This window comes from Salmo salar, chromosome ssa06, assembly GCF_905237065.1.
Source record: "Salmo salar chromosome ssa06, Ssal_v3.1, whole genome shotgun sequence".
NCBI lineage: Eukaryota > Metazoa > Chordata > Actinopteri > Salmoniformes > Salmonidae > Salmo > Salmo salar.
This window is the reverse complement of record NC_059447.1, coordinates 43,331,578-43,403,666: the sequence shown is the minus strand read 5'-3', so window position 1 is coordinate 43,403,666 and position 72,089 is coordinate 43,331,578. Positions and strand designations below refer to the sequence as shown.

The following is a 72,089-nucleotide window of genomic DNA, read 5'->3' as shown; positions in this document are numbered from 1 at the left end:
ATCAAAATGTCCATGACTTGGTATAGAGTTGACTTTTGGTATGGCCAGCCACCATCGCCTAATATTTCAGCATTTGTACACACGGGAAACTGTTGAGCATGAAAAACCCAGTAGCGTTGCAGTTCTTAACACACTTAAACCAGTGCGCCTGGTACATACTACCATACCCCGTTCAAAGACACAAATATTTTGTCTTGCCCATTCCCCCTCTTAATGGCACACATACACAATCCATGTCTCAATTGTCTCAAGGCTTAACCTGTCTCCTCCCCTTCATCTACACTGATTGAAGTGGATTTAACAAGCGACATCAATTAGGGATCATAGCTTTCACCTGGATTCACCTGGTCAGTCTATGTGATGGAAAGATGTTTTGTACACTCAGTGTAGTCTCTGTGACTGAAAAGTGAATTGTCCTAGAAGTTGGCATAATTAGTTCCAACAGAGTAATAGGCTTGTGAGAGTATATAAGGGAAATGTAGAGAAAAACTAAATACCTCATGCATCCTGTCTTTACAAACAAAACATATTGATACAACAGTAGCTAAGATGGGGAGAAGTCTGTCCATAATAAAGAGCTGCTCTGCCTTCTTAACAACACTATCATCAAGGCATGTCCTACAGACCCTAGTTTTGTCACACCTAGACTACGTTTCAGTATTGTGGTCAGGTGCCACAAAAGGGACTTAGGAACATTTCAGTTGGCTCAGAACAGCGCAGCACTGCTGGCCCTTTAAAGTACACGGAGAGCTAACATTAATGATATGCATGTCAATCTCTCATGGCTCAAAGTGGAAGAGAGATTGAAGTCATCACTACTTGTTTTTGTAAGAAGTGTTGACAACCTGAATGTACCGAGCTGTCTGTTTAAACGACTAGCATACAGCTCGGACACCCATGCGTACCCCACAAGACATGCCACCAGAGGTCTCTTCACAATCCCCAAGTCCAGAACAGACTATGGGAGGTGCACAGTACTACATAGTGCCATGACTACATGGAACTCTTCTCCACATCAGGTAACTGATGAAAGCAGTAGAATCAGATTTCAGGTTAAAATGTACCTTATGGAACAGCGGGGACTGTGAAGAGATGCACACAAAGGTACAGACACACGCATACACATACATTGTAATATTGTTGTATGGTGGTATTATACATTTTGTATTGTAGATATATAGTGGTGTAGTAATGTTATATGATGTACTGTTTTATCTTTTGTTTTATATGTAATGTAAGTGCTTTAATGTGTTTGTACCCCAGGAAGAGTAGCTGCTGGGGATCCCTAGTAAATACAAATACAAACATTATAATACTGCATTCAATAGTGCAGTCAAGTAGCAAGGCCCTTAAACTGGCACAGCCGATACCATTGTGCCTGCTGGGATGGTATGAATTAATGGGGTTGAATCAGAAAGAGGCATGTGGTGGCTTTGCAAATAGGGATCAAATTTGACTTGATAATAGGATGTATCACAGTTTTCATTGGTGGCCTGAGTCAGGGTCAAAAGCTAGTTCTCTCGTTCTTTCTCTATGTGACCATGAAGCCCCGCCGATCCCTCACGACTGGACTACCGACGTAATCCGCCCGAGGGGGTTTTTCAACAGGCTCCTCCATCGCGATGTCCCATGAATGCCCATCTGGTAGCCTGCTAGCCGCGGCCTGTTGGTTTCCGGCTGGTTTCCGAGCTGGTCATGGGTGCATCTCAGCCACGCTCAAGGTCCTAAATGATATCATTTACATTTACATTTAAGTCATTTAGCAGACGCTCTTATCCAGAGCGACTTACAAAATGGTGCATTCACCTTATGATATCCAGTGGAACAACCACTTTACAATAGTGCATCTAAATCTTTTAAGGGGGGGGGGTTAGAAGGATTACTTTATCCTATCCTAGGTATTCCTTAAAGAGGTGGGGTTTCAGGTGTCTCCGGAAGGTGGTGATTGACTCCGCTGTCCTGGCGTCGTGAGGGAGCTTGTTCCACCATTGGGGTGCCAGAGCAGCGAACAGTTTTGACTGGGCTGAGCGGGAACTGTGCTTCCTCAGAGGTAGGGGGGCCAGCAGGCCAGTGGTGGATGAACGCAGTGCCCTTGTTTGGGTGTTCACCTGATATCATAACCTCCATCGATAAGAGACAATACTCTGCAACTGTATTCATAGACCTGGCCAAGGCTTTCGACTCTGTCAATCACCACATTCTTATCGGCAGACTCAACAGCCTTGGTTTCTCAAATGACTGCCTCGCATGGTTCACCAACTACATCTCAGACAGAGTTCAGTGTGTCAAATCGAAGGGCCTGTTGTCCGGACCTCTGGCAGTCTCTATGGGGGTGCCACAGGGTTCAATTCTCAGGCAGACTCTTTTCTCTGTATACATCAATGATGTCGCTCTTGCTGCTGGTGATTCTCTGATCCACCTCTATGCAGACGATACCATTCTGTACACTTCTGGCCCTTCTTTGGACACTGTTAACTAAAACCAGACAAGCTTCAATGCCATACAACTCTCCTTCCGTGGCCTCCAACTGCTCTTAAATGCAAGTAAAACTAAATGCATGCTCTTCAACCGATCGCTACAAGCACCTGCCCGCCCGTCCAGCATCGCTACTCTGGACGGTTCTGACTTAGAATATGTGGACATCTATAAATACATAGGTGTCTGGCTAGACTGTAAACTCTCCTTCCAGACTCACATTAAGCATCGCCAATCCATAATTAAATCTAGAATTGGCTTCCTACTTAGCAACAAAGCATCCTTCACTCATGCTCCTAAACATACCCTCATAAAACTGACTATCCTACTGATCCTTGACTTCGGCGATGTCATTTACAAAATAGCCTCCAACACTTTACTCAGCAAATTGGATGCAGTCTATCACAGTGCCATCCGTTTTGTCACCAAAGCCCCATATACTACCCACCACTGCGACCTGTATGCTCTCGTTGGCTAGCCCTCGCTTCATATTCGTCGCTCCAGGTCATCTATAAGTCTTTGCTATGTAATGCCCCGCCTTATCTTAGCTCACTGGTCACCATAGCAACACCCACCCGTAGCACACGCTTCAGCAGGTATATTTCACTGGTCACCCCCAAAGCCAATTCCTCATTTGGCCGCCTTTCCTTCCTGTTCTCTGCTGCTAATGACTGAAGCTGGAGTCTCATATCTCCCTCACTAACTTTAAACACCAGCTGTCAGAGCAGCTCACAGATCACTGCACCTGTACATAGCCCATCTGTAAATATCCCATCCATCTACCTCATCCCCATACTGTTATACATTTTTTTGCTCCTTTGCACCCCAGTATCTCTTCTTGCTCATTCATCTTCTGCACATCTATCACTCCAGTGTTTAATTGCTAAATTGAAATTATTTTGCCATTATGGCCTATTTATTGCCTTACCTCCCTTATCTTACCTCATTTGCACACACTGTATATAGACTTTTTCCCCTATTGTGTTATTTGTAAGTCGCTCTGGATAAGAGCGTCTGCTAAATGACGTAAATGTAAATGTAATTGGCTGTATGTTTGTTTATCCCATGTGTAACTCTGTGTTGTTGTTTGTGTCGCACTGCTTTGCTTTATCTTGGCCAGGTCGCAGTTGTAAATTAGAACTTGTTCTCAACTAGCCTACCTGGTTAAATAAAGGTGAAATGAAATAAAATAAATTAATTTAAAGGTGTCCATTAAATATGGGGAAACACCCATACATTACAGATTGATTAATGTGTCAAGAAAAAGCATAGTCTGTTGTCTTTTACCTGCCCTATTCGGTAGAGGTACATAGCATATATTGGCTCCTGAGTGGCGCAGCGGTCTAAGGCACTGCATCTCAGTGCAAAAGGTGTCACTAGAGTTCCTGGTTTCAATCCAGACTGTATCACATCCGGCTGTGATTGGGAGTCCCATAGGGCAGCGCACAATTGGCCCAGCATCGTCTGGGTTTGCCTCGGTAGGCCGTCATTGTAAATAAGAATTTGTTCTTCACTGACTTGCCTAATTAATAAATCTTCTTAACAACAGTGCAGATAATCCAAGCATTTTGCAACTCCGCCTTAGTGACAATGCTGGCTTGCATGAAGAAAGAGGCGTTTCTATCATAAATCATTGCATGGTGGCACTAGTTAGATAAGCAGCCTGGTGCCTCTCTCTCTCGCTCCTGCACCCCCCCATCTCTTTCTCTTTCACTCTATCGATCATTCATTCTGGGTGTGACAACTATGCACCTTTCGTTTTGTTCTCCAGTCTCACATCTATCAATCACTACCTGTTTTCATTTGCAACATTAGTTGCATATAAAACAGGCTCTTATTTCTGTGTAACAGACACGGCAGTGTGTGCTTGGCTGAGGGCACAGTATGATTCGCTGCTGATAAGATAAGGGAGGTAAAGCAATAAATAGGCCATAGTGGCGAAATAATTACTATTTAGCAATTTAACACTGGAGTGATAGATATGCAGAAGATGAATGTGCAAGGAGAGATACTGGGGTGCAAAGGAGCAAAAAAATGAATAACAGTATGGGTTGAGGTAGCTGTACTGTGCCCTCCCCTAGCCAGTACGGTGTAGCACATTGAGCAATAGAGTGCCATTACAAAATGTAAATGCAAGTCATCTCCATGCTGTATGTTGTTTGCCACTGCAGGGGAGTTGTTGTTAGTTTTTGTTTATTATGAATCAGTCATATGTTCCGTATTTGTTATGCCTAAAGGATATATTGAATGTAACCTACACATCCATCCCATGTGGCTTAGTTGGTAGAGCATGGCACTTGCAATGCCAGGGTTGTGGGTTTGATTCCCATGTGGGACCAGTACAAATTAAAATGTGTGCACTCACTACTAAGTCACTCTGGATAATAGTGTCTGTTAAGTTACATGGAAGTGTACCTTTGGACAATCCCTCCTGGTTTCTATGATTGAAATATATTTAATTAGGCAAGTCAGTGAAGAACAAATTCTTATTTACAATGACGGCCTACCCGGCCGAAGTTAACATGATGAAATATAATAAAATCTGGTTTTGTTAAACACTCTACTCTGTAATTAGGATATGTTCAGGGGTTGTAGTCAATTCGAAGTGGGGAAAACCACAGATAGTTCACTCTGAACTTATTCAGTTTTGGATGGAACACCAACATGTTTGTGCATCCCACTTCCCTCTATACTTTTATGGCTCTACACTTTATGTTATTACTAGACAGGGTGATGTGGATTCCAACAACAGCTTCTTGGGTATATTTGCATGAAATCATTTTGGTGATGTACATTGTTTCAAATGCAATTCCGTAATTAGTGAATTAATCTAAAATGCACAGCTGTAGTTATTCAATAAATGTATTTATATCATACATGTTCCTTTACGTGATTAGACCTCTAGTATGTTTTCCTTTTTTTTTCATTAGTCTACTGGTTTAACCTGACAGCAGATGGCTTGAGGCCCCATGCACAGCGTTTCCCTGTCACTGATTTAATAGCACTTCGGTCACTAGTGTCCAGTCTTAGTCTAGATGGGGGTGGCAGAGAATGTTGTGAAGGGCAAAGGTTACTGTGTAGGCAACATGTCCAGAAAGGGTCAGAAAGTGTTGTTTTCTATCTTTGGGACTTCGTCATTCAGCTGTGGAGAAACTAGCCATTTAATGTACATATTATTACATTGGACTGAACATTGTACTGCACCTTGTCATGTATTTCTTTATGTCTTTATATTTGGCATGTTTTCTACATCTCTATACCAATTGTAAGGAACATTTACTTATTGATACTAATTTAAAGTAATTAAGCATCAATAATGGAAAGTAATCGATACTATTATTCTCTTTTATTCTAGAAAGCTCCAGAGAGGGATTTTACAATGCTTTCAGACATCAGTTTATATAACCTAATGGAGGCCAGCTTTTTGCTGCACAAAATGTCTGTCATCGAGTGAAAATGAACTCGTGGGTTCAGAAGCTTACTTTACCCTTCACTGCAAGATAGCAATGGCTCCAGACTTACCGCCTGCAGCTCCTTACCCTTCAACTAAGGATAACTATGACATAGCTGATGAAGCTTAGGCATCTGGGTTGGTCTAGCTGTCACTCCAGGCGCTCAAGCGATCAGTGGTAAAACCCTGAGTGTGCTCAGACCCCTTCCTTTTAAATATTCCTTTTCAAATCCTTTAAGGCAAATAACTACAGATAGTATGTTCAGAGCATATAGGCTAGTTCTTTAAATCAGCCAGTCAGCGAATGTTCAAGGTAGTTTCTGACAGGGCCAGGTGCCTTGCACTGTTCGTACTGTTTTAATGTTGATATAGGTTAAGAACCAAGACTTGAGATTGGTTAGTCTTTTCAACCAATAGATTTTTTCATTCTCTGAGGGCCAGGTATTGACACATGAGTGTGGCATGTCAATGTTTAACCCACAAGATTTAAAGGTTAGAAAGGCAGATTTGTGTTACTAGGAAACAGAGTTACTGATAGTGACTGAAGGGATTTCTGGATAACAACTATTGTTACATTTTGTTTGATCTTACTTTTTGCCTTATGATTTTTTTCAAGTGCTATATACCACACATTGCATTGTGCACTCTTGTTGACTTTTTCCAATCTTACAACAAGTCAAAAACACCTTAAACCAACTTAACAATCAATTCAGCAACCAGTGGTGGAAAAATGCCTCTATCACTAAGTGCACTAAGTACATTCAAACATGCAGCGACCCAGCCAGGTGACAGGAGAGATGCATTGCTGTGACACATACAACACATAGACAATACAATACACAACCAAAACAATGAAGGACTAAGTAAATACATGGTGGTGAATTATGTAACATACTGAATGCATTTACGGTATGACGGAGTATAGAGCTTATAGTCCAATTGCAGTTAGTAGGGAAAATTTGAGTTTGGTGTTTGCACTGTTCTACAGTCAGTTACCATCAGACTCATTAAATGTTAGCCATGATAAAGCTGCAAGATGCAGCGGCAGATGAACCTTAGAGAGAGAAGACAGAGAAAAGATTGTTTCAGTAGGACAAAGTGACAATTCTTTGGCTGAGAGGGATCCTGCTGGACGAATTGTAAAAGAGATTTTATTTACACATAACATTTAGAGAGGGTTTGCTTAAACGACCTCTACTGCGGATGATAAATTAAGAGGCCTGTATGGGGCTGGCGACCAACTATGCGTGGCCACAGGTTAGACAGGTTTCTGCACAAGCAGAAAGAAACTCATCAGATGAAACCGTGAATGAGATATGGGTAAAATCAATGTGCATAAGAAAGTAATGAATATTCCATGATCAAAGAGACTAAAAGTGAGTCTACAAGTTTATCAACTTTCAAAGAAGAATTACTTTCACATTGTTCCTCCAAAAGGAAGTGTATGATATACCATTTTGTAGCTCTGAGTCTCTACTTTTATCCACTGTAAAAAACGCAATTTCAAATTTTGCTACATAAGACAAATTTAGGCCGGTTGGTCACAAATTACTGGATCTTGTGGTGACTAACATCAAAGTATTTTTTGATACCAATTTTATGGATTCTTAATGTTTTACTGTAGCTTGCTCAAAAGCAGGGCACAATGGAAACCATTCAATAGGGTAAGATAGGTAAAGGATGGCATGTACCGGTAAATAACATATTTACGTGCCTGCATCAAAAGCAAACAAATGCTACTGGGAGTTAGGCTTTTTCTCAAATCATGCATAGGTAGCCTAATTATTAATTACATTCATTGATGAATAAACCATTTTTTAAGATCATTTCACTGTAAGGTCTACACCTGTTGTATTTGGCGCATGTGACTAATGAAATTTGATTTGATTTGAAAAGTTTGCATGGAGATGGCCTTGACTCAATCAGCTATCTTTAGCCAGTTCACACATACTTCTCACCATTAGTGTCATACGGACACAGCTTGGACCCTAGGTAAGACGTATGAGTGTGTAATCAGGGGGTAAAGTTACTCTTTAACTAAGGAGCAGTCTCCACTACACGATTTGTTCTATGTTCTAAAATGTGTTTAAAGTAAAATTATATTAAACATGGACTTTCAATCTTTTAGTGTGATTTAATCCTGACAGTACATCAAGCATGTGCTCTGCAGACTGATATTCAACGACGAGCTAAAATAAATGATGATTGATAAGAAATTACATCTCAGAACTTGCTGCCCTTTGACACATCAACAAGCAATTGAGAGATTGAGTCTGTCATGCCCGTGTGTGCGCATGTATGACTTAAATAGAAGACTTAGGGGAAGTGTTTCCTCCCATTCCTTTCATTATCTTTTCCTCCCAGCTCTAACCCCCTCCTGTGAAGTTGTATAAAACAACCAGCCCTTCTCCTGCACTATTAACTAACTCCTCTCCAGTTATAGCAGTAAGACAGCAGACTCAATCAACATGTCCTTCTCCAGCAGCACCTTCATGTCCTCTCACATCTCCATGTCTGGAGGGGGAAGCATGGGAGGTGGTAGCCGCATCAGTGGCATGAGGGCATGCAGCATGTATGGGGGTGCAGGTGGTTCTGGGGTCCGCATCTCTAGTTCCAGTGCATCCAAGTCCTTCTCTGCTGGCGGTGGTTTTGGCATTTGGCAATTGACGAAATCCACTATCTGCTACATTTGACTTCTGGACTAACCAAAGCCAACATTGCAGTGGGGCTGTAAAATGAAGGTTATAATCAGAATCATCAGTTAAGTCCTAAAGGAAATAGCTGTGTAAAGGTGTGGACTAATGCTGGATTCTGCTGAAACTATAGGTGCAGTGTATGGACAAATAATGAAAGCCAAAGCTCATGTTCCCTAAACAAGGACCAGACCCTATGCACATACGCCAGTTGGATCAGGTGTCAAACAGCTCGGTTGAGGAAAGATTTTCCAACCGCTCTTGGGTCTGCATCTCCAGTTCCAGTGCATCCAGGTCCTTCTCTGCTGGCGGTGGTTTTGGCATGGGTGGTGATGGATGTGGCTTCACCCTGTCTGATGGCCTGGACCTGCACGTGTCTGCCAACGAGAAGGCCACCATGCAGAACCTGAACGACCGTCTGGCCACTTATCTGGACAAGGTCCGCTCCCTGGAGAATACCAATGCTGATCTTTAGCACAAGATCCGCATGTTCCTGGAGGCCAAGTCCTCCCCCACTGGTCGTGACTACAGTGCCTTTCATCTCTCCATCACTGAACTCCAAGACAAGGGATGTCAGTCAACTTGTTTACAACTACACTACATCATTATGACTACTTTTACAACTTGTTTATAAAGGCTGGGTTTTACGGCCACTGATAGCTGTTACCTTACTATTGTGGAAGAGGTAGGGGAGTGCCTGTTACTCCCAGGCACAAGATAAACACCACTGCTTAGTAAGCCTTCACCAGTAACCTGATAATGTCAAGGACAATATCATAAATCTAGTTCATGCCCATTACCGCATTGATGTTCTTACCTGTAGCTTTAATTTAATGAATTCCATTTTTGTGCACTGTTAACGCAGTGTATGTATCCCAGGGTAATTGATCACTGGTCCATTGTCAGACACACTAACATACCCAAAACTGCCTCAAAATCAGATCAAGTTTATAGCTCCATTCATCCATTCGCTCCAAATAAAACTGTTCAACTCCAAAACGTAATTTTCTCTTTCAGATCCAGGATGCCACACGCATCAACGGTGGAATCTACCTCAGCATTGACAACGCCAAGCTGGCAGCAGATGATTTCACGGTCAAGTGAGTAACATCATGAATGATCACAATAAATATGCATCAATCCATACTTGTTGTTTTGGTTCCAAATAATCCATAGTTATATCCAAATACCTCCGTTTTGTTCGTGCGTTCAGGTCACTATCCGAAGGGTAATGCGCGAGCGCATTTCGTGACAACAAATTTCAAAATATTCCATTACCGTACTTAGAAGCATGTCAAACGCTGTTTAAAATCTATTTTTATGCTATTTTTCTCATAAAATAGCGATAATATTCCAACCGGACAACGTTGTATTCATTCAAAGACTGAAAGAAAAAATGGAGAAGTTTCGTGAACGCGCATCTCAGTCTCACTGTCCTCAGGCAGGCCACTTACAAACTCTGCTGCTGTACTTTGCCCAGAGACAGGAGACACGTCATTCCGCTTTCTGAACGCTTTAGAGAGCCAATGGAAGCCTTAGAAAGTGTCACGTAACAGCACAGATGCTGTAATGATGATAGAGATGCAACAGAAGGACAACAAATTGTCAGACAGGGCACTTCCTGCATGGAATCTTCTCAGGTTTTGGCCTGCCATATGAGTTCTGTTATACTCACAGACACCATTCAAACAGTTTTAGAAACGTTAGAGTGTTTTCTATCCAAATCTACTAATTATATGCATATTCTTGTTTCTGGGCAAGAGTAGTAACCAGTTTAAATCGGGTACGTTTTTTATCCGGCCGTGAAAATACTGCCCCATAGCCCCAACAGGTTAAGATATCCTGTCCCTAGGAATTTTTCCCAAAGAGAGCTAAGCGCTCCTTTTTCCATAAAATAACCACGAACATTTGGTCATCATTCCTTATACTACACCGATTCAGAAACCCAAACGTTAACTACAAACCAAACCTAATAATAATTCCACTGTACTTTCTCAAATCATTAATCATTCGTTTTAAACTTCCTCGATGGTTCTGTGTACTTTAATTGAACATTGGTAGAGCAGTTGGTAGAGCATGGTGTTTGCAACGCCAGGGTTGTGGGTTTGATTCCCACGGGGGACCAGTAGGGAGAAAAAAAATTATGAAATGTATGCATTCACTACTGTAAGTCGCTCTGGATAAGAGCGTCTGCTAAATGACTAAAATGTAAATGTAAATGTAAACATACACTTCCCTTGGATACAATACTGTACTTCCAATCTATGAAACTCCCATATTTAACGTACTATTTGACTAATTTGTCCCAAGCTTGCTTACAACCTTAAAACCCCTTCAGTTTGTCTGCAAACAGGCCCATTCTGTTTGCTAAGGAATACCCTGCCATTATACACACAACTGTGTTTAATGTGCACCGTCCCTGTAAAAATAAAATTAACTTAACTTGCAATTCACTTTACTGACTTGACATTTTTCCATGCAACGTTCAATTCACTGGTGTTACTAAACAATCAAACCACGAATCAATAACCAGAATTTATCACAAAACTTTTACGATTCCATTATTTAGACCAGAATCGCTTCCAGCCACATATAGTCCAGTGCTCACAACCAACTCTCCTCTTTTAACCCGTAGGGAAAAACATGACCTCTTTTCAAACAACTTTCTGCCTTACCTCTATCGTAAGATTAAAACCAATGTTACAACTTTATCTCTCTTTCGGCTTCACTCTTATGAAATGTCCAAGACTTTTAAAAATACCATGTATATCGCCAAATTTATAAAATACTTCTTTCAACTCTTTTAGCATAAAAATAAACACTTTTCGGTGGTTACAATTCTATCGCAATTACCTATCCGCTCCTTCTAATTCATTAAATTTAGGTAACTGCCTTTTCCTTGATTCCGTCATTCAAATACATCTCCCATTCTCTATATATTCTTTAAGCAGGCCATTTAGACCACAAACAACGTACTTTATCGAATTCGCCTCTCTATTATTTTTGAATGAATCTGTCTTTCAATTTAAACTAAACAAGCTATCAAAACGTTCGGTTTCCATCTTAAACACTAACAACTCTTTCAATTTAAACTAAACAAGCTATCAAAACGTTCGGTTTCTATCTTAAACAAACACTAACAACCATATCGTTCCAGTCAAAACATATCCTGGGTATCCTGGAAGGATATTGACCTCATTCCGTCAGCAGAGGATGCCTGGTAATTCTTTAAAAGTGCTTTCCTCACCATCTTAAATAAGCATGCCCCATTCAAAAATGTAGAACCAGGAACAGATGTAGCCCGTGGTTCACTTCAAACCTGACTGCCCTTGACCAGCACAAAAACATCCTGTGGCATTCTGCATTAGCATTGAATAGCCCCCGTGATATGCAACTTTCAGGGAAGTTAGGAACCAATATACACAGGCAGTTAGGAAAGCAAAGGCTTGCTTTTTCGAACAGAAATTTGCATCCTGTAGCACAAACTCCAAAAAGTTCTGGGACACTGTAAAGTCCATGGAGAATAAGAGCACCTCCTCCCAGCTGCTCACTGCACTGAGGCTAGGAAACACTGTCACCACCGATAAATCCACGATAATTGAGAATTTTAATAAACATTTTTCTACGGCTGGCCATGCTTTCCACCTGGCTACCCCTACCCTGGTCAACAGCCCTGCACCCCCGACAGCAATTTTCCCAAGCCTCCCCCATTTATCCTTCACCCAAATCCAGATAGCTGATGTTCTGAAAGAGCTGCAAAATCTGGACCCCTACAAATCAGCCGGGCTAGACAATCTGGACCCTCTCTTTCTAAAGTTATCTGCCGAAATTGTTGCAACCCCTATTACTAGCCTGTTCAACCTCTTTCGTATCGTCTGAGATCCCCAAAGATTAGAAAGCTGCCGCGGTCGTCCCCCTCTTCATAGACCCAAACTGCTACAGACCTATATCTATCCTACCCTGCCTTTCTAAGGTTTTCGAAAGCCAAGTTAACAAACAGATCACATACCATTTCGAATCCCACCGTACCTTCTCCACTATGCAATCTGTTTTTTGAGCTGGTCATGGGTGTGCCTCAGCCACGCTCAAGGTCCTAAATGATATCATAACCGCCATCGATAAGAGACAATACTGTGCAGCTGTATTCATCGACCTGGCCAAGGCTTTCGACTCTGACTATCACCACATTCTTATCGGCAGACTCAACAGCCTTGGTTTCTCAAATGACTGCCTCGCCTGGTTCATCAACTACTTCTCTGACAGAGTTCAGTGTGTCAAATCCGAGGGCCGGTTGTCCGGACCTCTGGCAGTCTCTATGGGGGTGCCACAGGGTTCAATTCTCGGGCCGACTCTGTATACATCAATGATGTCGCTCTTACTGCTGGTTATTCTCTGATCCACCTCTACGCAGGCGACACCATTCTGTATACCTCTGGCCCTTCTTTGGACACTGTGTTAACTAACATCCAGACGAGCTTCAATGCCATACAACTCTCCTTCTGTGGCCTCCAACTGCTCTTAAATGCAAGTAAAACTAAATGCATGCTCTTCAACCGATTGCTGCCCACACCTGCCCACCCGTCCAGCATCACTACTGTGGATGGTTCTAACTTAAAATATGTGGACAACTACAAATACCTAGGTGTCTGGTTAGACTGTAAACTCTCCTTCCAGACTCACATTAAGCATCTCCAATCCAAAATTAAATCTAGAATCGGCTTCCTATTTCACAACAAAGCATCCTTTACTCATGCTGCCAAACATACCCTCGTAAAACTGACTATCCTACCGATCGATCCTTGACTTCAGCGATGTCACTTACAAAATAGCCTCCAACACTCTACTCAGCAAATTGGATGCAGTCTATCACAGTGCCATCCGTTTTGTCACCAAAGCCCCATATACTACAACCTGTCACGATTGTCGTAATGAGCGGACCAAGGCGCAGCGTGAATTGAGTTCCACATCTCTTTAATAACAAAGTGAAACTTTAAGCAAAAACAATAAATCAATAAACGAACAACGAAACGTGACTACTTGGTGCACATGCACAAACACAAAACAATATCCCACAAACACAGGTGGAAAAACGGCTACCTAAATATGATCCCCAATTAGAGGCAACGATTACCAGCTGCCTCTAATTGGGAACCATACCAAGCACACCAACATAGAAATAGGAAAACTAGAACACACCCCTAGTCACGCTCTGACCTCACCACCATAGAGAACCGAGGGCTTTCCATGGTCAGGGCGTAACAGTACCCCCCCCAAAGATGCGGACTCCGGTCACATAACCTGAAACCAGATGGGGAGGGTAGGGGGGTGACTAGTGTCGGTGGCGGCTCCGGGGCGGGTCGTAGCCCCCTACACAGACCCCGGATCCGGCTGAACGCCGTGCCTGGACTGAGCATCAGCGCAGAGGAAGGCTCCTGCCATGGAACGGGACTGGACGCCGTGCCTGGATCGGGCACCGGCGCAGAGGAAAGCTCCGACCCTGGAGTGGGACTGGATGCCGTGCCTGGTCTGGGCACCGGCGCAAAAGAAAGCTCCGGCCCTGGAGCTGGACTGGACGCAGTGCCTGGACTCTCTGGACCGTTGACCGTCGCTGGAGGTTCCGGACCGTTGACCGTCACTGGAGGTTCCGGACCGTGGACCGTCGCTGGAGGTTCCGGACTGTGGACCGTCGCCGGAAGCTCTGGACTGTGAACCATCGCCGGACGCTCTGGACTGTGAATGCTTACTGGAGGTCTAGTGCGTGAAGCCGGTGCAGGTGGCACCGGACTGGTGACACTCACTTCAGAGTGAGTGCGGGGAATAGGCACAGGACGTACCGGACTGGGGACACGCACTTCAGGGCGAGTGCGAGGAGCAGGCACAGGACGTACCGGACTGGGGACACGCACTTCAGGGCGAGTGCAAGGAGCAGGCACAGGACGTACCGGACTGGGGGCACGCACTTCAGGGTGAGTGCAAGGAGCAGGCACAGGACGTACCGGACTGGGGACACGCAATTCAGGGCGAGTGCGAGGAGGAGACACAGGACGTACCGGACTGGGGACACGCACTTCAGGGCGAGTGCGAGGAGAAGACACAGGACGTACCGGACTGGGGAGGAACCATCATTTAATTGTACCAGAGTATCTATCATATTCTTTGTTTATGTACTTATATAACGGATGTATGTGTTTTAACAATTCAGTGATATAAGCCTGTAAATGTAAACCAAGTATACCATGTTTTGCATGCATGGGTCATTGAGAAAACGGGTACTAATATCTTGCTACGTATCCTGAATTGTCTGGATACTTAATACTTAAAAAAATGTATGCAAAAATTTAAATTAAATTTGAAAGGGGCTCATTAATGTTAATGTACATCAGAGAGGCAAGAAGGATGGCGGAGCAGATGATGAAAAACATATTATATCCCCTCTAACCCAGGGTATTTGGGGGGGAAGGAGAGGCTCCCGAGAGCTATAGCTGAAGAAACATGTAGCAGGTTAGGTGATGCTCAAGTGAATGATTGGCTAGCAGAGCAGGATGCTTACACTCTGCATAAACCTGTGCGAAAACAATTTCCACGAAATAGAGTTTTTTCTACTCATCCCATGTCCCAGTTTCAGGCGGATCTATGTGACATGCAGGCACTTGCTGATAAAAATGATGGAAATCGATACATGCTAACGGTTATAGATATTTTTTTCTAAAAGAGCATTTGTAAGGGTCTTAAAAAATAAGAGTGGGGCAGAGGTGACCCGGGCCTTTGACTCTATCTTGGAGGAAGGAGGAGCACCCAAGAAAGTGCAGACTGACGGCGGTAAAGAATTTTTTAATAATACTTTTCAGAAACTCATGAAGAAGCACAATATTGTACATTTTTCTACAGGTTTGGATTTGAAAGCTTCATTTGTTGAACGCTTTAACAGAACTTTAAAGGAGAGGATGTGGAAATACTTTACGGCTCACAACACCCATAGATATGTGGTTATAGTTCAAGATTTAGTAAAGGGTTATAACTGCAGCTACCATAAGAGTTTATGGATGAAACCCTCCGAGGTCTCTTCTGAAAATTCTTTTCAGGTCTTTAAAGATCTGTATGGTTTGTTCCCCCTTCACCGTAAGAAAATGTTTTATTTCAAATTCATAGTGGGGGACTTGGTACATATATCCAAGTTGAGGGGTGTTTTTAACAAAAAATATGAGCAAGGTTACTGCGATGAGCTGTTCACAGTTACCGAATGTCTACCACGTATACCTCCGGTCTACAAGTTAAAAGATTATGATGGGGAGCTTATAGAGTGTTCCTTTTATGAGAAGGAACTCCAGAAGGTAAAGATGGGTAAAGACAAAGTCTTTCACGTGGAGGAGATTCTGGATCAAAAGAGAGAAAAGGGTTAAAAAAAATGGGCGTTGTAATATATATATGTTGGAAAAACTGTCCACAAAAGTTCAACAATTCAACAGGGTATTAGAAGACGAAGTGGTGGAGACAGTGGGGGTTAACTTAAACCCTCATGCAGGATAAAAACACCTCCATTCGGGTGTACACAGGAGTGCATCATGGAGCACAGTGGATTTTACCTGACTCTCCCCAGTAATGCATCTGCAGATATATATAGGAACAACAAAAGTTTGAATTGTACAACCAATTTTCCAAAGCCTATATAGTTATCAGAGGCCTGGGAAGTAGGTCTCAGCGAGATTACATACCCCCATAGTTGGTTTAATATCAAGGATAAGGACCACGATTTTTATTGTAAAAGGACATCTGAACCCCCAAAGCTTATAAAGCTTAAAAAAGGATTCTATAGAACTCTAGAGAGGATAATTTTTGAGTTGAACAGCCTCCTAACCCTGAACCATATGAAAATACTATTGAACTACAACCCTATTCATTATTATTAGTATTATTTATATATAAATATAAATGTAAATATTTTATAAACACAATACATAAATTAAAATGGTTATGGTACACCACCACCATCTCGACCCTTACCGATATGTATCGTACTATGTTGATCAAGTGGGTAATGGATTACCCGGTTATCATGGAACCCCTACCATGTATGATTCGGGAATAGGCGGTATATTTTGTAACCTCTTTAGGATGCTTTTACCATTTATGAAGAGAGGCCTTAGCATAGCCAAACCTCATTTAAAATCAGCAGCCAAAAATATAGTAAGTGAGGTGGTGGCTAATGCTATGACTAGACGAGCGTCATCAGATCCTGAGCATGAAGAAGTCTTATGCTGTTGTCTCGAAGACCAAAAAAGAGACCTCCGGGTATAAGGCGTAGGCCGGCCCTTAAAAAGCGGAGGTTAACCGTTAAAATAAACTCAGTAAGTCAAAGACGACGTAAAGTGAGGAGGTCTTGACCAAAAACTGAAAAAATAATACTCAGAAGCATTTTCTAAAAGAACAAGCAACATGGCTCTTTTACATCGCATGTCCTCTGAAGCTATAAAGACAGAGCTCGTTCTTTTCACGGCCCCCTTAACCCAATTTTCAAAAGATAGGTCCTGTTATGTGGAGATGGCCCCACTCTCGGCCATTACAGACAATGGACCTATAGAGTTTTTCATCCCAAGCCATGGTGACAACTACCTGGACCTCAACAACACCTTATTACATTTACGTCTCAAAGTGACCAAAAGAGGTGGTACTAATATTGCAAATGATGCCAAGGTGAGCCTCATTAATTACCCCTTGGTGACCATCTTCTCCCAAGTGGATGTGACTTTGGGTGAATGCCTTATCAGTCAATGCAGTGCCACCTATCCTTATAGGGCTATCCTGGAATGTTTACTAAACTCCTCTGAAGACACAATTCAGCGCTGGGCTGTTTAGCAAGGATACTGCAGGAGCATCTATGGAAGACATAGACCCTACCACCGGTGAAAACAAAGGACTGGAGACACGTGCTCGCTACTGTGCAGAATCTCGAGGGTTTCATCTGCTATGGCCTATACACTCTGATATTTTCTTTCAAGAAAGTTTACTCTTAAATTCGGTGGGCCAAGGATGAGTTTTGTCTGATGTCTGCCCAAGACGGTGACTTTAGTTTAAAAGTGTTGAGGGCTACGCTTTTTATTAAAAAAGTGTCTGTATCTCCAGCAGTTCGTCTGGGTCATTCACAGGCTTTGATGAAAGGAAATGCCCTTTACCCTCTCCAAAGTATTACCATGAAAACATTCAGCATACCTGTGGGGAGTAGAATCTGCAGTCAAGAAAACCTGTTTTTAGGTCCGTTACCCCGCTACATTGTTATAGGCTTGGTTGATCATGCCTTTAATACAGGCAGCTTACATAAAACCCCTTTAATTTTCAGCATTTCAATGTAGAGTTTGTAGTTCTCTGTCAGGATGGACGTCAGGTCCCCGCTAAGGCCTTCCAACCACAATTCAAAAACAACATATCTGTGCGAGAATTTTACAGTCTATTCCTGGCTACAGGGAAGCATCTAAAAGATCTCTCTTTACCTATTGACATAAATGATTTTGCAGAGGGTTACACATGTTATGCTTTCAATTTATCACCGGATGATGACACCTCAGGAAATCTGTCTGTGGTGTCCCAAGGGAACCTCAAGCTGGAAATGTGTTTCTGTACACCTTTAGCTTGTACAGTTAGTATGATTGTTTATGCATGCTCTGATTCAATCTTGGAAGTGAATGCCCAAAGACAAGTCTTAGTGGATTATTAATGAAGATATTTAGGATCATTGAGCAAAAACATGAATACCCAAGAGTTAGAAGATCTCATGAGCTGCTTGATTGGAAAACAATTTTGTGGAGTATGGGCCTGTGATGAACTACCTATTGAGAAATGGAAGGATCGACCGGTCATGTTTATTGTCAAATACCCATCCTAAACACATGCCTGGTGAACATTGTGAACAAAATCTCAACTTTTTTTATTCCTATGGATTTCCCCCCAGATTTTCACATTTCCCCCCCATCTATTAAACAGTTTTTGAACAAAAATGGATCAAAGATCTACTACAGCATCAAACAAGTACAAGATAACCTTTCAACTACATGTGGTCAACACTGTGTATTCTACCTATGCCAAAGAGCCCGTGGAGTTTCTTTTGAAGATGTTATGTCTCTTTAAAATGATGATTTAAGAAGTAATGATAGCACCGTAGATTTTTTTGTTAGAAAATATCAAACGTGTTTAAGTGTGTGTCCTTTAAGACCCTATAATCAAGGTGTATGCACACGTCAAATGTTTAAAAAATGTCACAAATGTTAAATTTAATTTAATGAAAAGTCATTCAAAAGTCTAACCACCCTGAGAGATCAGGATTAGGAAAAGGTCCGGAGGCGTTCAGGGGTGAGGACTCATCCATAAATGAGTTATTATTAGCCCTTTCAAAGGGGGAGGGGTTCCAAGAACATCTTTAGGAGTGCTGTAGCTCGTTGAAGGGTTTTGTTTTAAAGTTTGAATCTATTGGTGAAGCTTATAGTTTGGTACACCTGAGAGTGGAATGTTGAGGACTGCCAGGGCTTTAAGAAACTGACGCCAACCAGGAGGTCTTCTGTCATCAGCAATCTTGTGGGATGCTGTGGTACTTTTAAAGTCCATCATATGAGAACCCCTGACAACATCCCCCTGAAAGATAAACTCTCCTTTGTCATTCCAAGCAGCGGCCCCCTTTGAGTCTTTTATTTTGTTCATAATGTATCTAACATTTTTCCTGTTATGTGCTGGAACATGTGTCAACATGTCATGTATAACATCGTCTTCAACATGCATTTGATCTTCAACCGGTAAGATCTCCTGTCACGGTTGTCGTAGGAAGGAGCGGACCAAAGTGCAGCGTGTGTGTCGTTCCACATTTTATTTTCACTGTGAAACTATGCAATACATACACATAACTAAAGAACAAAAAAACAACAAACCGTGACGCAGAGGTGAAACACTAACTCAAAATCAATCTCCCACAAACCCAGGTGGGAAAAACACCTACTTAAGTATGATCTCCAATTAGAGACAACGATGACCAGCTGCCTCTAATTGGAGATCATCCCAAACAAAACCCAACATAGAAATACAAAACTAGAACATAACAACATAGAAAAACTAAACTAGAAAACCCCCCTGTCACGCCATGACCTACTCTACCATAGAAAATAACAGCTTTCTATGGTCAGGACGTGACATCTCCGGTCCAGGCATTTGATGGGCATGGCTCTCTCTATGCCCTTCATCCTTTAAGGGTTTCAGTAGGGAAAGCGATAAATGGTTGGTCTCTCACATTATTTTACCAAGGCCAAATACCTTTGCAAGAGGTTTGTGCATTTTTGGACCTTATCATAGGGATTCAATCCTGGACCGGAGATGTCACTGGAGTATTTGATTTTAAATCAACGATTAAATAAGAACATTTTGCTTTGGTAGCGTCCTCATATCTTTCCATAAAGTAGGATTTCCTTCCAGGGTACATCTGCTGAGCAAGAATGTTTATTTGTAGTTTGTCTCTAGGGTTTTTGAACAAAATCAAGTAATTGGCGTTCAGACTAATGGTACGGCTATTTTTACCTTGGTGAAACACATTTTGTACCAAGTAAAGCACGGACAGGTTTCGATAATGAGTATATTGAGTAAAAGCTCATGCTATTTCAGGATGTTCACTGCCGGCAAAAAGCATATAATCCGAAACCAGCAGATTGTATTTATGAGGTAAAAGTTCCTCATCAGACAGGGATGCGGGTATTCCTTCAACAAACTTGATTTTATTTTCTTCAACAACTCATCATACAAAGGTTGATAACATGAATAGCACCACACAATATTGTCAGGTTTCTGAGATAATACATGTTCAGAATTCTCTAAAATACTTTTTACAAAACAAGTTTTACCGCTATTGGATGGGCCTGCGATTACGGCCGAAAATGGTAGTTGCAACCTGGGATCAAAACCTTCTACAGCAACCATTATATCTTAAGGGTTAAGACACACTGGGCTTGTAACATAAGTCAGTAACCAAAGGGCAAGGTGGTCCCGTCAGGTAAAAGTAATCTCTTGTCATAGACTACCCGGAATATTTTAGTAAGTGGGGCATTACGTAGATGGAACCCCTTTTTATCCCTAACAATCTTTTTGTAGGAGCTTACAATTTCTCATTCACTATTCCGGTCGTTTATGTACCCTTCGACTAAGCATTTGATTGATTCCAAGTTTACACGGGGGGCATTTTCATCATTTTGAGTCACGTCTTTTGCTTTCAACAACACGTGATTGTCTTCAGTCCTAAAAGCATAGCTTTTGGGGCCACAGGATGACCACTCTATGATATGGTCACCATCTTCGAGTTCACTCGTTAAACCACCCAGATAGTTGCTAAGCGGGGGGGGTTCCAATCACCAGGTTTGCTTACATAGACCACAGAGTCTGTGTCATGATAAAGAACCCTCCTCTGCAACTGCTCCATGAGGGTGAATAGTTCAAGTCGACCATAGGCCGTGGTAAATGCTGCAAGAAACACCCACTTCTTGTTACGTCTCCATTGCACCAGGGCAATGTCTTGACACAAGAATGAAAAATGTGAAATTCCATATTGGTCTGAAAAAACAAATTACATAAATTCTTCGGGATTTTTAATGATCGACTTTGTTAGCATATTACTTCTCTGGGATAATTTCCCCCAAAGCGAATTTAAATACAATTTTGACAGATTTCTTTTGGTTTTGTTGACCTCTATTCTGTCAGGGTCAAGACGTATGCCTTCTTTTTCATGATAGTCCTGAATGTATCTATCTTTGTGTAACCGTGTAGGTTCCGTCCCTCTCTTCGCCCCAACCTGGGCTCGAACCAGGGACCCTTGCACACATCAACAACTGACACTCACAAAGCATCGTTACCCATCGTGCCACAAAAGCCGCAAGGGGAACAACCACTTCAGGTCTCAGAGCGAGTGACGTCACCGATTGAAACACTATTAGCGCGCACCACCGCTAACTAACTAGCCATTTCACATCGGTTACACTTACCCCCCTTTTGACCTCCTCCTTTTCCGCAGCAACCAATGATCCGGGTCAACAGCATCAATGTAACCGTGTAGGTTCCGTCCCTCTCTTCGCCCCAACCTGGGCTCGAACCAGGGACCCTTGCACACATCAACAACTGACACCCACGAAGCATCGTTACCCATCGTGCCACAAAAGCTGCGGCCCTTGCAACGCAAGGGGAACAACCACTTCAGGTCTCAGAGCGAGTGACGTCACCGATTGAAATGCTATTAGCACGCACCACCGCTAACTAACTAGCCATTTCACATCGGTTACACTTGCTCTCTTGATCTGTGACTAATGCAGGATACCCTGAAGCCATTTGCTTGCATCTCAAGAAGGTATTGATGTACTCTTTAAAAGAGTGTCTGATTTCCTGGAAAAGTTCCACAATTCAAAGATTTTGGCCACACGATACCCCTCCTCTATAGCCTTAGAGAATTCAACGGTGACCCATACACCGGTCAGAGCTCTTTCTTGATCTGAATGATCACAAGGCTTTTCCTGGTTGTTGTTTTCACTGCAGGTGCGACAAAGGGGAAAGAAAAGTTTCCCTTGAGGTCCCTTGTAAGGCAACACTGGCAGAAACAAACCCCGGGGAGGGTAAACAGTTGCTTTTATCAGACCAAAATAGTTTTGTGATAAGTCAAAGTCACTGTGAATAATTTCAGGATGATCCATAGGATAACAAGAGGAACTCATTACATGAGGATAAAGGGATGTAAAAATCTACATATCCAATTTTCTCATCAGGTTGTATTATATACCGTAATGTCAAAGCAGTGGTACGACCTCCATACAAGGACTGGCGGGGTTCCAGGGATTTGGGTATGTCAACGGTGGAAAGAAAAGCTTGAACATGAGGATCAGACTTTTTGAGTACTGTCCACTCATGTTCCCAGATAACCGTAACACTCACCCCATAAGCAGCCTGTAAAGATTCCAATTTGTCTTGGAACTCCTGGTACATATCCCCAAAAGTCTTTTGGGTTAAGACACACATGGCCTGGGGCACAAAGCAAGATTTACAACCGTGGAAGAAACAACCGTTGTACTCATACACTGTCTCAACACCGTCAAGATGTGTGTAACCATCTACAAGGTAGGGTCCAATCTTTTTTTCCCCTTTTATTCAAAGCATGTTGGATAAAAATGTTTTAGCCTGGGACAAGTAGTCCAACCATTGAATGGACCCGCTAGAGTATGACTTGAATTGTCGGCGGTAGTTGTCAGGCGATGGAATAGGTATAGATGCTGGAGATAAAAAGTGTGTACGATAGGTTTTCATGCATGCCGGTGCAATAGTTGTATAACTCCAGGGGTCAATGCCCTGATTACCTCTTCTCTGAATCTTAGGCACCCTTCATCATTGTCACAGTATAATTCCATCTCTTTATGGAAATCAAAGGTATTATGACGTACTGTCTCATACCATGTCATGAATCTCTCTCGCTCTTTAGGAGACATTTAATCACACCCGTACATTTTGGGACTTGGATAAGCTCCAATATAATTCCTCCTCAGATGTAAAGAAATGAGGAAACCAACCTTTCACACAGTTTTCAAAACCCAAGGCCTCTGGCATTTGAGCCAATCTCATGGGTAAGAAACGTAAACTGTCAATGTATCTCTGGTTGAAGGCGGGGTCTACAAAACACCAGATTTTACTACCGTTGGCTATGACCCTGGGTGCAACGCCTTGTTGTATCAAGGGGTTCAAAAGAAGATAGGAATTATGAGCTACAAATGTGAAGTTTTTGTACTGGGGTTTTCTGTTTTCTCTTTAGAAATAGTAGTGCACAATTGGGGCCCTCTTTTCACCCTTGAAAGTCATGGTAGATACAAAAATAGGCAAATGAACCCCTGATTCCTGATTACTCTCAAAGTCATAAAACACATATTTCTCTGAATGTTCATCTTCAGCCAAGGGCTGAATATAGCACTCATGTTCCACTTGAACCACTTCAGTGTCTCTACTTTTCAAAGCCCCTTTACAGATTGGGCAGCGTATGATACCACATGCGTGAGGTTGGGGGTTGTCTATTTTAAGGTTGTAATTGCAATGGCATTTTGGACATTTCTTGTTAATGTCACAACTGCTTACAGATTTATATGCCTTGGGGTGCCATGTTTAAATTTTGTGTTTTTCATAGCAGTAGGTGGAACGACATGTACGATGATAATCCTCACAGGGTGTTAGGTGTAAGGGCTGCATCGGACATTTTTCGTCCTGGCACACTGAACAGTTATAAAGACAAGGGTCTCCCCCCCCGCCGGCTGTAGCCTGAATGACAGGATGGACACAAATATTGTGCTCCTAAGAAAGCTCTGATGTTGGTAATACCATAAAAATGGTTGTTTTGCACATAAAAGTACAGAATATGAGGATGAGGTTGAGGGTTTTCTGGAATTTCAATAGAGCTGAATTAGCTCTACTATGGTACCATCCCCACCTCTGATTTATAACACAATTTTCCAATTCAATCAAAAGCATCATGTGGTTGCTCATTGTCATCAGATATAGGAGTTATAAGAGGTGTGTGTGTGTGTGTGTGTGTGTGTGTGTGTGTGTGTGTGTGTGTGTGTGTGTGTGTGTGTGTGTGTGTGTGTGTGTGTGTGTGTGTGTGTGTGTGTGTGCGCGCACTGGGGCCTCCCACTCCTCTTTCTATTCTGGGTAGAGACAGTTTGCGCTGTTCTGTACAGGGAGTAGTACACAGCTTTGTACGAGATCTTCAGTTTCTTGGCAATTTCTCGCATGGAATACCCTTCATTTCTCAGAACAAGAATAGACTGATGAGTTTCAGAAGAAAGTTCTTTGTTTCTGGCCATTTTGAGCCTGTAATCAAACCCACAAATGCTGATGCTCAAGATATTCAACTAGTCTGAAGAAGGCCATTTTTGTTGCTTCTTTAATCAGCACAACAGTTTTCAGCTGTGCTAACATAATTGCAAAAGGGTTTTCTAATGATCAATTAGCCTTTTAAAATGATAAACTTGGATTAGCTAACACAACATGCCATTGGAACACAGGCGTGATGGTTGCTTCCAATGGGCCTCTGTACGCCCATGTATTTATGCTGCAGTAGTTTATGTGTCGGGGGGCTAGGGTCAGTCTGTTATAGCTGGAGTATTTCTCCTGTCTTATCCAGTGTCCTGTGTGAATTGAAGTATGTTCTCTATAATTCTCTCTTTCTTTCTTTCTGTCTCTCTCTCGGAGGACCTGAGCCCTAGGGCCATGCCTCAGAACTACCTGGCATGATGACTCCTTGTTGTCCCCAGTCCACCTAGCCGTGCTGCTGCTCCAGTTTCAACTGTTCTGCCTGCGGCTATGGAACCCTGACCTGTTCACTGTGATTACTATTATTTGACCATGCTGGTCATTTATGAACATTTTAACATCTTGGCCATGTTCTGTTATAATCTCCACCCGGCACAGCCAGAAGAGGACTGGCCACCCCTCATAGCCTGGTTCCTCTCTAGGTTTCTTCCTAGGTTTTGGCCTTTCTAGGGAGTTTTTCCTAGCCACCGTGCTTCTACACCTGCATTGCTTGCTGTTTGAGGTTTTAGGCTGTGTTTCTGTACAGCACTTTGATATATCAGCTGATGTAAGAAGGGCTATATAAATACATTTGATTTGATTTGAGATTCCATAGGAAATGAGCTGTTTCCAGCTACAATAGTAATTTACAACATTAACAATGTCTACACTGTATTTCTGATCAAATTGATTTTAATGGACAAAAAAATTGCTTTTCTTTCAAAAACAAGGACATTTCTAAGTGACCCCAAACTTTTGAATTATAATATTTTGCGAATTACGCCATAAACCAAAAAATGTATTTCTGTGAAATCTCTTTTCAATGAAGGGATACATTTTCTGTCTGCAAAAACAGCACTGACATTACCACATTAAAATATTAATAATACTAGCATAGGGATTGATGTAAATAGAAACCTCTCATTTTACAATGTCCATAATAAATTGTTGATTGTTTGGAGGTCAACCGACAGCAACTATATTTTGGAGAGGGTTACAGTAGACTGGTGAAGAGCATTCTAACTTGATAGTCTAGTATGCAAAACTGGCAAGCTTGGTGACATTCCGTATTTCAGTTACAAGGAAATCTCTCACTGTAATTGGTGGTCCCTCCCACTCACTACATTCTCAGTTTGAAAGGCTTCCCTGTGGCCAGCACTTTACGATGCTCATGGTCAGGGGAAAAACAGTGTAGAAATCCTTTGTTATCATAGTTGTTGTTTAAGTTTGATGTATCAATCTATTTCTTTACTACAATCTTGAATTTTCCGTCTTTCTTCAACATGCTATTTGGTAAATATCCAGTTGTGTAAAAATACTTAAGTAAAAATACTTTGAAGTACCACTTAAGTAGTTTTTGGGGGTATCAGTACTTCACTTTAATACTTATATTTTTATAAACTTTTACTTTGACTCCACTACATTCCTAAAGAAAATCATGTACTTTTTACTCCATACATTTTCCCTGACACCAAAAGTACTTAGCAGGACAGGAAAATTGCCCAATTCACACACGTATCAATAGAACATTCCTGGTCATCCCTACTGCCTCTGATTTGGCGGACTCACTAAACACATGGTTTGTTTGTAAATTATGTCTGAATGTGTCCCTGGCTAACCGTAAAAAAAAAGGAAAATTGTGCCATCTGGTTTGCTTAATATAAGGAATTTGAAATGATTTATACTTTTACTTTTGATACTTAAGTATATTTTTGCAATTACATTTACTTTTGATACTTAAGTGTATTTAAAACCAAATACTTTTAGACTTTTATTCAAATAGTATTTTACTGGGTGACTCCCTTTTACTTGAGCCATTTTCTATTAAGGTATCTTTACTTTTACTCAAGTATGATGATTGGGTACTTTTTCGACCACTGTAAATATGATTGATTGAACATCTTGACCACTGCCTGTCACCAAGGGAGTACCCCAAGGCTCGATCCTAGGCCCCAAGCTCTTTTTAATTTACATCAACAACATAGCTCAGGCATTAGGAAGCTCTCTCATCCATTTATATGCAGATGATACAGTCTTATACTCAGCTGGCCCCTCCCAGGATTTTGTGTTAAATGCTCTACAACAAACATTCTTAGTGTCCAACAAGCTTTCCCTACCCTTAAACTTGTTCTGAACTCCTTCAATACAAATGTCATGTGGTTTGGTAAGAAGAATGCCCCTCTTCCCACAGGGGTTATTACTACCTCTGAGGGTATAGAGCTTGAGGTAGTCACCTCATACAAGTACTTGGGAGTATGGCTAGACGGTGCACTGTCCTTCTCTCAGCACATATCAAAGCTGCAGACTAAAGTTAAATCTAGACTTGGTTTCCTCTATCGTAATCGCTCCTCTTTCACCCCAGCTGCCAAACTAACCCTGATTCAGATGACTATCCTACCCATGCTAGATTACGGAGACATAATTTATAGATCGGCAGGTAAGGGTGCTCTCGAGTAGCTAGATGTTCGGCCATCAGATTTGCCACCATATAGTGTGTGTGTAGGACACATCACTGCACTCCATACTTCTCTGTAAACTGGTCATCTCTGTATACCCATCGCAAGACCCACTGTTTGATGCTTATTTATAAAACCCTCTTAGGCCTCACACCCCCCTATCTGAGATATCTACTACAGCCCTCATCTCCACATACAACACCCGTTCTGCCAGTCACATTCTGTTAAAGTTTCCCAAAGCACACACATCCCTGGGTCGCTCCTCTTTTGGGTCGCTCCTCTATCTATGGTGTCTGCTCTTAAAATAACAGATCCAGCTAGGCATTACTGTACAACATTTTAGTGTGCAAGTAATACATCATAATCTATGTATTTAAATCTAGAAACACTTGAACAAATCTAGAACCACTTTCTGAACCATGATGATGACCTAGAGACCTAAACCCGTTTCATTGTCCTATTTCAGGAGCTGTTGTCCATGTGTGCCCAGATGAGCGGCCAGGTCCATGTGGAGGTTGACGCTGCACCACAGGAAGACCTCAGCAAAGTCATGGCTGAGATTCGTGAACACTACAAGGCTGTCGCTGCCAAGAACAACAGAGATCTGGAGGGCTGGTTCCACACCAAGATAATACTGTTTGTCATTATTAATATGATTACATAATTTAGGACCACGATATCCAAAATGTCCCATCAATTGAATTGTTCATGTGCTGAACAAGGACGTTGCAATTAGCACAGAAGTTATCCAAATCTTCCAGATCTGAAATTTCAGAAGTCAAACGCACAATGCAGTCTTGAAATCGAACTTCAATCACAAATGAGCATGGTTAGACTGTTAAAAAAATTATTTACAAATATTTATTTGGTTTCAATGTCTGCCACCGATCAATGAATTTTCTTAACAGATTCCTGATTTTTTGTTTTGCTCTTCATTTCTCTCCAATAGAAATCATCCATGGAAAATACCCTCGCAGAGACAAAGAACCGTTTCTCCATGTAGCTGTCGGGTTATCAGAAGCAGGTGACCAGCTTGGAGGAGCAGTTGGTAAATCTCAGGGCTGACTTGGAACGCCAGGGCCAGGAATATAAAATGCTGCTGGACATCAAGACCAGACTGGAGATGGAAATCGCTGAGTACAGGAGACTGCTGGACGGAGAGATGACAAGCAGGTGAGCAAAACAAGCCTATTTTATTAGTCCATCAAATTCGATTTTTAAACTATCAAGGGTGTTTTGATTCTAAACTTTGAGCAGGTTCTAGGCTAGACTCACTTACTTTCTTAAAAGCAAAACAGTGGCCCCACCAGTTTGTACACTACCTGCAGAATCATGTCAAAACCTTGCAAGGTCAAGACCTTGCCATATTGTGTTTGGTACAGTCGATTATGTGCTCATTGGTGTTTTCTGTTTGGTCCACAGTGTCTCCTCCTCCTCCACCAGCACCAGGAAGGTCATCACAGTGGTAGAAGAGGTGGTGGATGGGAAAGTGGTCTCCTTCACCCAATCCTCAGCTTTTTCATATGCACGCCGCTGATGCAGTTCATGAGTGTACTGAGGGAAATACAACAACTGATTATCTGACTCACTAAACATCCAGTGCATATCTGGAAGGCAACAGCAATAAAAATGATTTGTTTGTTCAATTACTTTGTCTTCATAATAGGCAAGAATTATACTTTTTTTTTGCTTTAGTTTCATGAATGATTTCATGTGTCCCTATTCAATTAAACATCATGAAATAGTTTCAGAGTAGTGGTAAGGTTGAACTCGGTGTTGAACTGATTACTAGCTATGTGGTGTCACCTAGTGTTGGCTTTAGGGATGCAAGTAGATGTTAATAAGCAAACCTACATGTACATGTCCCATCATGATAATCTAACATATTTACATGAAATATGTTATTTCCATCACTCATTTATTCTTAAATGTAAGATGATACAATTACAGAAATTCAGGTAAAAGTAAAAAGTTTGACAACCATTCCCAATCTCCAATTTGTGTCAGGATAATCAGAAGGACAAGATACTCCAGGGTGGGTCCACCCAAGCTGCCAGGTATATAGAAAATCAAGTATGAATGGGTAGGACTTAGCCCCTATTGATGCCCCTGTGTGTCAATCTAAGTAACAAAATATAAAAATCCCAGTCAAACTACATTAGTTTAAGCTATAGATGTCTGTTGCATGGGCTTGTATGGGCTGCGTCTCAATCCACCGCATCCACCTATGTCGCCCTTCCGCATCTGCAGTGGAAAGTGGCAGATCTACAGCGCTGTGTGTCAGACCAGGAGACATCCCGAAAATCTTCTCACAAAAACATCCAAAAGGTATGCAACAGATATAACGGTATACTACAAGCAAGCCTGTTTCTCTCCCCCAGTCAGAAGCAGCCTACCTGACTGACTAGCAGTAGTCTGTATGATGTTTAGAAAATATATTTGTAGGCCCGAAATTGTAAGGGGAAAGCCCTAATCATGTTTATGCAACCTAATAATCACCCTTAGACTACTTCTAGAAACACTTTTATTTTGATTGAGAAAATCTACAATAAAAATTGGCCCTCCCTAGTTATAAGAATGTGACATTGCACAGCAGAACGATGGTTTATTTTTATTTTTCTTCTTGATTTCCATATGGAATGAGTACTGGTATTTGTATGTTCTGTTTCATGTTGATTAAAAGGCACATTTTAAAGAGAATATTTTTATAATTTCATTAACATATTGTACTGTAACAATAGTAGCAGTTCATTCTATTGGGGCAGGCGTGGGGCATGGGGGTACACCAGATGTTCCCCCATGATAAAAAGGGGGCATGAGTGAAAAGGTTTGGGAAGCACTGGTCTAGCTGATTATGTAGGGCAGGCTATCAATTCAGCTTGATCATTTGTATGGCAAGATGTTGCATTGGAATGTTGAGTCAGTTGATTCACGGGACTGAGAGAGGAAGGAGGTCCCTCTGGCAGGTCTTCTAGGCTCTTACACATGTGCAGTCAACGTGCTCTGTTCATAACCCTCAGGTGTCTTAGCTTTATCTTTGAGTTTAGTAACCATTTTAGATAGGCCTACTGCATAGTGGAAGTTAAGCTTTTGTTGATCTTTAGAAAGGGTTTGGTCTGACCTCATTGTTTAATGTCTGGGATTTAAACACACTCAGAGGAATTTCACCAAACTGGGACAAAATAACGTAGATAGTTTTTGTTATGGTACTGTAAAACTCAGTTATTTTCTGCTGGTGTTTGAAAAGATTGATGACTATCAAACCAAAAATAGTCACCACAGCAGGCTAAACCTATCTGAGTATACTACAGATCTCCCTCTCCTCCTCCTCCTCCCTGGGCAGCTGTGCGAACCTGGCAGCGTGGCGTGCCACCCTGCCCCTGTCTTCCCCTCCTCCAGACCTCACCCTCCCGCAGCTTCATTAACCTGGCTGCCTCCATCACTGCCCGCAGGATGGAGTACTCTGAGAGCCGCATACTAGGGTGAGACATAATCACACACACAACTCCTCTCTGCCCCTCTGTCTTGTCAGCCCCTGTTAACCAGAGGTGATTCTAAAGCCCCACTTTCCTATTCTCAACTTCAATAACCTTCAGTTAACATGTGGTTGGATTGAAATAGACCTGAGCATATTGTATCTTTCCTATATCACAGTCCAATGTTTACTCCTGACTTATTTTTTTCAAGTGTACCTGAGCAGTCCTTTGAGCATCTTCTTGATGGATCACCCTTTCCTTCCCCATCCAGTTAATATGACCCTACTGTAAAATGACCCTACAGTATGTTTTGCTCTATGACCCGCACAAGTGTCCTGGGACTCATCTAAAGGTAACCCATAAAAATTAATGGAAGTATGGAGGTAGTTTTGTGCAATAATATATATATATATATATACAGTACCAATTAAAAGTTTTTCTTTATTTTTACTATTTGTTAAACAAATAATAAAAAAATGTGATTCTTCAAAGTAGCCACCCTTTGCCTTGATGACAGCTTTGCACACTCTTGGCATTTTCTCAACCAACTTCACCTGGAATGTGTTTCCAACAGTCTTAAAGGAGTTCCCACATATGCTGAGCACTTGTTGGCTGCTTTTCCTTCAGTCTGCAGTCCAATTCATCCCAAACTGTCTCAATTAGATAAGAACAAACTCTTATTTACAATGATGGCCGACACAGGCCAAACCCGGACAACACTGGGCCAATTGTGCGCCACCCTATGGAACTCCCAATCACGGCCGCATGTGATACAGCCTGGATTCAAACCAGGGACTGTAGTGATGCCTATTGCACTGAGATACAGTGCCTTAGACTGCTTCGCCACTTGCGAGCCCTTATCCTTATGATTTATTTTTTGACAATCTTTTTTGCCGTTTATGAATGTGTTTGTTATTCAATGCATTTCTATAGGCTATAGCAGTAAAGGCCAAATTCAATATTTTATCAAAAAAAAAAAATTCATATTATTTTTTGATACCTAAAGGGGTCGTAAAATTCCAAATCAAATATCTAAATGATCCATGGTATGACTTTCCTAAAACAATTCCATATGTCAGCATAGATGAATAAATTACATATCTACACCGAGAACCCCTATCAATGGGATCAGTGTCCCCCCCTCACGGGACGGTTGCGCTAATGTAGGCTAATGTGATTAGCATGAGGTTGTAAGTAACAACAAAAAATCCCAGGACATAGACTTATCTGACATGGGCAGAAAGCTTAAATTCTTGTTAATCTAACTGCACTGTCCAATTTACAGTAGCTATTACAGTGAAATAATACCATGCTATTGTTTGAGGAGAGTGCACAATTATTGTCACGTCCTGACCAGTATAAGGGGTTATTGTAGTTTGGTCAGGACGTGGCAGGGGTTATTTGTTTTATGTGGTTCGGGGTTTATGGGATATGTATTTATGTAAGAGGGGTGTTTGATTTATGTGTTCTGGGGTTTTTGGGTAATGTTCTTGTTTTGTATTTCTATGGTTTTCTATGTTGTGTATTTCTTTGTGTTGGCCTGGTATGGCTCTCAATCAGGAACAGCTGTACATCGTTGTTGCTGATTGAGAATCATACTTAGGTAGCCCTGTTTCACCTGTCCCTTTGTGGGAAGTTGTTGTTTGCATAGCTGTGTGTGTGTGTGTGTGTGTGTGTGTGTGTGTGTGTGTGTGTGTGTGTGTGTGTGTGTGTGTGTGTGTGTGTGTGTGTGTGTGTGTGTGTGTGTGTGTGTGTGTGTGTGTGTGTGTGTGTGTGTGTGTGTGTGTGTGTGTGTGTGTGTGTGTGTGTGTGTGGCCTGCAGTCATGATCGTTTTCTTGTTTTGTTAAATTTTTTGTTCAATAAAGTCACTATGAGCACTCGACCCGCTGCGCCTTGGTCCACTACGTACGACGAACGTTACAATTATGAACTTGAAAATGTATTAATAAACCAATGAGGCACATTTGGGCAGTCTTGATACAAGATTTTGAATAGATATTCAATGGTTCATTGAATCAGTCTAACATTTTGCACATACACTGCTGCCATAATACATTATGGCCTTTCTCTTGCATTTCAAAGATGATGGTTAAAAACAAAACTTTTGAAAAAAATAATGTTTTTTTTTTGTATTATGTTCTCCTACATTAATTTCACATTTCCACAAACTTCAAAGTGTTTCCTTTCAAATGGTATCAAGAATATGCATATCCTTGCTTCAGGTCCCGAGCTACAGGCAGTTAGATTTGGGTATGTCATTTTAGGCAAAAATTGAAAAAAAGGGTTGCTTTTCAGGTTTCTCCAGAGATGTTCAATTGGGTTCAAGTCCGAGCTGTGACTGGGCCACTCAAGGACATTCAGAGACTTGTCCATAAGCCATTCCTGCATTGCCTTCACTGTGTGCTTAGAGTCATTGTCCTGTTGGAAGGTGAACCTTCGCTTCAGTCTGAGGTTCTGAGTGCTCTGGAGCAGGTTTTCATTAAGGATCTCTCTGTACTTTGCTCCATTCATCTTTGCCTCGATCCTGACTAGTCTTCCATTCCCTGCCGCTGAAAAACATCCCCACAGCATGATGCTGCCACCACCATGCTTCACCGTAGGGACGGTGCCAGGTTTCCTCCAGACGTGACACTTGGCATTCAGGCCAAATAATTCAATCTTGGTTTCATCAGACCAGAGAATCTTGTTTTTCCTGGTCTGAGAGTCTTTGGGTGCCTTTTGGCAAACTCCAAGCGGGCTGTCATGTTCCTTTTACTGAGGAGTGGCTTCCGTCTGGCCACTCTACCGTAAAGGCCTGATAGGTGGAGTGCTGCAGAGATGTTGTCCTTCTGGAATGTTCTCCCATCTCCACAGTCACATAGCAAATGGTCTGAATACTTATAAGGTATTTCATTTTTTTTATTTTTAATACATTTGCAAAAATGTCTAAATATCTGTTTTTGCTTTGTCATTATGTGTGTAGATTCTTGAGTGTGTAGATCTTTTTTATTTAATCTAATTTAGAATTATGCTCTAACATAAAAAAAATGTGGAAAAGTCAATGGGTCCGAATATTCTCCAAAGGCACTGTATATGTTCCCATATACGTCAAACCAAATCTAACTTACATTTTGCATATCGCACAAGCTAAGTAAGCATTTTCATATAGCACAAGCTAAGGATAATTACACTTCACCCTTTTGCAAAAAGATCAATTTCCACAGTGTTCTCCACAGTCAGAAAAATATGTGTGCTTGACATTGAAATGTGCTGACATATGACATTTATAATAAGATTGACATCAAATTAACAGAAAGGCCATGTCAAGTAACAGCAGGCTCTGAAATTGCTAACAATATCTAATTGCTTTGATATCATAGCTTAAATTCTTACCCTGCCTCAACACACACAGGTGCATTCTCATGGATGCACACATACAGTGCCTTCAGAAAGTATTCACACCCCTTTACTTTTTCCACATTTTGTTGTGTTACAGTCTGAATTTAAAATGGATTAATGTTAAAGTGGAATTATGATTTTCGAAATCTTCAGGCATTAAGTATTCAACCCCTTTGTAAGGGCAAGCCTAAATAAGTTCAGGAGTAAACATTTGCTTAACTAGGCACATAAGCTGCATGACTCGGTGTGCAATAATAGTGTTAAATATGATTTTAACATGACTAACTCATCTTTGTACCCCACACATACAATTATCTGTAAGTCGAGCAGTGAATTTCAAGCACAGATTCAACCACAAATACCAGTGATTTTTCCAATGTCTCGCAAAGAAGGGCACCTATTGGTAGATGGGTAAAAAAAAAGCAGTCATTGAATATCCCTATGAGCATGGCGAAGTTACCACTAAGGGATTTCACCCAGGGGCGAAAATCTGATATCAACTTTGGAGGGGACAATTACATTACATTTTCTCAAGAGCAATTCCTGAGGGGGACACCAAAAGTAGTGCTGTAACACATAGCCTACATTGTAATATGGTAAATGTATATTGAGGAACCAAAGAAATAAGTTGTTTGCCGTACTCCTAACTACCGGTACCCAAAACTACACAACTAATCACAACAGCAATACCATTGCCTTTAACAAATCTTAGTTCAGTCACCAGTTTAAGTTGAGAGTGGGGGTATCCATGGCATTTTCCAATTATGTTCCTATTTTACAAGTAAAAAAAATGGAGAACCTTTCATAATGTTGCCAAACAAAGACTCAACAAACTTACCTGAGACTCCCTGTCTTTGCCAGTCTGTCCCTGCATATCTGTCCCCAACTCTGCTGTCTGTGTGCCATCTGTTGCCTGCTCTGCCTAATGACATCATTGTGAAACATTTCCATTAGAATTTCATTTCTTTCTTATGAACATTTTATCAATTAGTCTTTGAGATATTAGGCTACTAGGGTTCTTACTTTGCGTTTTGGTGTACTGAAAAATACTCTGATGTCCATCTTTTATTTTTCTGCCATTTTTCTACCTGGCTGGCTGGCTACACACACACACAGTGTGTAGGTTATTTACAGTAGGAGATGGGCTTCTATCATCTTATCTTTTATCATTCTATTTGGGCTTCGATCTAAAAGGCAGCTAGCAAATGTGAAACGGATTAAAATGACAAGAGTTGACAGCTGTATGAGTTCACCATTTACACAACATATGCTGCAACCTTTTGTAATTTTAATAGTTTGTTTCATATTGGCTGGCTTCCAACAATAGCTGAATTTGCAAAGCTAGCGAGCACCAATTCCGTTTCAGTGGTGTTTGCTATAATCTTTGCTACCCGGGTTAAATAAAGGTGAAATAAAATAAAATAAATAAATAAAAGTTCCCTTGCGACAATTTAGCTTTTGCAACGAGACCATTAAATATATTTAAGACAATGGTGGAAGAGAGTGTAGTTCTGTTCAGTTTGGACTAACCTTATCGCAGGGACTTTGAAGCACTAACTTACATCATCTGCATGCTGATCTTGGAATAAATTGACGATAGCAAACATTCCATCTTTGACGAGGCCACATAAATGGAATAGGTACTAGCTAGCTTAATAGTTAATATTTGCGCGCTAGCTCTGCATATTCAGTTACTGTGTGTGCGCGATTGACTGGATTAACCTCACTTCAGTTACGTTCATTGAGTGCCTTTCAGACAGTAGATACGACCCCTCTGTTACCTTGCCAACTAAGGAACTGGCAGTGGATCAAAACATTGTGAGGCAAAGGGTGGGGGGGGTCGCAATGTTTTGAAACTTAAAAACACGCTATTAAGTGTCTATAATCAGCACAATTGCTTTCATTGCGTATTATTAATATTATTTAAATTACATAGTTATGTTTCAGTGATATATTGGGGGGGACAAATCATATTTTTCCAAGGATGTGGGGGTCGTGTCCCCCCCGTCCCCCCCGGGATTTCCGCCCCTGATTTCACCATGAGGCCGGTCATAACTTTAAAACAGTTCAATGGTTGTGATAGGAGAAAATTGTAGTTACTCCACAATACTAACCTAAATGACAACAAAAAGAATGAAGCCTTCTTATACTATTAAAATATTCCAAAATATGCATTCTGTTTGCAATAAGGCACTAAAGTATAACTGCAAAAAACATACATCAGGTCTTGAATTCAAAGCATTATGTTTTGAGGCAAATCCAAAACAACACATCACAGATGTGTTGTTTTCATATTTTCATATTTTCAAGCATGGTGGTGGCTGCATCATGTTATGGTTATGCTTGTCATCGGCAAGGACTAGGGAGGTTTTTAGGATAAAAATAAATGGAATAGCGCTAAGACCAGGCAAAATCCTATAGGAAAACCTGGTTCAGTCTGCTCTCCAACAGACACTAGGAGACAAATTAACCTTTCTGCAGGACAATAACCTAAAACAGAAGGCCAAATATAGTCTGGAGTTGCTTAATAACAAGATGACATTGATTGTTCCTGAGTGACCTAGTTACAGTTTTGCTTTAAATCAGCTTGAAAATCTATGGCAAGACTTCACAATAACTGTCTAGCAATGATCAACAATCAACTTGACAGAGCTTGAGGAATTAAAAAAATAATACTGTGTAAATATTTTACAATCCAGGTGTACAAAGCTATTAGAGACTTAACCAGAAATACTCACAGCTGTAACCGCTGCCAAATGTGATTCTAGCATGTATTGTCTCAAGGAGTTTAATAAATATCTAATTAAGATATATTCGTGTTTTATTTTTCATAATTTTGTTTTTTACAAACGTTTGAATTTTCTTCCACTTTGACATTGAAGAGTATTTTGTGTAGATCTCTGACAAAACGACAGTGGTGTAAAGTACTTAAATAAAAATACTTGAAAGTACTACTTAAGTCGTTTTTTTATATCTGTACTTTACTTTACTATTTATATTTTTGACAACTTTTACTTTTACTTCACTACATTCCTAAAGAGAATCATGTACTTTTTACTCCATACATTTTCCCTGACACCCAAAAGTACTCGTTACATTTTAAATGCTTAGCAGGACAGGAAAATGGTCCAATTCACACACTTATCAAGAGAACAACCCTGGTCATCCCTACTGCGTCTGCTCTGGCAGACTCACTGAACACATGCTTCATTTGTAAATGATGTCTGAGTGTTTGAGACTATCTGTAAATCATTTTAAAAAACAATAAAATGTTGCCGTCTGGTTTGCTTCATATAAGCAATTTGAAACGATTTATACTTTTACTTTTGATACTAAAGTATATTTTAGCAATTACATTTACTTTTGATACTTAACTTTTAGTCTTTTATTCAAATAGTATTTTACTGGGTGACTTTTACTTGAGTCATTTTCTATTAAGGTATCTTTACTTTTACTCAAGTATGATAACTGGGTACTTTTTCCACCACTGTAAAACGATTGTAAAACAACAAAATGTGGAAAACGTCAAGGGATGTGAATATTTTCTGAAGGCACTGTACATGCACACACACTGTTCTCCCACTCTAACTGCACCTCATGAGAAAACAAACAGGTTTTAGGATTCTTTAACCAAACTGACTTGTAAGTTCCAGCAATGACTTTTAAGTTTCATATTTGGTATACCGTAAATCCTCAAACTGAAGCAATGACTTGTACGTTTTTTAGGAAATGCCCATATAAGTTGGGAACTTTGTTCACTTTCACATTTTAGTTAATGTAAATTAACTAATTATTATTACATTTCAGTGTGAAATAGCTGTCAGCCAAGATTACATAATGGTTGTGAATTTGTAGAAGTTCATGAATATGATTCAAGAGGTGATTTAAGACATACAGTATGTCAAACTGAGCACCAGATCCCTATTATTGACTACATAATTGTGTTTATAAGTCCAGGGCATGTTTTTCGCAGATGTCTTGGTTTCATCTTGTCTGTAGCGAAGATGAAGTATTCATATTGCAATAATTGGCACAGCTTGTACAAACAGTCACATTCCACATTGCCAAACCACATTCAAAGTTTTATGAACTCGTGCAAAAGTGCAAAGTAAGCATTAGTTTACGAATGCCTTGATACTAGTGTCAAAAGGCCTATGGCAACTTTTTTGAATTTAGTGTTCCCCTGTTTCCTCAGATCTGTCTCATCCCTCTCTATTGGTAAGACGCTGTATAAAAGGAACAGTTGTACCTCCCTCCTATACTCCCTCCTCTTTACAGACAGTAAGACAGCTGCAGCCTCCATCACCATGACCTCCTTCTCCAGCAGCAGCTTCATGTCCTCTGGTGGATCCATGAGGGGAACATCTATTAGCTCCTCTCTCCTCTCCATGTCTGGATTTGGCAGCATGGGAGGTGGAAGCCGTATCAGTGGCATGAGGAAAGCAGTGTGTACGGAGGTGCAAGTTTCTCTGGGGTACCTCCAGGTCATTCTCTGCTGGTGGTGGTGGTGGATTCGGCTTCGGCGGAGGTGGAGGAGGCATGGCCATGTCTGAAGCAGTGGACAACAGTGTCGGTGGCAAGTTCGCCATGCAGAACCAGAATAACCGTTTAGCCACCTACCTGGGCAAGGTGGCCACGCTGGAGAAAGCCAACGCTGATTTGGAGATGAACATCCGTCTGTTTCTGCAGAGTAAGACTCCCACTGACTTCTCTGCGTTCTATACTATCATTGTTGACCTGTGCTCAATGTACACTGTGTTGTTGGATTGGGGTTATGTACACTGAGTTGTTGCTGATTTAACTTTTGGGTCTGTCGTGGCAGAGATAGACCATGTTACAAAGATTTGACTAGACAGCTGAAAATGCCTTCAGGCCCATCAAACCCAGAGTTGATGATGATGAGGGATATTTCAATAGAGCAGATAATCTGTTGAAAGGATTCATATTACATCTGATTGATTTATCTTGAATATGGGTGTTGGTAATTAAAGTTGTTGTTCAGACTGAGGCGTAGGTCATGCCAAGCAACACCACTTAAGAATGTTCACAAAATACCACCATGCCCCCTTGGGCCTTATTGCTTGTATAGTCATGACGATGACCTTTTCATTTCCTGGCTGCCATCCATCTAAAAGGATCTATTCTTCTGAGCATCGACAACGCAGGACTGGCCCATGATGACTTCAGGGAGAAGGAGGTTTTCAAACCATATGTCACCCATGTGATCATATGTCATCAGGACATTCATGTAAACACATGCAGGTATTAATAACACACATATATATATTGACAAATCTTAATAAACCTCCTATTATCATGACATCGAACACTTTTAATAAAATCATATGCATATGATGATGTGCATGATGTTATGATTTGGATGGTATATTATATATATGGTTACTGATAATCATAACCTATAATGTCTTTGGCTTCTGAAAAGATGAAGATAACCCTGTAAAATATTATATGCAGTAGGTCTCATATGATTTTGTTGAGTTTTATCTTACATGTTGAAATCTACTAAAGTGCTATCTACATGCTAATAAAGCTCAATTCGATGTAATGAGTTGTATGCAGTAAGGTTGAGTAGCACTCCATCTGCTGGCTCGGGCTTTAGAGCAGGAGAGTTCAGACACTAGATCAACTCCAGTCCCAGTCTCAAGTACAAGATATTTTCATATACAGTGCATTCGGAAGGTATTTTGTTACGTCACAGCCTTGTTCTAAAATGGATTCAATATTTTTTCCCCCTCATCAATCTACATACAATACCCTATATGTCATGCCCTGATCTGTTTCACCTGTCCTTGTCCTTGTGCTTGTCTCCACCCCCTCCAGGTGTCGCCCATCTTCCCCATTATCCCCTGTGTACTTATACCTGTGTTCTCTGTTTGTCTGTTGCTAGTTTGTCTTGTTTGTCAAGTCAACCAGTGTTTTGTTTCTCAGCTCCTGCTTTTCCCCAGTCTCTCTTTTTCTTGCCCTCCTGGTTTTGACCCTTGCCTGTCCTGACTCTGAGCCCGCCTGCCTGACCACTCTGCCTCTCCCTGACCCTGAGCCTGCCGTCTGGTGCTTTTGCCCCTACTCTGGATTACCGACCCCTGCCTGCCTTGACCTGTCATTTGCCTGCCCCTGTTGTTGTAATAAATATTGTTACTTCACACAGTCTGCACTTGGGTCTTACATGAAACGTGATAGTACGAACTGGCCATGACTGACCCAGCAGACTTGGACCAGCTCCGCAACGCCATCTCCTCCCAAGGAGCCCTCATTAGTAGACACAAGGAGTTACTTTGAGGTCTGATGGAAGGGTTCCAGGACATGGCCAAACGTCACGACCTAGCATTGGACGCTTTGCGGGAGCAATTCCGTGGGTTACTTACTAGACAGCCTACCATGATGGTAACCTCCCAGCCCCTCAGTAACCGGGCTGGTAGCAGCGCCGTCACACCGGTTTCCCGGGAACCCCGCTTACCTCCCCCGGAGCGCAACAATGGAGATTCCAGAACCTGCCTGGCATTTCTCTCCCAGTGCTTCCTCGTTTTCGAGCTGCAGCCTTCTTCGTTTCCCTTGGACCGCTCAAAGATAGAGTACATTATTACGCTGATGTCTGGGAGGGCACTCGCCTGGGCCACGCCGGTGTGGGAGCAACAATCCGCCATCTGCCTCAGTCTGGAGGTATTTGTGGCGGAGATGAGAAAGGTTTTCAAGGCTACGGTGTCCAGGAGAGAGGCTGCCCGGAAGTTACTCCAGCTTCAGCAGGACTCCGTCGGTGTGGCAGACTATGCGGTGGATTTCCGCACGCTAGCAGCGGAGGATGCCTGGAACAGGAAGCGCTGATTGACACGTTCCTGCACGGATTATCAGAGGAAGTAAAGGATGAGCTTGCAGCCCGGGAACTACCGACGGATCTCGACTCACTCATCACTTTAACCATCCGGATCGATGGTCGGCTACGGGAATGTAGGAGGGAGAAGAGGTCTGATTTTTTTACACATATTTAACCCCTTATTTTTGTTGCCACAAAACTACCTCAGTACTTCTATTCGTTTGTATGGTTAAAAGGCTCTGCATGGTAAATCTGCCTTCTGCAGTGGCCATATAGCATTTACTGTGATACAGCCTCTGCAGAAGCATTTTATTTCACCTTTATTTAACCAGGTAGGCCAGTTGAGAACAAGTTCTCATTTACAACTGCGACCTGGCCAAGATAAAGCAAAGCAGTGCAACAAAAAACAACAACACAGAGTTACACATGGGATAAACAAACATACAGTCAATAACAATAGAAAAATCTATATGCAGTGTGTGCAAATGGAGTAAGGAGGTAAGGTAATAAATAGGCCATAGTAGCGAAGTAATTACTGTCACGTCCTGACCAGTATAAGGGGTTATTGGTTATTGTAGTTTGGTCAGGACGTGGCAGGGGGTATTTGTTTTATGTGGTTCGGGGTTTATGGGATATGTATTTATGTAAGAGGGGTGTTTGATTTATGTGTTCTGGGGTTTTTGGGTAATGTTCTTGTTTTGTATTTCTATGGTTTTCTATGTTGTGTATTTCTTTGTGTTGGCCTGGTATGGCTCTCAATCAGGAACAGCTGTACATCGTTGTTACTGATTGAGAGTCATACTTAAGTAGCCCTGTTTCACCTGTCCCTTTGTGGGAAGTTGTTGTTTGCATAGCTGTGTGTGTGTAACCTGCAATCATGTTCGGTCAATCTTTTCTTGTTTTGTTTAATTTTGTGTTCAATTAAAGCCACTATGAGCGCTCGACCCGCTGCGCCTTGGTCCACTACGTACGACGACCGTTACAATTACAATTCAGCAAATTTGTCACGTCCTGGCCAGTATAAAGGTTAATTAGTATTGTAGTTTGGTCAGGACGTGGCAGAGGGTATTTGTTTTATGTGGTTCAGGGTAGTGTGTTTTGTAAGAAGGGTGTTTGATTTAGTAATTCCGGGTTTTGGTTTATGTTTAGGTATTTCTAGTGAGTGTATGTCTATGTTTGATTAATTGGGGTTGGGACTCTCAGTTGAAGGCAGGTGTTGTCTATCTGCCTTTGATTGAGAGTCCCATATAGTAGGGTGTGTTTGTGTTTGCTTTTGTGGGTGATTGTTCTGTGTTGAGCCTATGCTTTGCAGACTGTCAGTTTATCGTTCGGTTTCTTGTTTGTTGTTTTTGTATTCGTGTTGATTTAATTAAATGTTCAAAATGAACAACTGCACACCTGCTGCGTATTGGTCTACATTCTCAGGTGACGATTTCGCATTATCGTCAGAAGACGAAGATAATTGTGACAGAATCACCCACCAACTATGGACCAAGCAGCAGAAGAAGGAGCAGAGGGAATTCGAGTTGGACTGGCGGGAGAAGTGGACCTGGGAGGAAGTTCTGGACGGGGCCGGACCTTGGCACCAGGCTGGGGAGTATCGCCGCCCGCAGTGGGAAATTGAGGCAGCCAAGGCAGAGAGGCGTAGGTACGAGACCATGTACGCGCTGAGGGAGAAGCACGAGAGGCACCCCCAAGAATTTTTTTTTGGGGGGCACACGGGTAGTTTGGCTAGGCGTAAGAAGAGCCGGAAGCCAGCTACCCGTGGTTATATGGAGGAGCGTATGGGGTGGAGAGCGCTATGTTTCGCTGAGGAGCGCACTATCTCACCCATACACACGCACAGTCCGGTGCGCGTTATTCCAGCCCCCCGCAGGTGCCGTGCTAGAGCGGGCATCCAGCCTGGTAGGAGGATGCCTGCGCAGCGCATCTGGTCGCCGGTACGCCTCCGAGGACCAGGCTACCCAACTCCCGCTCTACGCACGGCTACCATCAGGCCCCTGCACAGCCCAGTCTGCCCTGTACGAGCACCCCGCTCGTACAGGGCTACTAGTTCCATCCAGCCAAGGCGGGTTGTGCAGGAGGTAAGATCTAGACCGACTGTGCGCCTCCATAGCCCTGGGTTTCCAGCTCCTGTCTCTCGTGTGGACCCGGAAGTGCGTCAACCCAGTCCGACTCGTCCTGTTCCCGCTCCCCGCACTAGCCTGGAGGTGCGTGTTCATAATCTGGTAAGCCCAGTACCAGCACCACGCACCAGGCTACAAGTGCGTAAACCCAGCCACGCCAGTCAACAGTCATCAGAGCTGCCCGCCAGTCAACAGTCGTCATCAGAGCTGCCCGCCAGTCAACAGTCGTCATCAGAGCTGCCCGCCAGTCAACAGTCGTCATCAGAGCTGCCCGCCAGTCAACAGTCGTCATCAGAGCTGCCCGCCAGTCAACAGTCGTCATCAGAGCTGCCCGCCAGTCAACAGTCGTCAGAGCTGCCCGCCAGTCAACAGTCGTCAGAGCTGCCCGCCAGTCAACAGTCGTCAGAGCTGCCCGCCAGTCAACAGTCGTCAGAGCTGCCCGCCAGTCAACAGTCGTCAACAGACTGCGCTGAACTGCCGGAGTGGCCAGACTGCGCTGAACTGCCGGAGTGGCCAGACTGCGCTGAACTGCCGGAGTGGCCAGACTGCCCTGAACTGCCGGAGTGGCCAGACTGCCCTGAACTGCCGGAGTGGCCAGACTGCGCTGAACTGCCGGAGTGGCCAGACTGCGCTGAACTGCCGGAGTGGCCAGACTGCGCTGAACTGCCGGAGTGGCCAGACTGCCCTGAACTGCCGGAGTGGCCAGACTGCCCTGAACTGCCGGAGTGGCCAGACTGCCCTGAACTGCCGGAGTGGCCAGACTGCCCTGAACTGCCGGAGTGGCCAGACTGCCCTGAACTGCCGGAGTGGCCAGACTGCCCAGACTGTCCCGAGTTGCCAGACTGCCCAGACTGTCCCGAGTTGCCAGACTGCCCAGACTGTCCCGAACTGCCAGACTGGCCCGACTGCCCCCCGGCGATGCCAGACTGGCCCGACTGCCCCCCGGCGATGCCAGACTGGCCCGACTGCCCCTCGGCGATGCCAGAGTGGCCCGACAGCCTGGAACGGCCGGAACCAGAGCCACCTCCAGATATAGGTGGGTTGGGGAGGGGGGGTGTAGCACAGTGCCGTCGTTGATGGCAGCCACCCTCCCTTCCCTCCCTTTAGTAGAGGGGAATTTTGGTTTTGTTGTTTGGGGTTGTTTTTTTGTTTTTTTTTCATTTTAAGGTGCTTCCGGGGTTAGCACCTTTAAGGGGGGGGGGGGGTACTGTCACGTCCTGGCCAGTATAAAGGTTAATTAGTATTGTAGTTTGGTCAGGACGTGGCAGAGGGTATTTGTTTTATGTGGTTCAGGGTGGTGTGTTTTGTAAGAAGGGTGTTTGATTTAGTAATTCCGGGTTTTGGTTTATGTTTAGGTATTTCTATGTGGAGTCTAGTGAGTGTATGTCTATGTTTGATTAATTGGGGTTGGGACTCTCAGTTGAAGGCAGGTGTTGTCTATCTGCCTTTGATTGAGAGTCCCATATAGTAGGGTGTGTTTGTGTTTGCTTTTGTGGGTGATTGTTCTGTGTTGAGCCTATGCTTTGCAGACTGTCAGTTTATCGTTCGTTTTCTTGTTTGTTGTTTTTGTATTCGTGTTGATTTAATTAAATGTTCAAAATGAACAACTGCACACCTGCTGCGTATTGGTCTACCTTTTCCGATGACGATTTCGTTATATCGTGAGAAGACGAAGAAATCCCTGACAAAATTAACACTGGAGTGAAAGATGTGCAGATGATGGTGTGCAAGTAGAAATACTGGTGTGCAAAAGAGCAAAAAAAGTAAATAAAAACAATATGGGGGTGAGGTAGGTAGTTGGATGGGCTATATACAGATCGGCTGTGTACAGCTGCAGCGATCGGTGAGCTGCTCAGATAGCTGATGCTTAGAGTTAGTGAGGGAGATATAAGTCTCCAACTTCAGCGATTTTTGCAATTCGTTCCAGTCATTGGCAACAGAGAACTGGAAGTAAAGGCGGCCAAAGGGGGTGTTGGCTTTGGGGATGACCAGTGAGATATACCTGCTGGAGCACGTGCTACGGTTGGGTGTTTGGTATGGTGACCAGTGAGCTGAGATAAGGCGGAGCTTTACCTAGCAAAGACTTATAGATCACCTGGAGCCAGTGGGTCTGGCGACGAATATGTAGCGAGGGCCAGCCGACGAGAGCATACAGGTCGCAGTGGTGGCTGGTATATGGGGCTTTGGTGACCAAACGGATGGCACTGTGATAGACTGCATCCAGTTTGCTGAGTAGAGTGTTGGAGGCTATTTTGTAAATGACATCGCCGAAGTCGAGGATCAGTAGGATAGCCAGTTTTATGAGGGTATGTTTGACAGCGTGAGTGAAGGAGGCTTTGTTGTGGAATAGGAAGCCGATTCTAGATGCTATTTTGGATTGGCGATGCTTAATATGAGTCTGGAAGGAGAGTTTAGTCTAGCCAGACACCTAGGTATTTGTAGTTGTCCACATATTCTAAGTCAGAACTGTCCAGAGTAGTGATGCTAGTCGGGCGGGCGGGTGCGGGCAGCAATCGGGTGAAGAACATTCATTTAGTTTTACTAGAGTTTAAGAGCAGTTGGAGGTCACGAAAGGAGTGTTGTATGGCATTAAAGCTTGTTTGGAGGTTTCTAACACAGTGTCCAAGAAAGGGCCAGATGTATACAGAATGGTGTCGTCTGCGTTGAGGTGGATTAAGGAATCACCCGCAGCAAGAGCGACATCATTGAAACCAAGGCTGTTGAGTCTGCCGATAAGAATACGGGGATTGACAGAGTTGAAAGCCTTTGCCAGGTCGATGAAGATGGCTGCACAGTACTGTCTTTTATCGATGGCGGTTATGATATCGTTTAGTACCTTGAACGTGGCTGAGATGCACCCGTGACCAGCTTGGACCGCGGCAGCTTTCCAATCTCAGATGATACGAAAGAGAGGTTGAACAGACTGGTAATAAGGGTTGCAACAATGGCAGCGGATAATTTTAGAAAGAGAGGGTCCAGATTGTCTAGCCCAGCTGATTTGAAGGGGTCCAGGTTTTGCAGCTCTTTCAGAACATCTGCTATCTGGATTTTGGTGAAGGAGAAGCTGGGGAGGCTTGGGCAAGTAACTGCAGGGGGTGCGGAGCTGTTGGGGTAGTAAAAGCATTTATACTTCTTGCACTTTGGTGAAGGAAGTTATCAAGGAAGTAAGTTTGTGTTTATACTGGACCTCCCACCCCTACCTATTGTCAACCAATCATGTCAAGCTATACAGAGCTATACGGAGCCCTCCGCATTGTTACATATATATACACTACCGGTCAAAAGTTTTAGAACACCTACTCATTCAAGGGTTTTTCTTTATTTTTATATTTTTTTACATTGTAGAATAATAGTGAAGACATCAAAACTATGAAATAACACATATGAAAACATGTAGTAACCAAAAAAGTGTTTAACAAATCAAAATACATTTTACATTTGATATTCTTCAAAGTAGCCACCATTTGCCTTGTTAGCCAGCCTGCCAGCTTAGTGGAGTCTGCCACTAGCACAGTCAGTGTAGTCAGCTCAGCTATCCCCATTGAGACTGTGTCTATGCCTCGATCTAGGTTGGCCAAAACATTAACATGGCGGTGTTCACCTTAACAATCTCACTGGAAAAAAGACCTCCTCCATTCTTGTCATTATTGAAAGAGATTGTGATATCTCACATCTCAAAATAGGGCCACTTAAGATCCCTCGCTTCCAAGGCAGTTATAGTTAATGAACTAATCACTGATCACAATCTTGATGTGATTGGCCTGACTGAAACATGGCTGAAGTCTGATGAATTTACTGTGCTAAATGAGGCCTCACGTTCTGGTTACACTAGTGACCATATCCCCCGCTCATCCCGCAAAGGCGGAGATGTTGCTAACATTTACAATACCAAATTTAAATTTACATGTACTTTTGAGCTTCTAGTCATGAAATCTATGCAGCCTACTCAATCACTTTTTATAGCTACTGTTTACAGGCCTCCTGGGCCATATACAGTGTTCCTCACTGAGTTCCCTGAATTCCTATCGGACCTTGTAGTCATGGCAGATAATATTCTAATTTAATATCCTCATGGAAAAGTCCACAGACCCACTCCAAAAGGCTTTCGGAGCCATCATCGACTCAGTGGGTTTTGTCCAACATGTCTTCGGACCTACTCACTGCCACAGTCATACTCTGGACCTAGTTCTTTCCCGTGGAATAAATATTGTGGATCTTAATGTTTTTGCTCATAATCCTGGACTATCGGACCACCATTTTATTACGTTTGCAATCGCAACAAATAACTTGCTCTGACCCCAACCAAGGATCATCAAAAGCCGTGCTATAAATTCTCAGACAACCCAAAGATTCCTAGATGCCCTTCCAGACTCCCTCCACCTACCCAAGGACGTCAGAGTACAACAATTGGTTAACCACCTAACTGTGGAAATTAACTCAACCTTGCATAATACCCTAGATGCAGTCGCACCCCTAAAAACAAAAAAACATTTGTCATAAGAAACTAGCTCCCATGTATACAGAAAATACTGAGCACTGAAGCAAGCTTCCAGAAAATTGGAACGGAAATGGCGCTACACCAAACTGGAAGTCTTCCGATTAGCTTGGAAAGACAGTACCGTGCAGTATCGAAGAGCCCTCACTGCTGCTCGGTCATCCTATTTTTCCAACTTAATTGAGGAGAATAAGAACAATCCAAAATGTATTTTTGATACTGTCGCAAAGCTAACTAAAAAGCAGCATTCCCCAAGAGAGGATGGCTTTCACTTCAGCAGTGAAAAATGAATGAACTTCTTTGACGAAAAGATCATGATCATTAGAAAGCAAATTATGGAATTCTCTTTAAATCTGCTCAGTTGACCTGAGTCTGCACAACACTGCCAGGACCAAGGATCAAGGGAGACACTCAAGTTTATTAATACTATATCTCTTTACACATTGATGAAAATAGTCATGGCCTCTAAACCTTCAAGCTGCATGGTGGACCCTATTCCAACTAAACTACTGAAAGAGCAGCTTCCTGTGCTTGGCCCTCCTATGTTGAACATAATAAATGGCTCCCTATCCACCGGATGTGTACAAAACTCACTAAAAGTGTCAGTAATAAAGCCTCTCTTGAAAAAGCCAAACGGTGACCCAGAAAATATAAAAAAACAATTGGCCTACATCAAATCTCCCATTCCTCTCAAAAAAATTAAAAAGCTGTTGCGCAGCAACTCACTGCCTTCCTGAAGACAAACAATGTATACGAAACGATTCAGTCTGGGTTTAGAGCCCATCATAGTACTGAGACTGCACTCGTGAAGGTGGTAAATGACCTTTTAATGGCGTCAGCCCAAGGCTCTGCATCTGTCCTCGTGCTCTTAGACCTTAGTGCTGCTTTTGATACCATCGATCACCACATTCTTTTGGAAAGATTGGAAACCCAAATTGGTCTACATGGACAAGTTCTGGCCTGGTTTAGATCTTATCTGTCGGAAAGATATCAATTTGTCTCTGTGGCTGGTTTGCCCCCTGTCAAATCAACTGTAAATTTCAGTGTTCCTCAAGGTTCTGTTTTAGGACCACTATTGTTTTCACTATATATTTTAACTCTTGATCATGTCATTCAGAAACATAATGTTAACTTTCACTGCAATGCGGACAATACACAGCTGTACATTTTGATGAAACATGGTGAAGCAACAAAATTGCCCTCCCTGGAAGCCTGTGTTTCAGACATAAGGAAGTGTATGGTGGCAAATGTTTAACTTTTAAATTCGGACAAAACAGAGATGCTAGTTCTTGGTCCCAAGAAACAAAGAGATCTTCTGTTGGATCTGACAATTAATCTTGATGGTTGAACAGTCGTCTCAAATAAAACGGTGAAGGACCTCGGTGTTACTCTGGACCCTGATCTCTCTTTTGACAAACATATCAAGACTGTTTCAAGGACAGCTTTTTTCCATCTACGTAATGTTGCAAAAATCAGAAACTTTCTGTCCAAAAATGATGCAGAAAAATGAATCCATGCTTTTGTCACTTCTAGATTATACTACTGCAATGCTCTACTTCCCGTCTACCCGGATAAAGCACTAAATAAACTTCAGTTAGTGCTAAACACGGCTGCTAGAATCTTGACTAGAACCAAAAAATGTGATCATATTACTCCAGTGCTAGCCTTTCTACACTGGCTTCCTGTTAAGGCTAGGGTTGATTTCAGGGTTTTACTGCTAACCTACAAAGCATTACATGGGCTTGCTCCTACCTATCTTTCTGATTTGGTCCTGCCGTACATACCTACACGTATGCTATGGTCACAAGACGCAGGCCTCCTTATTGTCCCTAGAATTTCTAAGCAATCAGCTGGAGGCAGGGCTTCTCCTATAGAGCTCAATTTTTATGGAATGGTCTGCCTATCCATGTGAGAGACGCAGACTCGGTCTCAACCTTTGTCTTTATTGAAGACTCATCTCTTCAGTAGGTCCTATGATTGAGTGTAGTCTGGCCCAGGGGTGTGAAGGGGAACGGGAAGGCACTGGAGCGACGAACCGCCCTTGCTGTCTCTGCCTGTCCGGTTCCCTTCCCTCCACTGGGATTCTCTGCCTCTAACTCTATTACAGGGGCTGAGTCACTGGCTTACTGGTGCTCTTCCATGCCATCCCTAGGAGGGGTGCATCACTTGAGTGAGTTGAGTCACTGACGTGATCTTTCTGTCTGGGCCGGCGCCCCCTTCGCGTTCGTGCCGTGGGGGAGATCTTCGCGGGCTATACTCGGCCTTGTCTCATGGTAGTAAGTTGGTGGTTGAAGATATCCCTCTAGTGGTGTGGGGGCTGTGCTTTGGCAAAGTGGATGGGGTTATATCCTGCCTGGTTGGCCCTGTCCGGGGGTATCATCGGCTGGGGCCACAGTGTCTCCCGACCTCTCCTGTCTCAGCCTCCAGTAATTATGCTGCAATAGTTTATGTGGCGGGGGGGCTAGGGTCAGTCTGTTATATCTGGAGTATTTCTCCTGTCTTATCCGGTGTCCTGTGTGAATTTGAGTATGCTCCTTCTAATTCTCTCTCTTTCTTTTTCTCTTTCTCTTCTCTCGGAGGACCTGATCCCTAGGACCATGCCCCAGAACTACTTGGCCCGATGACTCCTTGCTGTCCCCTGACCTGTTCACGGGACGTGCTACCTTGTCTCGGACCTGCTGTTTTCGACTCTCTCTCTCTACTGCACCTGCTGTCTCTAACTCTGAATGATCGGGTATGAAAAGCCAACTGACATTTACTCCTGAGGTGCTGACCTGTTGTACCCTCTACAACCACTGTGATTATTATTATTTGACCCTGCTGGTCATCTATGAACGTTTGAACATCTTGGCCATGTACTGTTATAATCTTGGAAGAGGACTGGCTGCGCCTCAGACCCTGGTTTCTCTCTAGGTTTCTTTCAAGGTTCCTGCCTTTCTAGGGAATTTTTCCTAGCCAGCGTGCTTCTACATCTGCATTGCTTGCTGTTTGAGGTTTTAGGCTGGGTTTCTGTATAGCACTTTGTGACATCGGCTGATGTAAGAAGGGCTTTATAAGTCCATTTCATTGATGACAGCTTTGAACACTCTTGGCAGTCTCGCAAACGTCTTCACCCGGAATGATTTTTTCCAACAGTCTTGAAGGAGTTCCCACATATGCTGAGCACTTGTTGGCTGCTTTTCCTTCACTCTGCGGTCTGACTCATCCCAAACCATCTCAATTTGGTTGAGGTCAGGGGATTGTGGAGGCTAGGTTATCTGATGCAGCACTCCATCACTTTCCTTCTTGGTAAAATAGCCCTTACACAGCCTGGAGGTGTGTTGGGTCATTGTCCTGTTGAAAAACAAATGATAGTCCCACTAAGCCCAAACCATATGGGATGGCGTATCGCTGCAGAATGCTGTGGTAGCCATGCTGGTTAAGTATGCCCTGAATTCTAAATAAATCACAGACAGTGTCACCAGCAAAGCACCCCCACAGCATAACACCTCCTCCTCCATGTTTTACGGTGGGAAATACACATACGGAGATCATCCGTTCACCCACACCGCGTTTCACAAAGACATAGCAGTTGGAACCAAAAATATCCAATTTGGACTCCAGACCAAAGGACATATTTCCACCGGTCTAATGTCCATTGCTCGTGTTTCTTGGCCCAAGATAGTCTCTTCTTATTATTGGTGTCCTTTAGTAGTGGTTTCTTTGCAGCAATTCAACCATGAAGGCCTGATTCACGCAGTCTCCTCTGAACAGTTGATGTTGAGATGTGTCTGTTACTTGAACTCGGTGAAGCATTTATTTGGGCTGCAATTTCTGAGGCTAGTAACTCTCATGAATTTATCCTCTGCAGCAGAGGTAACTCTGGGTCTTCCTTTCCTGTGGTGGTTCTCATGAGAGCCAGTTTCATCATAGCGCTTGATGGTTTTTGCAACCGCACTTGAAGAAACGTTCAAAGTTCTTGACATTTTCCGTATTGACTGACCTTCATGTCTTAAAGTAATGATGGACTGTAATTTCTCTTTGTCTATTTGAGCTGTTCTTGCCATAATATGGACTTGGTATTTGACCAAATAGGGCTATCTTCTGTATACCCCCCTATCTTGTCACAACACAACTGATTGGCTCAAAAGCATTAAGAAGGAAAGAAATTCCACAAATTAACTTTTAAGAAAGCACATCAGTTCATTTAAATGTATTCCAGGTGACTACCTCATGAAGCTGTTTGTGAGAATGCCAAGAATGTGTTTCCTTTATTTTGGCAGCTACCAGTATATATACACTACATGACCAAAAGTATGTGGACACCTGCTCGTCGAACATCTCATTCCAAGATTATGGGCATTAATATAGATTTGGTCCCCCCTTTGCTGCTATAACAGCCTCCACTCTTCTGGAAAGGGTTTTTTATAGATGTTATAACATTGCTGAGGGGACTTGCTCCATTCAGCCACAAGAGCGTTAGTTGGTGGTTAGGCTTGGCTCGCAGTCAGCATTCCAATTCATCTAAAAAAGTGTTTGATGGGGTTGAGGCCAGGTCTCTGTGCAGGCCAGTCAAGTTCGTCTACACCGATCTCGACCAACCATTTCTGTATGGACGTTCGCTTTGAGCACAGGGGCATTTTCATGCTGAAACAGGAAAGGACATTCTCCAAACTGTTGCCACAAAGTTTTATTGGTCACATACACATGGTTAGCAGATGTTAATGCGAGTGTAGCGAAATGCTTGTGCTTCTAGTTCTGACGTGCAGTAATATCTAACAAGTAAAATAACAATTCCACAACAACTACCTTATACAGACAAGTGTAAAGGAATGAATAAGAATATGTACATATAAATATATGGATGACGATGGCCTTGCAGCATAGGCAAGATGCAGTAAATGGTATAGAGTACAGTATATACATAATATGAGATGAGCAATGTAGGGTGTGTAGACATTATATAAAGTAGCATTGTTTAAAGTGACTAGTGATACATTTATTACATTACATTTTGTATTATTAAAGTGGCAAGAGATTTGAGTCACTGTGTTGGCAGCAGCCACTCAATGTTAGTGATGGCTGTTTAACAGTCTGATGGCCTTGAGATAGAAGCTGTTTTTCAGTCTCTCGGTCCCAGCTTTGATGCACCTGTACTGACCTCGCCTTCTGGGTGATAGCGGGGTGAACAGGCTCGGGTGGTTGTTGTCCTTGATGATCTTTTTGGCCTTCCTGTGACATCAGGTGGTGTAGGTGTCCTGGAGGGCAGGTAGTTTGCCCCTGGTGATGCGTTGTGCAGACCTCACTACCCTCTGGAGAGCCTTACGGTCGTGGGCGGAGCAGTTGCCGTACCAGGCGGTGATACAGCCCGACAGGTTGCTCTCGATTGTGCATCTGTAAAATAGTGTTTTTGGTGACAAGCCACATTTCTTTAGCCTCCTGAGGTTGAAGAGGCGCTGTTGCGCCTTCTTCACCACGCTGTCTGTGTGGGTGGACCATTTCAGTTTGTCCTTGATGTGTATGCCGAGGAACTTTCCCCCTTCTCCACTACTGTCCCATCGATGTGGATAGGGGGGTGCTCCCTCTGCTGTTTCCTGAAGTCCACGATAATCTCCTTTGTTTTGTTGACGTTGAGTGTGAGGTTATTTTCCTGACACCACACTCCGGGGGCCCTCACCTCCTCCCTGTAGGCCATTTCGTTGTTGTTGGTAATCAAGCCTACCACTGTAGTATCGTCCGCAAACTTGATGATTGATTTGGAGGCATGTTTAAATGTTTTACTCACGTTGGCCGCGGTGAAGGACAGCCCGCAGGTTTTGGTAGCAGGCAGTGTCAGTGGCACAGTATTGTCCTCTAAGCAAGCAAAGAATTTGTTTAAATTGACTGAGAGCAAGATGTCGGTGTCCGTGACGGGGCTGGTTTTCTTTTTGTAATCCGTGATTGACTGTAGACCCTGCCACATACGTCTTGTGTCTGAGCCGTTGAATTTTGACTACTTTGTCTCCATACTGACGCTTAGCTTGTTTGATTGCCTTGCGGAGGGAATAGCTACAACTGTTTGTATTCGGTCATGTTTCCGGTCACCTTGCCATGATTTAAAAGCAGTGGTTCGCGCTTTCAGTTTTGCGCCATGAAAGCTGCCATCAATTGGGGAAGGTTTTAATAGTCACCGTGGGTACAACATCACCGATGCACTTGCTCACCGAATCAGCGTATACATCAATGTTGTTGTCTGAGGCTATCCGGAACGTATCCCAGTCCACCTGATCGAAGCAATCTTGAAGCGTGAAATCCGATTGGTTGGGCCAGCATTGAACAGACCTGAGGATGGGCGTTTCCTGTTTTAGCTTCTGTCTATAGGCTGGGAGCAAGAACTAAGGGGCCTAGCTCAAACCATGAAAAACAGCCCCAGATCATTATTCCTCCTCCACCAAACTTTACAGTTGGCATTATGCATTAGGGCAGGTAGCGTTCTCCTGGCATCCGCCAAACCCAGATTCGTCCGTCGGACTGCCAGACGGTGAAGCATCATTCATCATTCCAGAGAACGCGTTTCCACTGCTATAGAGTCCAATGGCGGCAAGTTTTACGCTTGGCATTGCGCATGGTGATCTTTAGCTTGTGTGCGGCTGCTCGGCCATGGAAACCCATTTCATTAAGCTCCCGACGAACAGTTATTGTGCTGATGTTCCTTCCAGAGACAGTTTGGAACTCAGTAGTGAGAGTTGCAACCGAAGACAGACGCTTTTTACTCGCTGTGTGCTTCACTCGACGGTCACATTCTGTGAGCTTGTGTGGCCTACCACTTCGCAGCTGAGCTGTTGTTGCTCCTAGACGTTTCCAGTTCACAACAACAGCACTTACAGTTGACCGGGGCAGCTTTAGCAGGGAAGAAATTTGAATGACTGACTTGTTGGAAAGGTGGTATCCTATGACAGTGCCACGTTGAAAGTCACTGAGCTCTTCGGTAGGTAGTAGGTGCGCCTGGCACCTACTACCATACCCCATTCAAAGGCACTTAAATAGTGTGTATTGCCCATTCATATTCGGAATGGCACACATACACAATCCATTTCTCAATTGTCTTTAGACTTCTTTAAAAATCATTCTTTAATCTGTCTCCTCCCTTTCCTTCACACTGATTGTTGTGGATTTAACAACTGACATCAATAAGGGATCATAGCTTTCACCTGGATTCACCTGGTCATTCTGTGTCATGGAAAAAGCAGGTGTTCATAATGATTTGTGCACTTAGCGTATACTGTATATCAAATAGAATAATCTAACTTTGTCTAACTAAAGGAAATAGACTGAATTCAAAATGTGTTTTTATGCTTTGTAAAAGGTTAAAAGACCTCATACACTACTACAATATGTTTGGACAGATTCATATGGACAGTAATATTAGTTATGAGGCATTCATGTGTTGTTACAGAATATGTTTCAAGAATATATACTGCCTATTGAATTCAGTGACGCCTAACTCCTCTACATAGATATAAGGCTGAGCTGTCCATGCGTCAGTCAGTGGAGCTAGACATGGAAGGGCTAAGGAATGTTCTGGACAAGTTACATTTCTCCAAGGACCAGACTGTGTCGATCGAGGGGTTGATGGAACATCTGGCTTCCTTGAAGATAAAGCATGAGGAGGTGAGTTATGGGAACCTGGGCTATTAAAAGACATCATGAGGGCATAGATTTACTGTAACAGCTACCTCTGTCAGTCCACATGAATCGTATGGCAACTGAACGGGGAAGTGTGAAATCCCTTTTCAGGGATGATAGAAGAATTTGTATGTTTAAAGTAATGACTAAGATATTTCACCCTGAAACTGTATAACTGTGAAATCTATTAGAATCATAAAACTATAATCTGATGATGTGTGTAGTTTTAGTCAGAATTAGAACCAGGGTGCAAGTGTGAAACAAATGATAAGAGGAGCTATCGACAGACAACTTGTGCAACTGTGAAACCAATAACATGACATTCTGTCCCCACCCGTGGAGTGGAGAAACTGTAAGGCTTGCAGAAAATTATGAAACATGTTGCAGAATATGATAAACAATGTATGTGTGTAGTGGAAAAGTAGACTGTCTGAGCAAGGCGTAGCTTAAGATTTGAACTTGTTTGTGTGTGTATATAAAAGATTCGCTCTGCACTTGAAGGGCAGAGCGCTCTCTGAATAAAGAACTGATCCATTGTACGCTGAGACTCTGCCTGTTTCTTTGAACTGGAGATTTACAACCTTCAGGATTCAGACAGAGATAAAAAAGAGTTCAGTTAGAACATTGATATAAAAATTCTCGTGACAATGGATATATAATAATGACAAACATAAACTCAGCAAAAAAAGAAATGTCCCTTTTTAAGGACCCTGTCTTTTGAAGATAATTCGTAAAAATCATTCATTGTAAAGGGTTTAAACACTGTTTCCCATGCTTGTTCAATGAACCATTAACAATTAATGAACATGCACCTGTGGAACGGTCATTAAGACACTAACAGCTTACAGACGGTAGGCAAATAAGGTCACAGTTATGAAAACTAAGGACACCAAAGAGGCCTCCCTACTGACTCTGAAAAACACCAAAAGAAAGATGCCCAGGGTCCCTGCTCATCTGCATGAATGTGCCTTACGCATGCTGCAAGGAGGCATGAGGACTGCAGATGTGGCCAGGGCAATAAATTGCAATGTCCATACTGTGAGACGCCTAAGACAGCGCTACAGGGAGACAAGACGGACAGCTGATCGTCCTCGCAGTGGCAGACCACGTGTAACAACACCTGCACAGGATCGGTACTTCCGAACATCACATCTGCGGGACAGGTACAGGATTTAAATTTTTATTTCACCTTTATTTTTTAAATTTAATTTCACCTTTATTTAACCAGGTAGGCAAGTTGAGAACAAGTTCACATTTACAATTGCGACCTGGCCAAGATAAAGCAAAGCAGTTTGACACATACAACAACACAGGGTTACAAATGGAGTAAAACAAACATACAGTCAATAATACAGTAGAAAAATAAGTCTATATACAATGTGAGCAAATGAGGTGAGATAAGGGAGGTAAAGGCAAAAAAGGCCATGGTGGCAAAGTAAATACAATATAGCAAGTAAAACACTGGAATAGTAGAGTTGTAGTGGAAGAAAGTGCAAAGTAGAAATAGAAATAATGGGGTGCAAAGGAGCAAAATAAATAAATACAGTAGGGGAAGTGGTAGTTGTTTAGGCTAAATTATAGATGGGCTATGTACAGGTGCAGTGATCTGTGACCTGCTCTGACAGCTGGTGCTTAAAGCTAGTGAGGGAGATAAGTGTTTCCAGTTTCAGAGATTTTTGTAGTTCGTTCCAGTCATTGGCAGCAGAGAACTGGAAGGAGAGACGGCCAAAGGAGGAATTGGCTTTGGGGGCGACCAGAGAGATATACCTGCTGGAGCGCGTGCTACAGGTGGGTGCTGCTATGGTGACCAGTGAGCTGAGATAAGGGATGACTTTACTTAGCAGGGTCTTGTAGATGACCTGGAGCCAGTGGGTTTGGCGACGAGTATGAAGCGAGGGCCAGCCAACAAGAGCGTACAGGTCGCAGTGGTGGGTAGTATATAGGGCTTTGGTGACAAAACGGATGGCGCTGTGATAGACTGCCTCCAGTTTATTGAGTAGGGTATTGGAGGCTATTTTGTAAATTACATCGCCGAAGTCGAGGATCGGTAGGATGGTCAGTTTTACGAGGGTATGTTTGGCAGCATGAGTGAAAGATGCTTTGTTGCAAAATAGGAAGCCAATTCTAGATTTAACTTTGGATTGGAGATGTTTGATGTGAGTCTGGAAGGAGTATTTACAGTCTAACCAGACACCTAGGTATTTGTAGTTGTCCACATATTCTAAGTCAGAACCGTCCAAAGTAGTGATGCTGGACGGGCGGGCAGGTGCGGGCAGCGATCGGTTGAAGAGCATGCATTTAATTTTACTTGTATTTAAGAGCAGTTGGAGGCCACGGAAGTAGAGTTGTATGGCATTGAAGCTCGTCTGGAGGGTTGTTAACACAGTGTCCAAAGAAGGTCCAGAAGTATACAGAATGGTATCGTCTGCGTAGAGGTGGATCAGAGACTCACCAGCAGCAAGAGCAACATCATTGATGTATACAGAGAAAAGAGTCGGCCCAAGAATTTAACCCTGTGGCACCCCCATAGAGACTGCCAGAGGCCCGGACAACAGGCCATCCGATTTGACACATTGAACTCTATCAGAGAAGTAGTTGGAGAACCAGGCGAGGTAATCATTTGAGAAACCAAGGCTATTGAGTCTGTCGATGAGGATGTGGTGATTGACAGAGTCGAAAGCCTTGGCCAGGTCAATGAATACGGCTGCACAGTATTGTTTCTTATCGATGGCGGTTACAATATCGTTTAGGACCTTGAGCGTGGCTGAGGTGCACCCATGACCAGCTCTGAAGCCAGATTGCATAGCGGAGAAGGTACGGTGGGATTCGAAATGGTCGGTAATCTGTTTGTTGACTTGGCTTTCGAAGACCTTAGAAAGGCGGGGTAGGATAGATATAGGTCTGTAGCAGTTTGGGTCAGGAGTGTCCCCCCCTTTGAAGAGGGGGATGACCGCAGCTGCTTTCCAATCTTTGGGAATCTCAGACGACACGAAAGAGAGGTTGAACAGGCTAGTAATAGGGGTTGCAACAATTTCGGCAGATAATGTTAGAAAGAATGGGTCCAGATTGTCTAGCCCGGCTGATTTGTAGGGGTCCAGATATTGCTCTTTCAGAACATCAGCTGACTGGATTTGGGAGAAGGAGAAATGGGGAAGGCTTGGGCGAGTAGCTGTGAGGGGTTCAGTGCTGTTGACCGCGGTAGGGGTAACCAGGTGGAAAGCATGGCCAGCTGTAGAAAAATGCTTATTGAAATTCTCAGTTATAGTGGATTTATCGGTGGTGACAGAGTTTCCTTTCCTCAGTGCAGTTGGCAGCTGGGAGGAGGTGTTCTTATTCTCCATGGACTTTACAGTGTCCCAGAACTTTTTTCAGTTTGTGTTGCAGGAAGCAAATTTCTGCTTGAAAAAGCTAGCCTTGGCTTTTCTAACTACCTGTGTATGTTGGTTTCTGACTTCCCTGAAAAGTTGCATATCATGGGGGCTGTTCGATGCTAATGCAGAATACCACAGGATGTTTTTGTGTTGGTTAAGGGCAGTCAGATCTGGAGAGAACCAAGGACTATATCTGTTCCTGGTTCTAAATTTCTTGAATGGGGCATGCTTATTTAAGATGGTGAGGAAGGCATTTTTTTTAAATAACCAGGCATCCTCTACTGACGGGATGAGGTCAATATCCTTCCAGGATACCCGGGCCAGGTCGATTAGAAAGGCTTGCTCGCTGAAGTGTTTCAGGGAGCGTTTGACAGTGATGAGTGGAGGTCGTTTGACCGCTCACCCATTACGGATGCAGGCAATGAGGCAGTGATCGCTGAGATCTTGGTTGAAAACAGCAGAGGTGTATTTAGAGGGCAAGTTGGTTAGGATGATATCTATGAGGGTGCCCGTGTTTACGTCTTTGGGGTGGTACCTGGTAGGTTCATTGATAATTTGTGTGAGATTGAGGGCATCAAGCTTAGATTGTAGGATGGCTGGGGTGTTAAGCATGTCCCAGTTTAGGTCACCTAGCAGCACGAGCTCTGAAGATAGATGGGGTGCAATCAGTTCACATATGGTGTCCAGAGCACAGCTGGGGGCAGAGGGTGGTCTATAGCAGGCGGCAACGGTGAGAGACTTGTTTTTAGAGAGGTGGATTTTTAAAAGTAGAAGTTCAAATTGTTTGGGTACAGACCTGGATAGTAGGACAGAACTCTGCAGGCAATCTCTGCAGTAGATTGCAACACCACCCCCTTTGGCCATTCTATCTTGTCTGAAAATGTTGTAGTTAGGGATGAAGATTTCAGAGTTTTTGGTGGTCTTCCTAAGCCTAGATTCAGACACGGCTAGGACATCCAGGTTGGCAGAGTGTGCTAAAGCAGTGAATAAAACAAACTTAGGGAGGAGGCTTCTAATGTTAACATGCATGAAACCAAGGCTATTACGGTTACAGAAGTCATCAAAAGGAGTGGAGCTAGGCACTGCAGGGCCTGGATTCACCTCTACATCACCAGGGGAACAGAGGAGGAGTTGGATAAGGGTACGGCTAAAAGCTATGAGAATTGGTCGTCTATGACGTCCTGAATAGAGAGTAAAAGGAGCAGGTTTCTGGGGGTGATAAAATAGCTTCAAGGTACAGACAAAGGTATGGTAGGATGTGAATACAGTGGAGGTAAACCTAGGCATTGAGTGATAATGAGAGAGATATTGTCTCTAGAAACATCATTGAAACCAGGTGATGTCATAGCATGTGTGGGTGGTGGAACTGAAAATTTGGATAAGGTATAATGAGCAGGGCTAGACGCTCTACAGTGAAATAAGCCAATAAACACTAACCAGAACAGCAATGGACAAGGCATATTGACATTAAGGAGAGGCATGCTTAGCCGAGTGTTCATAAGGGTCCAGTGAGATTCAGACAGCTAGCCGAGCCATAGGTAGCAAGCTGGCAGAAGATGGAGGGAGCCACCTCGTGCGTTTCCGTCTGTAGATTAGTGGGGTTCCGTGTGGTAGAGGGGGCCAATCCAATTGGCAAAATAGATATAGTTATTGTGGCCCAAGAAAATTGTCCGATAGACCTATTCAGATAGCAGCCGATAAGACAGCTAACGATTAGCGGGCCGCAGATGGGCATTCAGGTTACGTCGCGACGGAAGGGTCAGTTGGATAACTCCCTCGGGCAGATAACGTCGGTAGTCCAGTTGTGAAGGCCCGGTGGGGCTCCGCATCGGCAGTAAAACGGGTCCGGATAGGTGATTGTAGCCCAGGAGTGGCTGATGGAACTCTTCAGCTGGCTAGCTCCGGAATAATTGATGTTTGCTCTGGGACCGACGTTAGCCAATAGTCACTCGGATAGCAGCTTGCTAGCTGCAAGATCCAGGTGTAAATGTCCAGAGCTTGCGATAGAAATCCAGGGATATGGAGAGAGAAATAGGTTCGGTATGCTCTGGTCTGCTTCGCGTTGTACAAAACTGCCGATAGCTATTCAAGCTAAGGGATAGCTGATGACTGCCAATCGTGGTTAGCTGAATACTAATGCTAGCTTCTGGCTAGCTTCTGTTGTGGATTTCAGATTTTAGGTAAATAATACTTTTTTTTTTAATTGGTGAGGCAAGTTGCAGAAGAGTGCTTTGAAGTTGAGTTTTTAGAAAGAAAAAAGATATATATAAAAAGATATGCGAAGAAAAGAAGTAAATATATATATACACGGGACACGACAAGACGAGGACAAAAGACGTCTGACTGCTATGCCATCTTGGAGAGAATTGAGAACAAGTTCAACTGCGACCTGGCCAAAATAAAGCAAAATAGTGCGACACAAACAACAACACAGAGTTACACATGGAATAAACAAACGCACAGTCAATAAAACAATAGAAAAAAACTATATATACAGTGTGTACAAATGGCATGAGTAGGGAAGGCAATAAATAGGCCATTGTAGCGAAGTAATTACAATTTAGCAAATTAACACTTGAGTGATAGATCAAATCAAATCAAAGTTTATTTGTCACATGCGTCAAATACAACAGGTGAAAAGACCTTACAGTGAAATGCTTACTTACAGGCTCTAACCAATAGTGCAAAAAAGGTATTAGGTGAACAATAGGTAAGTAAAGAAATAAAACAACAGTAAAAAGACAGGTTATATACAGTAGCGAGGCTATAAAAGTAGCGAGGCTACATACAGACACCGGTTAGTCAGGCTGATTGAGGTAGTATGTACATGTAGATATGGTTAAAGTGACTATGCATATATTATGAACAGAGAGTAGCAGTAGCGTAAAAGAGGGGTTGGCGGGTGGTGGGTGGCGGGACACAATACAGATAGCCCGGTTAGCCAATGTGCGGGAGCATATGTGCAGATGATGATGTGCAAGTAGAAATACTGGTATGCAAAAGAGCAAAAAACGAAATAAAAATAATATGGGGATGAGGTCGGTAGATTGGATGGGCTATTTACAGATGGGCAGTGTACAGCTGCAGCAATCGGTTAGCTGCTCAGATAGCTGATGTTTAAAGTTAGTGAGGGAGATATAAGTCTCCAACTTCAGCAATTTTTGCAATTTGTTTCCAGTCATTGGCAGCAGAGAACTGGAAGGCGGCCAAACGAGGTGTTGGCTTTGGGGATGACCAGTGAGATATACCTGCTGGAGCGTGTGCTACGCGTGGGTGTTGTTATCGTGACCAATGAGCTGATATGGCAACAACAACAGCCCGAGGTAAACCAGGAACGCACAATCCCTCCATCAGTGCTCAGACTGTCCGCAATAGGCTGAGAGAGGCTGGACTGAGGGCTTGTAGGCCTGTTGTAAGGCAGGTTCTCACCAGACATCACCGGCAACAACGTCGCATACGGGCACAAACCCACCGTCGCTGGACCAGACAGGACTGGCAAAAAGTGCTCTTCACTGACGAGTCGCGGTATTGTCTCACCAGGAGTGATGGTCGGATTCGCGTTTATCGTCAAAGGAATGAGCGTTACACCGAGGCCTGTACTCTGGAGCGGGATCGATTTGGAGGTGGAGGGTCTGTCATGCTCTGGAGCAGTGTGTCACAGCATCATCGGACTGAGCTTGTTGTCATTGCAGGCAATCTCAACGCTGTGCGTTACAGGGAAGACATCCTCCTCCCTCATGTGGTACCCTTCCTGCAGGCTCATCCTGACATGACCCTCCAGCATGACAATGCCACCAGCCATACTGCTCATTCTGTGTGTGATTTCCTGCAAGACAGGAATGTCAGTGTTCTGCCATGGCCAGCGAAGAGCCAGGATCTCAATCCCATTGAGCATGTCTGGGACCTGTTGGATTGGAGGGTGAGGGCTAGGGCCATTCCCCCCAGAAATGTCCGGGAACTTGCAGGTGCCTTGGTGGAAGAGTGGGGTAACATCTCACAGCAAGAACTGGCATATCTGGTATAGTCCATGAGGAGGAGATGCACTGCAGTACTTAATGCAGCTGGTGGCCAGACCAGATACTGACTGTTACTTTTGATTTTGATCCCCCCTTTGTTCAGGGACACAGTATTCAATTTCTGTTAGTCACATGTCTGTGGAACTTGTTCCGTTTATGTCTCAGTTGTTGAATCTTGTTATGGTCATACAAATATTTACACATGTTAAGTTTGCTGAAAATAAACGCAGTTGACAGTGAGAGGACGTTTCTTTTTTTGCTGAGTTTATATGAGCAGTCTTGTGGAAAACTAAAAGTCTAACTTGATGGGGCTTTCTTTTCCCAACACTCACTCCTCCAATAACAAACAACAACTCAAACAAATATTGAACATTTGACAAACAATTTTTTGTTCATTTCAGTCAGTTTCCATTCACAAAACGCAGAAACACAGGTGGTGATACATACAGGTGTTTCACGTTAACAGTTACGTCTGTGTTTACTGTTAGGTACAATGTCCTTTTGATAAAACTATAAAAATTGGATATTATATGATCCAACTCCTAACAGTCCTATCTTGTCATTCTTGGATTTTTGATTGATGTTCACACTGATGACCAGCACGGACACCCTGCAGAGCTCCTCCACAGAGAGATTGGGCTGCAAGCTCTGCAGATTGGGCTCCAGACCTTGTTGAGCATGGTGGGATACTAGAAAATGAAAATGTCCCCCAATGCAAAAACGAATTCTGCTGTGTTAAAAAGACCTCATTCGAAACATGCATTAACTTTCAGATGACTTTAGAGTGGAGTGATAAAGCAACACACAAGAAATTACAGAAATAATTTAAAAAAATTGCATTCACATTTCTTGCTGTCCACCTGAAATCACATGATGTATCCATACCATATGCATTAAACTCATTGCCTTTCCTTTCGGTCACAGAAAGCATCAGTGGAAGGTAACCTCTTTGAGACAGAGCCGTTACTCCACCATGTCTAATTATCAGATACAGGTCACCAGCATGGAGGAACAGTTGGGAAATCTCAGGGCTGACCTGGAGCGTCAGGGACACGAATTCCAGATGCTGCTGGACATCAAGACCAGGCTGGAGATGGAGATTGCGGAGTACAGGAGACTACTTGAAGGAGAGGGTAGTGTGAGGTGGGGTAAAAATATGAATAAAGGTTTTGAAGCCCTGTTTGTGAATGTTTATTTTTATCTATCTCTTATTTTTCTATCAGCAGTGGAATGTCCTCCAGCATGACCATGATGGGGAAAGTAGTGAACGGAAGGGATCATCTGAGGTGGGAAAATGTTTGAAGTGATATAACATTACAGTAATAAAGGTTTTGATGCCCTGTGGTATTTGAATTTAATTTACTTACTTTGCTCTTACATGTTTTGCAGTAACAGCGGAATATCCTCATCCACCACAACCACGACCGTGATCACTACGATGGAGGATGGAGGGGCTAGTCTGGACCTGAAGTGGGAAAACTGTTAGGACTTAAAAATGTATGATATGCTGTTGGTTTTGTGGCAGTGCAATATTTGAATGTCATTCATCTCTTTATAACTTATTTGTCTTGCAGTAACATCGGTGGAAGTTCTTCCACCACAACCAAGACAGTGACCATGGTGGATGGAGGAGAATCAATGTGGTGGGAAAATATTTTAATGAAATAATTCATGAAACAAAAATTTAAATGAAAAATACAAGCTATAGGTTTTGTGACTCACCGTCTCTCCTGTTTGTCTTGCAGCAGTAGCAGCTCCACAGTGGTAACTGTGATAAAGGAGGTGGTTGAGATGGCCTCATGCCATACCGAGTCACACACCGAATGAGGTTCTAGTCATAGCTGGGGTCAACCCAACTAAATCAACTAATAAAGCTATTCTTTATCACTACAACATGAATTCCATTCATTTTCAAGATAAACCTGTTACATCTTAAGCATAAGTGTGAGTTCTAGTGAATCTATTATAAAGGTATAATACTCAGGAAGCATGATATACAGTGAGGGAAAAAAGTATTTGATCCCCTGCTGATTTTGTACATTTGCCCACTGACAAAGAAATTATCAGTCTATAATTTTAATGGCAGGTTTATTTGAACAGTGAGAGACAGAATAACAACAAAAAAATCCAGAAAAACGCATGTCAAAAATGTTATAAATTGATTTGCATTTTAATGAGGGAAAGAAGTATTTGACCCCCTCTCAATCAGAAAGATTTCTGGCTCCCAGGTAACTTTTATACAGGTAACGAGCTGAGATTAGGAGCACACTCTGAAAGGGAGTGCTCCTAATCTCAGCATGTTACCTGTATAAAAGATACTTGTCCACAGAAGCAATCAATCAATCAGATTCCAAACTCTCCACCATGGCCAAGACCAAAGAGCTCTCCAAGGATGTCAGGGACAAGATTGTAGACCTACACAAGGCTGGAATGGGCTACAAGACCATCGCCAAGCAGCTTGGTGAGAAGGTGACAACAGTTGGTGCGATTATTCGCAAATGGAAGAAACACAAAAGAACTGTCAATCTCCCTCGGCCTGGGGCTCCATGCAAGATCTCACCTCGTGGAGTTGCAATGATCATGAGAACGGTGAGGAATCAGCCCAGAACTACACGGGAGGATCTTGTCAATGATCTCAAGGCAGCTGGGACCATAGTCACCAAGAAAACAATTGGTAACACACTACGCCGTGAAGGACTGAAATCCTGCAGCGCCCGCAAGGTCCCCCTGCTCAAGAAAGCACATATACATGCCCGTCTGAAGTTTGCCAATGAACATCTGAATGATTCAGAGGACAACTGGGTGAAAGTGTTGTGGTCAGATGAGACCAAAATGGAGCTCTTTGGCATCAACTCAACTCGCCGTGTTTGGAGGAGGAGGAATGCTGCCTATGACCCCGAGAACACCATCCCCACCGTCAAACATGAAGGTGGAAACATTATGCTTTGGGAGTCTTTTTCTGCTAAGGGGACAGGACGACTTCACCGCATCAAAGGGACGATGGACAGGGCCATGTACCATCAAATCTTGGGTGAGAACCTCCTTCCCTCAGCCAGGGCATTGACAATGGGTCGTGGATGGGTATTCCAGCATGACAATGACCCAAAACACACGGCCAAGGCAACAAAGGAGTGGCTCAAGAAGAAGCACATTAAGGTCCTGGAGTGGCCTAGCCAGTCTCCAGACCTTAATCTCATAGAAAATCTGTGGAGGGAGCTGAAGGTTCGAGTTGCCAAACGTCAGCCTCGAAACCTTAATGACTTGGAGAAGATCTGCAAAGAGGAGTGGGATAAAATCCCTCCTGAGATGTGTGCAAACCTGGTGGCCAACTACAAGAAACGTCTGAGCTCTGTGATTGCCAACAAGGGTTTTGCCACCAAGTACTAAGTCATGTTTTGCAGAGGGGTCAAATACTTATTTCCCTCATTAAAATGCAAATCATTTTATACAATTTTTGACATGCGTTTTTCTGGATTTTTTTGTTGTCATTCAGTCTCTCACTGTTCAAATAAACCTACCATTAAAATTATAGACTGATAATTTATTTGTCAGTGGGCAAACGTACAAAATCAGCAGGGGATCAAATACTTTTTTCCCTCACTGTATGTGCGTAAAAGTCCATTCAAATTCAGCCAAAGATATTGTGAACCTAACAACTATGTCATGCTGGTGGTTGAAGGATAAAAATAATCAAATGACCTTGTCTGTGGTTACTGGTATCTTCATTCTGTATCTCAGAGCAAACATGTCTATAGAGCCATAGCAGTAGAATGTGCAATAATAAACAGTGTTGTTATAACTAAGAATTATAGAAACGACCATGAAATCACATACCAACAGGCAGTGGTGTAAAGTACTTAAGTAAAATTACTTTAAAGTACATTTTTTGGTATATCTGTATTTTACTACTTATAATGTAGACAACTTTTACTTCACCACATTCCTAAAGAAAATAATGTACTTTTTAATCCAAACATTTTCCCTGACACCCAAAAAAACGTATCAAGAGAACATCCCTGGTTATCCCTACTGCCTCTGATCTGGGCTCACGAAACACACATGCTTTGTTTGTGTTGGAGCATGCCCCTGGCTATCCAGAAACGTAAAAAACATTACAATTGTGCCGTCTGGTTTGACTAACATGAGCAAATTGAAATGATTTATACTTTTGATACTTAAGTGTACTTAAAACCAAATACTTTTACTCAAATAGTATTTTACTGAGTGACTTTCACTTGAGTCATTTTCTACTAAGGTATCTTTACTTTTACAAAAACATACAGGAGTGAGGGAGTCATCTTTTCTACAATGAAAATACTACAGTACCCATTTTAACTACATAAATGTATTTCCTATTACATAACAGGTAACTACTAGCGGAAACATTGCTGTAAAATAGTACTACCGGTATCTATACTACTTTCTCGGATCTGTACAGTTTTATAATAATGAGCATAGTGGCGATACAGTCAGGGTGCAACATTCGGTCTTGACCTGTTACCAATGTTCTAGTAAAGAGATTAATTTGCCACTGGTAGACAAGTTCATAATTCAGGACGAGACAAAAGAAAGGAGAGATTTGGTGTTGCATTAGTTTCTTTAATAATGAATTCCAGTACATGGTTTAGGAATTACATGTTATCAATAAGGGTGTACACAATGAGTGATTTTTCTGGAGGAAAGAAACTGGAATGGCACTCACTACAACACAGATCAGACAAGATACAAAGTTTTCTATAAGTCCCTCAGTAACTTCACTGATCCCAACATAGACAGTTGCATAATAGCAAATCAGTCAAGTTGACTCCCAAAGAACATAAAGCAAAAAGCACAAAATGTATGAAAAACGTAAGAGAAGTGTAAGGAAAAACATATATATAGTATTTATATAAAAAAAAGGAATAATACTTTGAAGAGGTTAAAGGTATTTAGCTACTATCAGTACTGCGACTGCTGCTACCACCACTGCTGCTGGAGCTGCTCATGTCTGATCTCTCTCTTTTGTGAATTTGCTCGTGTGCTTTGAGATGGCCTGACTGGCTGAAGTTCTTCCCACACTGGAGGCAGGCGAAAGGTCGCTCCCCAGTGTGGATTTGCTGGTGTGCTTTAAGATGTCCCAAACGGCCAAAGCTCTTACCGCACTGTGTGCAGCCGAATGGCCTCACCCCGGAATGTATCTTCTCATGTGTTTTGAGGACCCCCGAGTTGCTGAATGTCTTCCCGCACTGAGAGCAGCAGTACGGTTTCTCGCCAGTATGAATCTGCAGGTGGTTGTGGTAGCTCATTTCCTTGGTGAAGCTCTTCCCACAGTGTTGGCAGCAGAAAGGCCTCTCTCCGGTGTGGCTTAGCTGGTGGGCTTTGAGCTCCTTGGACTGACTGAAGCTCTTCCCACACTGAAGGCAACAGAAGGGCTTCTCGCCGGTGTGTAGACGCTGGTGTGAGCGGAGGTCATCTGCTTTGGTGAAGCCCTTGGGGCAGTGGGCACAGACGTAGGGTTTCTGACCCGTATGAATGAGCTGGTGCCTCTTCAGGTTCCCTGCCTGGCCGAAGCTCTTGCCGCACTGCGAGCAGGTATATGGCCTCTCTCCTGTATGAATGCGCTGGTGTGTTTTGAGGTTCCCCAGAGTGCTGAAATTCTTCCCACACTGGGTGCAAGAGAAAGGCTTCTCACCACTGAGGTTACGAGGTTTGCGTGGGGTTGTGCTATGCCCTTTCGGGCTTGTGTGGCCTGGGCCTTTGCCAGCATGGGTGGACTGCAGCTCGTAGAGGCCTCCTGCGCCAGGGAACTCGTTGTCCAGTCTATGGCCTTCCATGACCCCGTCATGGCTGAGCTTGTTTAGCTCGGTCCGGAGCTCGGCCATGTGGATGGACTCTAGGCTCATCTCTGTCTTGATGTGGTTGGACATCAGGTTGGGCTCGTACTCAGTCTTGATGGCCCCGAGCTCGGTGGTGTAATAACACTGCAGGTCGGCGTGCTGCTCCGACCTGATGTAGTCCAGGCTGTCGGACACGTGGGTGATGTAGTCGAACACCAGGCTGGGCTCGTAGTGGGACTTCATAGAATACGAGTCGCTCTCGTACTCAGAGCTGTGGAAGCAGTGGAGGTCGTGGTGCTCAGACTTGATGTAGTCCAACCCACTGATCTCCATCTTGATCTGTTCGTGGCCCAGCTCTGCTGTGCTCAATGGCTGGATCTCTGACAGGTCCACGGTGCGGATGGGGTCCAGGTCGTCTGCGGGCTCAGTCTTCACACAAGGCAGCATGACCATGGGCTCTGCAATCTCTGTCGCCAGCGTGCCGAGCGTGCTGCAGTCAGACGAGAGCAGGTGGAGGGTTGGCGAGGTGCACTCAGGCCGAAGTGGATCCAGCGGCGGTGAGCCACACTCTGATGCATGCAGCGTGTCAAGTCCTAGCGTGATGCACTCTGTCTCTAACTCTGCCATGGCTGCAGAGTCCTTATGCACCCGTCTCCAGTTAGTCCCGTAATGGATCAGAGAATAGTACTACTTTGCCCTGAAAAGAGCCTTGGTCCACTTGAGTGTCCCTCTGATAGTACAGCTTGTTCTGATGCCAAGCCTTCTTCCTTGGGTTAGGAGCAACACCTATCTTTGAAGCCCCTGGAATGAAAGAAAACAAGGGATATTAAATAATTCAGCTTAAAAATATAACCTATTGTCTTCCTCACTTCAATTAGAATATAGCAGGGGTAATGTACCTGGTAGGCTTGGCTGGGAAAGTAATAAAAAATAAACAGGTCTGTCAACTCATAATAACATTGGCTTATAATTACACAAATAAAACAAGCACACAGAATACTAAAAAGACAACTACACATTGTTACACAGACTCACAATAACTAGTGGCAAGCAAGCTATATGTAAGAGAAACACACAGATGTGCAATGACAATAGAGATGTGCAAACTTCGAGAACTGTGTTCGTATTTTAACTGTACTGACATTCTAGAAAAATTAAGTAGGCCTTATCTTTTTAAAGTCGTAATGATGGCTGGTGAGAAGTTGGCAGCGGAACGTCCTGAAATAGTTTTGGCTACTTCTAACTTCACAACATTCATGCTCATCAATTCGATGACTATACAATAACTCGCCTTGAAATCTAAATATCACATGCTACCAAAATTAAGAACTTTAATCTAAGCAACAACATGGGTGTTCATGCAATACCTGCATGTTCTGACCAGCTAGGTAGCATGCCAAACCCGCCACGCACATCATGCACTAGTTGGCTGCAAGAATCTGGCGGTGATTCTTTTTCTCAGCCAGTTGGTTGAGGATGGCTATAAGCAAGCTATTGCGTGACATATGAAGCGCTTACAACCAGCAAAAACTTTTCACGGGGGGGATTTTTTTCACCGGCCAACTCTTTGCATAATTTTTTAAAAGGCATATTTCAGTTTACCAGCTGACTACTATCATACAAAGACAGGGCAAGATGCCATTTCTAGCTAACTAGCTAGCCAGTGGCCATCTTGTTTATCGCTAACGTCGATGCTGCTAGCTAGCTAGCTAGCTTTACAGATGCGCCTAACTAGCTCGATGACATGTAACGTTAGCTAGGAAGGAAAGAAAGTGAGACAGCTATACTGTACTGTTACTAGCTACTTTTTTATTAACTTTGAGCGTGCATCCTGGACCCATGCAGGTAGTACTAGGCAAGTGTCGTTAAACTAAATAATTGTGTCGAATTACGAAACCTGTGCTGGGCCATTCACATTCACACACTGGCATATGAAAAAGAGGTGGAAAAATAAAGAAATCAGTAAAAACAGCACGCTAGCAATAGCTACCTGCGGTTTCTCCGATTCATGGCTTTTTTAGCCTTCGGCTCGCCGTCGCCACAGTTGCTTGGCTTCAAACTGAACCCGACCCGCCACGTCCACCTCCACCGAGCAACCCTGCAGCCTCAGTGTTGCTTTCTCTCCTTTCTTTTCCTTACTCCCTCTCTCTACCATTGACTAATTCTGCTTCGTTTTCACTCCCTGTGTCGCTTTTCCTCGATGTTTCTGCTGTGCACTTCCGTCGTCTGATGTAAATGCGCGCGCAGCATGCATTCATCTCGCGTCATGTATTGATATCGATTGTTGGCACTCTCAACATTGTATCATTCTCTCCACTGATCCATGGACTCGGCTTGTAAACGCAGTTGTAAATCAATCAGAGTATTGTCAAAGACCAGACACCCCGCCCTGTCAGAGACCACTCTTGTAAATCGTCCAGGCTACGTCTTGGGCCAGTCTAGTGCTTTCCAAAAACATCATTACAGAGATTTTTTATGCATTTATTTATTTAACCTTTATTTAACTAGGCAAGCCAGTTAGGAACAAATTCTTATTTACAATGACAGGCCTACACCGGCCAAAGCCGGACGACGCTGGGCCAATTGTGCGCCGCCCTATGGGATATAAAGCCAGTAACTGAAACTATAAAGGAACGTCTTTGATTTTATTTTCCAATAACGTATATATAACATATTTTAATTATTCATGTAACTTCACATAAATTCAAAGTATACCAGTAGTTCAATAGTGTCTAACTTGCACTTTTTGTTGCAGTACTTCTCTGTTTCTACTTATCTCCACTATTTATTGTCTAAATTACATGTTCACTCCAGATGTATATACCCATGGTTAATAAAAGCAACACATGACCAAATGTTTATATTTCATAGACATATTAGAGTTGGTAATAATAACTGGGTCCCTGATTTGAGTCAGAATTTTGGTCGCAGGAGGTATGGAATGGCTCTTGGGTGTCTGAGTCCCAAATAAGTATATATATATATATATATATATATTTTTTTTTATATATTTTTTTTAATGAAAAATACTCCAGTCTAAACATAAACAACTTAAACCAGGTAGAGAGTGTGTAGAAATTATAATGAACTTGCATTTTTAAATAATTTAATCTCTGAACATTTTTTCTTCAATCACAGTATTTTAAATTTAGAGCTATTAGCAGTGCTATTTTGGTTGATTTTGTGCTCTCAAACCAGTGATTTAATTATTGACAATGAAAGAGGTGGGAATGTTGTTCCCTTGTCATATAATTGCTACATTTACTATCAATCACCGCATTCTTATCGGCAGACTCAACAGCCTTGGCTTCTCAAATGACTGCTTCGCCTGGTTCACCAACTACTTCTCAGATAGAGTTCAGTGTGTCAAATCGGAGGGCCTGTTGTCCGGACCTCAGGCAGTCTCTATGGGGGTGCCACAGGGTTCAATTCTCAGGCAGACTCTTTTCTCTGTATATATCAATGATGTCGCTCTTGCTGCTGGTGATTCTCTGATCCACCTCTACGCGGACGACACCATTCTGTATACATCTGGCCCTTCTTTGGACACTGCTAACAAACCTCCAAACGAGCTTCAATGCCATACAACACTCCTTCCGTGGCCAGTGATTTAACAACTGCTTTTAAATGCTAGTAAAACTAAGTGCATGCTCTTCAACCAATTGCTGCCCGCACCCTCCCGACCTACTAGCATCACTACTCTGGACGGTTCAGACCTGGAATATGTGGACAACTACAAATACCTAGGTGTCTGGCTTCTCCAATCCAAAATTACATCTAGAATCGGCTTCCTATTTCGCAACAAA

The 72,089-nt window shown here is 43.0% G+C and overlaps 1 protein-coding gene, 1 long non-coding RNA gene and 2 pseudogenes across 2 annotated transcripts; 2 read left to right on the top strand and 2 right to left on the bottom strand.

Annotated features, from left to right (window-relative positions):
• Window positions 1-6,240: 6,240 nt before the first annotated feature.
• LOC123743449 (uncharacterized) lies at window positions 6,241-10,033 on the bottom strand. The gene is made up of 2 exons (XR_006770240.1): window positions 8,826-10,033; window positions 6,241-8,654 (listed from the first exon to the last, which is right to left on the bottom strand). It is a non-coding gene; the product is annotated as an uncharacterized lncRNA (long non-coding RNA).
• A 17,379-nt stretch (window positions 10,034-27,412) lies between these two features.
• Window positions 27,413-28,777, top strand: LOC106607414 (keratin, type I cytoskeletal 13-like; annotated as a pseudogene).
• A 9,516-nt stretch (window positions 28,778-38,293) lies between these two features.
• On the top strand, window positions 38,294-64,294 carry LOC106607415 (keratin, type I cytoskeletal 50 kDa-like; annotated as a pseudogene).
• A 2,751-nt stretch (window positions 64,295-67,045) lies between these two features.
• Window positions 67,046-70,657, bottom strand: LOC106607503 (gastrula zinc finger protein XlCGF57.1). Its single transcript, XM_014204509.2, has 2 exons — window positions 70,274-70,657; window positions 67,046-69,084 (listed from the first exon to the last, which is right to left on the bottom strand). The coding sequence occupies exon 2, from the start codon at window positions 68,908-68,910 to the stop codon at window positions 67,396-67,398; it is 1,515 nt and encodes a 504-aa protein (XP_014059984.1). The 5' UTR covers window positions 68,911-69,084; window positions 70,274-70,657; the 3' UTR covers window positions 67,046-67,395.
• Between the last annotated feature and the right edge of the window lie 1,432 nt (window positions 70,658-72,089).

Bases quoted from the DNA above. Each gene is read 5' to 3' on its own strand.
- LOC106607503 (XM_014204509.2), bottom strand. From the start codon at position 68,910: ATGGCAGAGTTAGAGACAGAGTGCATCACGCTAGGACTTGACACGCTG.